The following is a 72,089-nucleotide window of genomic DNA, read 5'->3' as shown; positions in this document are numbered from 1 at the left end:
CCAAACTGTGTAAAATAATATCATTCTTATATTCCTATACATCTTTCCCATTTTATATGGATTATCACTCCCTAACTTTCCAAGTTCATTACTATCCTTCTTTGTCCATTTCTTTATAATGTATTGTTATGATCTGAATTATGTCCCCCCCCAAAAAAATTCATATGTTGAAACCCTAATCCCTAGTACCATAGAATGTGAGACTATTTGGAATAGTGTCTTTAAAGAGGTAATTAAGGTTAAAAGAGATCATAAGGGTGGGGCCCTAATCTAATAGGACTATGTCCTTGTTAGAAGAGGAAGAGACTCCAGGGGTACAGGCACACAAAGAAAAAGCTATGTGAGGACACAGCAAGGAGGTGGCTCTCTACTCGCCAAGGAGAGACACCAATGCTGCCAGCACCTTAACTGTGGTCTTTCAGCTTTCTGAACTCTGAGAAAATAAATTCCTGTTGTTTAAGCTACCATTCTGCGGTATTTTGTTATGGCAGCCCTAGCTGATGTAGAGGAAGAAAGACTTTCTTTCTACCCTCCTAGGTTCAACAGCTGTCTCTATGAAATAAACTGATAAGAGGCAGACTAACAGGAGAAAAGATACATAAGTTTATTAATTTTTAATATCACATGCACGAGGGCATTACAGAAGAAAAGTGAATACCCCAAAAAAGCAGAAACATGGGAGAGCTTACGTTCAAGAAGAAAACAAATATGTGGTATGTCGGTGGAATTATCTAAAGCTGACTCTGTCTTGAATAAAAGCAAGACTAGACTAGGAACAGTCTAAAATAGACATTGTGAAAAAAACAGGGAAAAGAATTATTTATTTTACATTCCTTTATTCTAATATTTTAATCTACTCTATACTATACTATACTAAATTTTATAAGGTGTGAAAATAAAGACAACTTCATTTAAAACATTATCAGGAAGTTTAGAAGGGAGAGCTCTCATGCACATACCAGCCTGAATAATCAGAAGGAAGAAGGAAGAGAAGCGATTTTTAAAGGGTCTTTTTGTATAGAATTCTTTGTGTAACATTCTCTGGGTTTCAACTTTTTATCCATGATGTTAAGAACATTGTTTTTCTTCTGGTATGAGGGAGGACATTTTTTACATGGGAATTTCATCTCCTGCTTTTAAGAAAAGGAAGGAATGTCTATTTAGGTCTTCTGGCCATTTTTTAACTGGATTGATTGTTTTTATGATATTGAGCTCCATGAGCTGTTTGTATATATTGGAGATTAATCCTTTGTCCATTGTTTCATTTGCAAATATTTTCTCCCACCCTGAAGGTTGTCTTTTCATCTTGTTTATGGTTTCCTTTGCTGTGCAAAAGCTTTTAATTTCATTAGGTCCCATTTGTTTATTTTTGTTTTTATTTTCATTACTCTAGGAGGTGGGTCAAAAAAGATCTTTCTGTAGTTTATGTCAAAGAGTGTTTTTCCTGTGTTTTCCTCTAAGAGTTTTATAGTGTCTGGTCTTACATTTCGGTCTTTAATCCATTTGGAGTTTATTTTTGTGTATGGTGTTAGGGAGTGTTCTCATTTCATTCTTTTACATGTAGCTGTCCAGTTTCCCCAGCACCACTTATTGAAGAGGCTGTCTTTTCTCCACTGTGTGTTCTTGCCTCCTTTGTCATAAATTATGTGACCATATGTGCATGGGTTTATCTCTGGGCTTTCTATCCTGTACCATTGATCTATATTTCTGTTTTTGTGCCAGTACCATACTGTCTTGATTACTGTAGCTTTGTAGTATAGTTTGAAGTTGGGAATCCTTATTCCTCTGGCCTGCTTTTCTTTCTCAAGATTACTTTGACTATTCAGTGTCTTTTGTGTTTCCATACGAATTGTAAAATTTTTTGTTCTAATTCTGTGAAGAATGCCATTGGTAGTTTGATAGGGATTGCATTGAATCTGTAGCTTGCTTTGGGTTATATAGTCATTTTCATAATATTGATTCTTCCAATCCAAGAACATGGTATATTTCTCCATCTGTTTATGTCATCTTTGATTTCTTTCATCAATGTTTTATAGTTTGAGTACAAGTCTTTTGCCTCCTTAGGTAGGTTTATTCCTAGGTATTTTATTCTTTTTGTTGCGATGGTAAATGGGATTGTTTCCTTAATTTCTCTTTCTGATTTTTTGTTGTTAGTGTATAGGAATGCCAGAGATTTCTGTGCATTAATTTTGTATCCTGCAAGCGGAAGACCTAAATAGATATTTCACAAAAGAAGACATACAAATGGCCAAGAGACACATGAAAAGATGCTAAAAATCACTAATTATTACATAAATGCAAGTCAAAACTACAATGAGGTATTACTTCACACCAGTCAGAATGGCTATTATCAAAAACTCTAGAAACAATAAATGCTGGAAAGGGTGTGGTGAAAAGGGTACACTCCTGCACTGTTGGTGGGAATGGAAATTGATACAGCCACTATGGAGAACAGTATGGAGGTTCCTTAAAAAACTAAAAATAGAACTACCATATGACCAGCAATCCCACTACTGGGCATATACCCTGAGAAAACCATAATTCAAAAAGAGACATGTACCACAATGTTCATTGCAGCTCTATTTACAATAGCCAGGACATGGAAGCAACCTAAATGTCCACCAACAGATGAATGGATAAAGAAGATGTGGCACATATATACGAGGAATATTACTCAGCTATAAAAAGAAATGAAATTGAGTTACTTATAGTGAGGTGGATGGACCTAGAGTCTGTCATACAGAGTGAAGTAAGTCAGAAAGAGAAAAACAAACACCGTATGCTAACGCATATATATGGAATCTAAAAAAAAAAATGGTACTGATAAATCTAGTGGCAGGGCAGGAATAAAGATGTAGACATAAAGAATGGACTTGAGGACACAGGGTGATTGGGGAAGCTGGGGCAAAGTGAGAGTAGCATTGATATATATACACTACCAAATGTAAAATAGCTAGTGGGAAGCAGCTGCATAGCACAGGGAGATCAGCTCAGAAGCAGCTGCATAACACAGGGAGATTGTGCTTTGCGACATAGAGGGGTGGGATAGGGAGGGTGGGAGGGAGGCTCAAGAGGGAGGGGATATGGGGATATATGTATACATATGGCTGATTCACTTTGTTGTCCAACAGAAGCTAACACACTATTGTGAATCAATTATATTCTAATAAAGATCTATTAAAAAAAGAAGCAGAAAAGGAAGATCCCTCCCTGCCCCAGCAACAATGCGCTAAGCACCAGTAAGAAACTGCCACAACCTCGAACTCCTGTTCTTCTCCAGTGAAATTTTATTCAAAACAACCTTCCCGGGCTTCCCTGGTGGCGCAGTGGTTGAGAGTCCGCCTGCCGATGCAGGGGACTCGGGTTCGTGCCCCGGTGCGGGAAGATCCCACATGCCGCGGAGCAGCTGGGCCCGTGAGCCATGGCCGCTGAGCCTGTGCGTCCGGAGCCTGTCCTCCGCAACGGGAGAGGCCACAACAGTGAGAGGCCCGCGTACCGCAAAAAAAAAAAAAACAAAAAAAACAACCTTCCCCAATTTCCTCCTAAAACCTAGTAGAAATTGACCGTCCTTTTGTCTCTTCACACTTGCCAATGATTCACTATATCTTGCTTGCCCCAGAGCTGCAATTCCCTGCTTTCCAGATTACACCCATTTTGCTGGAAAAGTAACTGGCTATGTTACTTTTTGAGGTTGACATTAGTCACTTTCAAAGCCCTGCTACTTTCTGTGAGAAATAAAAACATTTCATTTTACTGGGAAGTTATCTTATAGTATAAGATTGCGAATGATGATAAAGAGTAAATAGATCCAATATTCTCTCAGATATATGTGAAATAAGCAAGAAATAAAACAGAAAGGTAGATATGTTTATTCCTTGATAGTTTATATCTTAAAAATCCATTACCATAAGGTAGATGGACATAGAATCTACGATGATTAAAAACATATATGAATAAATTGCTTATCACAGCATTCTGATTTCAGATAAATAGAAATCAGGTGATAATTTCATATCAATCATTCATTGTCTTTGATATTTTTAAAAAGAACAAATTGTTTGCCTTAATTTCACAGCATTTATGTTACCTATCATTTTAATTGGTTAGGTACTAGGTGACTTTTAAAGTTGTATATATGTGATATGTAGCACTAAAAATAAGTTTACTGTCCATCAGTAAGGGAATGCACTATTACATTTTGATGCAGTCATACACTAAAAACAATGAGAGTTACTTAAATGAAAATGAACAAAAGTAAAAATGAATGTTGAGTTAACAAAGAAAAGATAAATATCAAAATTAGAACAATAGTTTTTCACTGGTTATATAAAGAAAGGAAGGACTTGTCGTATGAGCCTGTTACACCTTCCACATTTATTTCTAAACAAAAATGACACTTGCAGCAACTATTGTGAAGTATTTATACCTGATAAATCTAGATAAATGGTGCTCTATATTTTATGTACTTTTATGCATGTTTGAAATATTATATGATTAAATTCTTTTAAAAATGACAATTTTGTATTTTAAAGTTTTCTTTGAAAATTTCCTGCTCAAATTGAATTTTAAAGAATCTAGTAATGATTTTTCAGTGTGAAAATGATTTTATGCCAACTCCATTAGATAAACAATAGATATTCCTAGATACATCTGCACCAAGCCTTTCCTTTTATGTGTGCAGAGATTCTTGGCTAGCTTTATCTTTGTCTCTAGGGGATGTGTAATATCATTCTAAATTAGAAAAAAATGTACCCATGTACAATGTATACATCTTCCATATAGCACTATCTTAAAATGTGTTAATCGAAATATAATGTATATACAAAAATGCACAAATTATAAGTATATAGTTCAATTAATTTGCACATAGTGAGAACACTTAAGTAACACCTACACAGGTCATAGAACAGTACTTCAAAAATGTTCTCCCACCTGTCCTTCCAAATAACCATTACCTTTATTTCTAATAGCTTAGATAGTCTTGTCTGGTTGTGTGTGTGTGTATGCATTGTGCATGGTGGGGTTGTTGTGTATGTATGTGTGTGCGTGCAAGTATATGAGGGTCTCCTTTAGCCCACTTATGGGTTGATGAGATTCATCAGGGATGTTGCTTATAGCAATAGGTCATTAATTTACTTTGATTTATAATTTCATGTTATAGGAATATATTACAATTGATTTATTCATTACATTGTTGATAGATATTTGATTTGCTTCCAGTTTAGAACAAGTACAGATAAAGCTCCCATGTGTATTTTTGTTTTGTCTCTTGATGAACATATTGATATTCTGCATTTCTATTTGGTACATATAATTGGATAAAATTGTTGGTGCATGGGTGTCAACAATAGATAGTGCCAGTTTTCCATTTTTACCTGCCACATTGTAGCTCCATCAGTGATATATTTTACTGTCAATCCTATTAGTTGTAGCGACCTGGTGGGTGTGTAGTGTTATCTTGTTTATTTATTTTTCCTCACGGTAACTATGTCTTGTATTGCCCTTGTGATTGATGGGAACATTTTCATACAGTAATTGGCCATTCGGATGTCATTTTTATTTACGTGCCTCATCAACCATCCTGTCAATTGTTTATGAGATTCTCTGTATTTTCTTATTGATTTGTGGGACTTTATATATTTTTCTAGAAATGAGTTTTTGTCAGTTATATGTTGTGCAAATATTGTTTCTCAGCTTGTGACTTGAATATTTACTCTAATATATATAGTAGTATATTAACTAGTACATTATTATATATGTGTGTGTGTGTATGTTTAACAAATTGACAAAACACTATTTATTGAACAGACCATCCTTTCCCTATTGTCATATATCAAGTGTCCATATATGCATGAGTGTGTTTCTGGACTCCCAAATCTGTACCATTGATTTTTTTGCTTATCCTTAATCCAAAACATAGCTTCCTAATTTATTTTCCAATAATGTGATCGTCATTAGAATAATCACCAACTCTTTAATTCTTTTTAACTAAATTGCTTTTGCATTACTTACACTTCATATTTTAATATGTATTTTACAATATCCACAAAAAAACCCGATTGTAATTTTGTTTGTGATTGTGTTTCATGTTTAGAATGATCTGAGCAGATTAACATTTAACAATACTGAATCATTGATGGCAGGAATAGGATATCATCCTGCATTTATTTAGTTCTTTAAAAATGTATATAAATAATTTTTAAAGTCTTTAATGCAAAGGACTTGTACATTTAATATGGATATATTTCATGCTTTTTGATTTCGTTGTCGATGATACCATTTTCTTTCCATATGGCTTATATCTGGTATATAGATATTCAATCAATTGTTGCACATTTGTCTTATATTCAGAAAACTTGAGAAGTTTATTTTATAAATATAATGGTATATCAGCAACTTACTGAATTATTCATCAATATTATATTTCTCAATAATAATAGCTTTATGTTTTCTTCTAATGTTTGCCTTATTCCAAGAGTTCTAAAAAATAATTCTACTAGAGATAACAACAGGCTTCCTTGCCTTCTTCCTTTGTTCAGAGAGAAAACTTTAAAAACTTTTTTCAATTTTATTGTAATTTTTTTGCTGGAGTTCGTAAATATACTTTATCAGGTTATGGAAATTCTTCTCTATTACTAGTTTATTAAGATTGGTAACTAATTTTACCTGATGCTTTCATTGGTATTTAAGTATGATTTAATGTGTGTAAAAATGCCTGTATAAATGATGATCATTATTTCTAGGTTATCAAGGCAAATTGCTAGTAATTTACAGGTGTTGGACCTATGGTTTTGACTCCTGCTTTTACCTAAACTGATTAACACTTTGACAGAAAAAAAATAAAATAATGATATATTTATTGCAAAAATAAGAAATAATATTTAAAATTAATTTTTCAATTAGTTGAAGTGATAATACAGCTGTTTGCTTGCATATCACAGAAAACATGAGACGAAGGATGTCATCTGTACATTTTAGGTTAACATCAAAGAGGAATCCTATGAAATATTAACAGGAACAGAATTAAAGTATGTATAGGTAATTTTTAAAGATTCTAATGTTCCCTGTAAAACTAATAATTGGATAGACATCAGCATTATTACTTCCCCAACATTAAAATTTTTTAAATGATTCAAAATTTAAATACAGTAACTTATGAAGTAACCAGGTCCCATTATGACTGACCACTGAAGGGTAGATTGCATGAGGCACAATTACACGAGCCCAAGTGCCAGCTTATTCCCACTACTTCCCTCAAAGCAATTTTTACAGGGAATACTAGTTACACGTATAAGCTATTGATACATATTTTTCTTTTGACCGATCATTTAATTGTAGAGAAGGACACCATTAATCATCATTCTGATTATAATACAAAATAAAAGCAGAGTGAAAATCTAATATCTTTATTCAGAATATGGAAACAGCAATATTCCTTGAAATATTAAGGAAAATATAAAGCACACCTAGGTTTCACCACAATTACAAGTTGCATCAGTAAATGTAATTGCTCTGTATTACAGCAATTACTTTAAACTGTTTAGCCTTCTGTCCATAGGAGGGTTTTGTTTTTCTAATAGTATCAGGCCATTAAATGTGCTGACCAGTGTTATCATTGAATTTTCCTTTCCTCCTAAATCTCATGACAATGAAAGCATTTCTGCAGAGTCTATACAAAGTCACTAGGCTGGAGCTTGTCACCCAGTAATAGACTCTGTCATTTATGAGTTCCCACTTTATGTCACTCCTGAATGCTTTCACCTGAACCATTACTGAGCAACCTGAAATGTGGGGATAAATCTGCCACTGTGTTCTGCATACAATGACAGATCATCTGAGGGTGAAAGAGTCTCAGTGAGAAGAGAGCCATTTCTATCACACCTCCCCTCTGCCTATGTATATGCATGCCTGAGCAGGACGAAACTCTGCTTTCTTACAGTGTTATTTATTGGAAGCTGTTACTCCATTGCATTTTTCACTCACAATTTGACACTTCCTCCTACAATGTAGTTGCTGCAGCGAACACATCTTTTCTGTTGTAACTGCTGTCAGTAAAGGAGAGTTAATTTCCTTCTTGCTGATTCTCAATTTGAGCATCTATGTGCCAGGCATTCTGCCTGCAGTTTGCATTCATTATTTCATTTAGTTCTCATGGCAGCCCTATGGAATGGATATTATTGCCTCCCTTTTAAAAAATGTCCAGGTCACAAACATAGTAAGTGGTGCAATAACTATTCAACCTTGATTTCCTCTGATTCCAAACTCTCTGCCCTTTGAATGGGCTGCGTCTCTAGTGTTTGTGCACATAATGTATTATTAGCATTGCATTTAAAAAATGTTTTTAAGTCATTAAACATACATACAACTGCTGCATATAACTTAGATGTACAATTAAATCATCATGATAAACCAAACAATATATTCAGAAGTCAGGGTAATACCTTAAAAGCCCCTGTTTGTTCCCTGTCAACTTCATTCCCTCGGGAGTAATAACCACTTATTCCAAGTTATGTGTTATTAAATCTCTCTTTTTCTTTAGAGTTTTACTATCCATGTAAGATATATAATACGTATGTATATACATTTAGGTCGTTCGTTCATTCATTTCTAGTGCATTTGTCAATTTATATAAATGAAATTAGTATATATTCTTTTGCAGCTTGCTATTCTCAGTTAATGTTATGCTTTTGAGATTCACCCAATTTGATTCATGCAGCTGCAGTCTATTCCATGGTTGATGGACATCTGGGTAGTTTTCAGTGTTTTACTCTTATGAACAGGGCTGCAAGGAAAATTCTGGTTTCATGTCTGCAGAAGCATATGTGTAGGATTGTCTCTAGGATGTATACCGAGTAGTGGGATTGCTGGGTCATAAAACATGCACTTGTCAACTGTATTAAATGTCAAATTATTTTCCAAAGTGGCTGCAGCAATTTGCTGTAAGACGAGCAGTTGCTAGGTAGTTAATAAATGTACCCCTTTCTCATATCTTTGGCAATAATTGGTTTTGTCCAACTTTGGAATGTTTTCCAAATTGGTCACTGTGGTTTTGATTCACATTTCTCTGCTCTCTAATGTCCCTTTATTATTCATGTTTTATCTGTGAAATCTTTGTTCATATATTTTTACCATTTTAAAATTTTGTTAGTGGTCTTTCTCTTACACACACACACACACAATTTACTCACTCACTTATATATCATAAATATTCTCTTAGAACACTAATTCTTTGTGAGTTATATTTGTGGAAAGTATTTTCCACTTTGGCTTATCATTTCTTTTCTCTAGACCAACAGAAGTTCTTAAATTTATAATGTTCTTCTTTTTTATAACTTGTGAATATTAAGAAATTATTCCCTACCCAAAGCCATAAAGTTATTCTCTTATATCATCTTCAAAAACTATATATAAATTTCACTTATGCATTTAAGCCAATGACATATCTGGAATCAACTGTTGTTTGTGTTGTAAGATAAGCATTCATCTCCTTTTTACATAATGATAATTATTTTTGTATACCCATTTATTTATTAGTCCACCTTATCCCCCAAGAATGTATAAGCTCTGTGATAAATTTGATTACCACATATAAATGACTATATTTCTATTTGGGTTGAGATTTCAATTATATACATACATAGATCAGTTTGGAAAGTATAATTGAAGAAACACACAAAAAATGTTAAGCTCCTAAAAATGAAAAGTAGTAAAGCAAAAATACAAAGACAGGGCTTCCCTGGTGGCGCAGTGGTTGGGTGTCCGCCTGTCGATGCGGGGGACGCGGGTTCATGTCCCGGTCCGGGAGGATCCCACGTGCTGCAGAGCAGCTGGGCCTGTGCGTCCAGAGCCTGTGCTCCGCAACGGGAGAGGCCGCGGCAGTGAGAGGCCCGCTTACCGCAAAAAAAAAAAAAAAAAAAAAAAAATATATATATATACAAAGACAATGCAAGAATATATATTAAAAGATAATATATAATGAACCATTTGTTTTTTCCCCAGAAATTTGCAACCTTTAGCCAGTCTATAAAAATAATATTTCTATCAATTTTATAGGTCTTCTCTAAGGTTTTATTTTTCCAGTAAAGATCATTTTGTTATATTTGATAAAATGTACTTTATATATTACTTCTGGGATATGTCATTAAATTTTTTTGCACAGTCTCAATATTAAGCTAAAAGTTTACTTTCCTAATTTACTAAGACTTTCTAATCATAAGATGATATATAATTGTATTGCCCCTTTTTCTGCAGGTATTGTCACAGCCATATAGCTTCCTTTCTTTAATTTGTTAATGTTTAAAAACATATTGATCAGTTTTCTGTTGTTAACTTAATCTAGGGGCTACCCTGGTGGCGCAGAGGTTGAGAACCCACCTGCCAATGCAGGGGATACCGGTTTGGGCCCTGCTCAGGGAAGATCCTACATGCCACAGAGCAGCTAAGCCCGTGCACCACAACTGCTGAGTCTGTGCTCTGGAGCCCGGGAGCCACAACTACTGAAGCCCATATGCCTAGAGCCCATGCTCTGAAACAAGAGGCCACCCAGTTAGAAGCCCGGGCACCGCAACGGAGAGTAGCCCCTGCTCACTGTAACTAGAGAACGCCCGTGCGCAGCAACGAAGACTCAACACAGGCAAAAATAAATAAATAAACAAAAATAAATTAAAAAAAAAATTAATCTAGAATTTCTGGGAAACAAACAAATGGTTCATTATGTATTATCTTTTAACATATATTATTTTATTGTCTTTATATTTTTGCTTTTACTACTTTTCATTTTTAGGAGCTTAACATTTTTTTTGTTTCTTCAACTCTCTGCAAGTATATGTGTGAGACACGACTTATCTCTAGATGAATGTTTAGGGAAAAAAATCTATTCTAGGGGCTTCCCTGGTGGCGCAGTGGTTGAGAGTCCACCTGCTGATGCAGGGGACACGGGTTCGTGGCCCGGTCTGGGAAGATCCCACATGCCGCCGAGCGGCTGGGCCCGTGAGCCATGGCCGCTGAGCCTGCGCGTCCGGAGCCTGTGCTCCGCAACGGGAGAGGCCACAACAGTGAGAGGCCCGCGTACCACAAAAAAAAAAAAAAAAGAATCTATTCTAAAGCTATTTGACTATTGTGTGGAAAATTCAGAATTTATTACTGATTCAGATTCTCTGAATCTGTTAAATTTCCATTTAAATTTTCTATTTCTTTACATCTTAGTCAAATTAAATTATTCAGGGAATTTATCCACTTAATAAGTTTTCAAAACTACTAGCATACAAATATTCAATTTTGGCACCTAATATTTAAGTTTTAATATACTACTTTTGTACTTTTATTTACATCTTTATTCCTATTACAGTTCATTTGTATATTCTCTTTATCTTTATTTATCTTGCCAAAGTTTGTCTATTTGTCTCAAACATAACCCAAGCACTCCTAAGTCAATATATCATTTTAAAATAATTAAAAAGCCACAGGTATTAAAATTACTCAAACCAATAGATATAAAAAGAAAAAAGGCTGGAAAATAAATATTTAAATGATCACAGTTTCACATTTAAACAAAATAAACCAAAAATATTAAGTAATTATAGACTATGTCTCCTGTTATGATGTAATTTCATAAACAAAAATTTCACCCTTCTAAAAATTGAGATATAAATAGATAGTAAAAATTAAAGATTTAGTTTAAAACAGTGAACACTCTTTTGCTATGGAAGGTGAAAATATTTTTACACGGTTTTGTTTTAGAGTGGTACCTCCATCTCAAGACCTACCCTTATTTTTCTAAGATATTATGATAAAAAGGAAATATTTATTAATCAGCATTCTTTTAAGCAGTAGAAACTCATCATGGTGGTGGAAAGTGTAATGTTTACTAATGGAAAATGTTATGCTTATTATAAAGCAAGTCATTTCCTCTCAAATTTAAGAGTAATAAATATTATACCAGTACATATAATCTTTTTTTAACAATGTTTTTATATTATGCCCCTTGCAGTAAAATTTTCAATCCCTTTTGAAGAAGGAAGAGGCATATCATTTCCATTTCTCTGAATTAGGATTTTATAAGTATACTTGCAGGAAGTAGTTACTGAATGATAATAAGTAATATGCTATGGTGTATTAATGAATTCAGGAAATCATTTGCTTCTTCAGGAAAGTATGAATGTCTTGAAATTTTTAAAAATATTAGTAGAATAGTGATGAGAGAGTAAAGATTGAATTGCTTTGAAATGGTAGAGAGAGCTATTTACTTGACATTCATATGCAATAGGGTGAATATTTTAGTGTATTAAATAAATATTTTATCATCTGCAATCCTTATTTAAAAAATGTACATTGACCCCCAGTAAAAATTATACCATGGAGAAACTGAGATTATAGAGTTTTGTACATAAGGCAGAATTTTTCAATACCCCTTACATAATGTTTCCAATAACTCTTTAATATGTTTGCCACCTTAAGATGGAGGATATAGCAAGGAGAAAAGTGAGAAATTGAAGGAGAAAGAGAGTAAAGTATGAGAGCCCATTACTCATATTTCTGCTTCCTCACAATGAAACCATAAGGTGGGGTTTGGAGTTCTATGAGAGGCCTCAAACAAATGGAGAAACCTGAAGCTACACAATCAAGAGCCTGAAACACAGAGTGTCCAGGAGGATAGATTCGGTGCAGAGAAATGTTAGGTTTGGCAAAGGGAAAGAATAGCCAGTTGACCTTGAAACAGCACTATTACATCCATGTGATCTGTACATTATTTAGTGGATCTAGCATTTTCTTTAATTCCTGTTTGTGGACAAAGTACCAGTGCACCACTGAAAGGCAAAGGCTAAAATATCAGGACAAAACTGTCACTAGCAATGAAGTCTTTAATCTAACACAGTGAGCTAGATTAAAGCGGTTTTGGTGATAGCAAGGCACAGTTTAAAACAGATGGGATTAATTATACCAGAAAGCTCTCCAATCAAGGGAAGACAAAGCACAGATTTGCATCAGAAAGCAGAGAGAATTTAGCGGGTACAGCTGGGATCTCAGGCGTCCTGCCCTCCACCCACAAAATGTAAATTTACATAAGCCACAGAGCCGCAATCCCACTTACATTGGAACATTGTTAGAGATGATATTTATCTAATCAGAAAGACAAAATAATTTCATTGAGCTAGATTTATCAGTGTCAAAAGCAAACTAATAGCCTCCCCCAAAGATATCCATGTCCCAATTCCCAGTACAGGTGGAAATGTTACATTACATGGTAAGGAGGAATTTAATTTGTAGCTGGAATTAGGGAGAATGGCTTGAATGAGCCAGATGTGCCTAATGTAATTACAAGTGTTTTAAAAGTGGACGTGGGCGGCAGAAGAAAGATCAGAGTGATGTGAGGTGAGAACTCCACCAACCCTAAAAGGTCTCTCCCCTAGAATCTCCAGAAAGGAACACAGCCCCGCTAGTACCTTGGATTTAGCCCAGGAAAAGTCCAAGCTACAGAAAGGTAAGAAAGTTTGTGTTCTTTTAATCCACTAAATATGTGGTAATTTGTTACAGCAGCCCTAGAAAACTAGAACAGTGAGATTAAACCAAATTTTTGCTTTATGCTTTTATTTCTTTGCTTCTTTTTCTCTGTATTCAGTGAGGGGGTGTTTATGGGGAAAAAAAATCAACTCAATTATAGAGTACTAGAAAGAAATGTGTGAGTGTACTTGCAGCTCTGCCAAACAGTTCTCAAAGATGGAGAGACGACTAAATTTATGTTTCCTGATAAATCTTGTCAAGTGCCTAATGTAATTTGAGTTTTTCTTATAACTTTAAAAAAATGATATATTTCATTTGTTCCCTTCAAAATCTACCCACTTTATAAGTTCTACTCCTGTTATCTTTTATCTCCAGGCTTTTTTTTTTTTAATTTTAAATCTGAAAAGCAATTTCTTACTGATCTTGGATATCCAACTGGTTTCTGAAACTAATTATCTCTGATACTGAGCAAATTGCATTCCCTTCCAACCTGTTTTGGCACCAATCCTTGTTAATAATGTCTTTGTTATTTATACAGCCATTGAATTTAAAACCTTGAGGTTATCCTTTACTAAAAACTTTCTTCTTCCATGTCCATCTGGTGTACAAGTCTCTTGAATCTGGCTTTATTCTTTCCTTTACCTTTGCCACAATCTTATTCTCATCATTTCTCACCTGGACTATTGCAATAACATTATAGTTGCTCTCTCTGTTACCATTCTATTTCCCATCCAGACATCTTCATGCTCTTGTGAAGCTTCCCTTACAAAATCCTGCTTTTGATATTAATTTGTTGGCAGTCATCACTTTATTTCTGCTCCCTATTGACCCTAAGCCACAGCCACCCCTCCTCTACAAGTCACATAGTCGTGATCTACTCATGTTCTAGTCATGTTCTTACTGTAATGTCTAATAAAGAGCTTGGAAAACTTCATGTGTCAAATAATATGTGTAAATAAATAAAGGTCAAAATAGTTGAAGCCAGCCCATACAATAGTAATGGATCAGAGAGATTATATCATCTTTGCTGGTAGTCCACTGACAGAGGAGGAAAAGGAATCTTTTCCTCCTGCAGCTGAAATTGCTTTAATCACCATCACCTGCTTGGTTACTACCTCCAAGCCATTTTGACAAACTCAAATTTGATCTATGTATTAAAAGACTGATAATTATTTTAAGAGGCTGTTGTTAATTAACCTAGGACAAAGGAGATTGAAATTAGTACATAAAAAATACACCCACTGTCCAACAACTTCCCTATATCTTTAGTCCAATAGATAATTTTTAGTATTTTTATTGAAAGCAATAGGTTCACCCAATCTATGAATGCAGATATTGATATGATCTACTAATCAGAACGTTATCCAAATTCTTAAGCTGACGTTAACTCACCTTTAAAAGAGTATTCCCTGGGGTAAAAAAGTAGGAAAAGTACAACAAAGCAGTTCACCATTTGTTTCTGTCCTTAAACATTGTTCCACACCTGATTATTCCAACAGGCCATTATTTTTTCTTGTCTAAGTTTAATTTTATTTTGTTTTCATTTGCATGGAACCTGGTCAAACTGGCACTCACCCAGACATTAAATGGATCCTTGTTTATTTTCCCTCAGCTCTTTGTGAGGGCTAGAAAAGCACAATGGTGTTATAAAATTGTTGCCTTGTTGTTATAAAACCTCTCCTTTTATAAATTATACTGTCCCAAGAAGTATTATACTATCTTTCATATTACTTTACTAAGCACCAACATTAATATAAAGTAGTATTAAAAAGGCACATGCTGATGATAAAAAAGCTGAGGTTTATAATGGAAATGTAAGTTTTCTAAGCCACTCTGCGTATGCTCCCTTTAAAAAAAAGGGAAAGAGAAAAAAAGTGTTTCTACTTAGGGAATTTGGAGATTCCATCCTCTGTGAGGTGGTTGTGAAGATGACAGAAGACATCTACATCTATACTGAGGTTGGGATGGTGTTACATATCAGTGAAATAAGCTATTTTGGAGTGAAAATATATAGGCACTTTTAAGGTTCTGTACTTTGGTTAAAACTTAACACAATATGGTTTCCATGGAGAATGCTAATAAGTAGTAAATTCAGAAGTGAAGGGTTTGAAATTCCAGATTTTTCTCTCCTCGTAAGATAAACTGCTGCTGAGTGCTTAGTTCTGGTTGCATGTTTTTGTTTGTTTTTAAGAAACTTTTTGCTATTGCTATCTTAACTTTAGAAATTATTTTGATTGAGAAATAACGTTTTTTATTTTATTTTATTTATCCCTAATATGAGCCAACCCCTCTCAAAATGTTAGGTCATTCAGTTGCCTGTGAAGATGTGGAAACTTAGAAACTTTATTGATTTACCCCAGCCCCCTAACCTAGGAAGCAGCAGAGTTGGTCTCCAAGACTAGCTTTCTCGGCTACAGATCGGTAATCTTGTCACTGCATGATATGATGTATTAGTTTCCTAGGGCTGCCGAAACAATATACTACCAACTGTGTGGCTTAAGCAAAAGAAATGTTTTCTTTCACAGTTCTGGAGGCTAGAAGTCCAAGATCAAGCTCTAAACAGGGTTGGTTCCTTCTGAAGGCTGTGAGGGGAAATCTATTCCATTGCTCTCTCATAACTTGGTATGAGTAGTATGCTGGGAATTCTTCACATTCCTTGGCTTCTGAATCATTCAGATCTCTACCTTCATCTTCATGTGACATTCTCTTGGTGAGCATGTCTGCCTCCGTGCCCAACTTTCCCCCTTTTTAAAGATTCTAATTAAATTGGATTAGAGCTGTTAAATTAAAACTGCACCAGACAAGATGAACAGCCAAAGAAAATTTTATTCAAGGATATTGCAAGAGATGTCTAGACTATTATAATAAAGAGATTGAACTCAACTCTGCTGAGACAAATGACAAGAGAATTTTTAAGCTCTAGGGTGAGCTAGTGGAAAAGTACTGAAGGGGATGTTAGTGGAGTAGACTGGCTACCTGTGTTTGCTAATTGAGGCTTATTGAAGTCAGGTTCTTACCCTCCCAACAGAGACTAGGAGATAGGGTCTCTGTCTTTCTTAATGATTACATTTCAAGGGGATGGCTCCCAGGTCTTTGAGAAAGACATTCTTGGTTATAAAGCAAGGTTATATCAAGGTTAAAAAGCCTGGCAAGTGGCTGAGAGAGGATTTACATCTTAATGAGGCAGAGAAAGAACTTATAATTGCAAGCTTTTTTAATGTCTAAAAAGAGAGAGGTCAGGGGCCTAGTGTCAGGAAGAAACCTGTCTGAAGTTTAGTCAAGCTAAGCAGAACTGTTATGTCCCTCTTAAGTGAAAGTCCACCCTAGAGACAACATTTTAAATTTAGTCCCCACATAAAGATCCTCTTTCCAAATACCCTCACAGTCTGAATTACTAAAGTTAGAACTTCAACATATTTGGGGGGAACACAGTTCAGCTCAAAACACATGGATGTGTAACTCACTAATAACTGAAAAGGAAGACAAATATTTCTAAAATATTTTTGATTCTTGAAATATGATTAATAGGTCAAACTGAAGAAGTTTTATAATAGAAGAGTATAAATTCCATTGTAAAACTGAAAGCTATTTTTGATGCCTTATAATGTATATAAGTGGAATTTTATGAAAGGAGTAATAACTGTAAGGTAAGGGCAAGTGAGTAAAGTGTTTACCCATTATAACTTAGATGACAAAAAACTGTATAAAAACAATTTCTGAGAAACATAAAATGTTGGGTTTTATTAAAGTAATATAAAAATATCCTTCTACAATAAACTTAGCCAAACTTTTCAAGATGAACAAATATAAGCAAAACAAACATAAATTGTATTTCATATATTTGTATAATTGTAAAAAAAATCAACTAAATTATTTTTAAAAAGGTCAGGTTTTGCCCTTTAGAAATTCCAGTTCAGAAGTTATGTGTAGAAGATATGTAATTTGTATGTAATCATATCCCATGAGATTATTATTAGGGAATTTTGAAGAAAAGAAAATCCATAGTCCTTTAAAAAAAAATGAAAATGGAATATTCTATTTTTAAATGGTAAGAAAATGGATCAACTTTGGGAGAAGTTTATTTATGCAAAACACATCATGAACTTGTTCATGTCAAATATTGCTAAAGCTAGCTGGGAAATTTGAAAAATGTCTATTTCATGCAATAGTAAATTAGGAGATTTTCTAAAGAATGACGGTCTTTGGGACTGAATAGTGTAACTTCTGAATAATCCTTTCCATCCACCACATGTATAATATTAAGTACTTAAAATATGTTAAACACTAAAGCCGAAATACTGTCACCTCTTCCTATAAATGGTCTTCTGCATTGCTTGGTAGATAATTTAGAAACTGGCAGCTTTTCCATATATAGAAGCAGAAGGTATGAGTAATAACTTATGTCATATGTCTGTGCATAATTCTAGTTTAATGGCTGTTATAATTGTGGGACATATATTTGTGGACTTATTTTGGAGCATATGTAGAAGATAAAAAAAGATAAGAAAATAAAAAAAAATCCTCAAACCCAAGGGGTGGTCCATATCTCTCAGCTCAGAAAATGAACTTGAGTTGGTGGTCCCTAACTTGGAAACAATATGAGATAATCTCTTGAAAAGGGTGGTTTTATTTCTTGGGGGCTAGTTCCACTGTGGAGGTAAAAAGATGGAGATAGACATATAGAGATGTATTGAAAACTAGGAAATAAGCAAAACAAGAAGCTTGCAAAATTGTACCACTCTTAAGGCCTCAGGAAGTTAATCATATTTTTTCCTGGACTTTCAAAGCATAAAATAGCATTGCAGACACAATCCAAGTTATAAGCATACCATTTTCTATAATAAAGGCATGTTACCATAAATTGAGCATTACCTAGTGAAATCCATGAAGCGATAAAAAAAAAATACAAACGATATTGAGGGAAAATTACTAAAAATTAAAAATTTTTATATTTTTAAAATTACTAAAAATTACTAAAAATTAAAAAGTAGTAATATCAGTGAAAGCCTAATGAAATCATGTAATATTTAAAGTAAATACATAAGCCTCATTTTCATTACCTCCACACTTAAATTTTTGCTTAACATACTGAACTCTTAAACATCTAATAATATTTATAATGCCTTTGTCATGTCTTTCCCTCATTTTTATTCTAAAAATTATGTTAGAAATTTCATCAAATGTTGTGGCCTTACTTAACTTATTCTCAATAATAACAGCAAATTTTATTGAATGTTTATTGTGTAAAAGCATCACTCTAAAGATTTTCCCTGTATTACCTTGTTTAATTCTTACCATTTTATATAGATCCTCACAAATGAAGAAAATGACACATGGAGAATCTGAATGTCTTTCTTAAGGTCAAATATGTAGTTAAATGTCATAAGATTCACAGCCAGGTGATCTATGTTTTGTTATGTCAGAGATCGTTTAAACTCATGATGTTTTAATGTTCACAAGTATAACACACATATATATTATATACATGTATATACTTGTTTTGAAAAACACCCAAAATTTCAGGCAGGTAGATCAGTAGTACAAAATTTTTTAATCTTGACCATTCTTAATACTATATCAGCTCATTACTGGCTGTGACAGAACAGCCTCTAAAGCTGCCCTAATGTAATTATGAGTTTACTAGTTGCAACTCTGTCTTTCCTTCAATAAGAAGTAGTATATACAAAGTAGTATATATAAAGTATAATAGTAGTATACTAGAAGTACATGAGGGAGGCAGTATTATAGAGATAACTATACATCACCTGAAAGTTATATTGAAATATAAATTATTTGCCATACTGTACAGGATATATTTAGTGCCCCTAAAAACAATTCCCCATCCTATATGGAATTCATCAGTGAGACTGGCTCTGTTATCTTATGGCAGTTTTTCTAGGTTTGACCAATTGGAAGCAGCAGATGCCTATAGGAGGGAACAAGAATAGTAAGTCTGGTTATTTAGCTACTTGACTTACTACCTATGGGGTTACCACAGGCTGATTACTGCCTGGATCCAAGAGCACAGCTTCTGTCAGTCAGTTGTTTTGATACAGTTCGTGACTGTGTTCCGGTCATGGCCCCCCTACTTGTCTCTTGAGAACCAGGGGTGTTAACAGAGCCCTGCTTTTGCCAGCTCCAAACTACTGCACTATTTCTGTGGGTTTTCTACACCCTGGCTTTATCTTGTAAATTTTTCCTTTATTAAACTCTTCTAAAGTACAAAATTTCCCCATGCCATCTGTTTCCTGTAGGAACCCTACCTGATACCCACACTGTAATTGAAAATAACTTAATTATGGAATCACTTTGACCTTCCTTCAGAAAAACATTTAAAGCTATTCCATATTCTAGTCCAGTATTATCCATCACTATATACTTTCATGCATTCCAGTGTGTAATGGATTATTACTCAGTAAATAGTCACTCTCCTTCCCCACAGCAGTAATACCTCTTTGGACAATGTATACCTCCATGCATAGTGTATAGCCCACTATCTGGGTTTAATCACATAGCAAGATAGAGCAAAAGAAGGATCAGCACCTGTGATGAAACCAGAGCTTTTAAATATTCTAGTGTGTTTACTTATTCTCTTGTGCTTCTGTTATCTATGGACGCTAAGACAATGTCTTGGGTAGATGCTGCTCCCAGGGGAATGAGGAGACACAGGGAGCATACCTGGACCCAATTCACAGGGTCTTAAGAGAGGTATATGCAGTAAGACTGTATGGGATTAGCACAGTGACTTTAAAGACTCAGTAAGTGCTAGTTGTAATTATTACCACCTGATTCGAACATGCACTTCTATAAATGTTTTTACTTAATTTTCTCCATTTGTTTGTGATAAAAGCCAACTGCAAAGTCACACTTGAATCTAAGTTTCTACAAGGATAACCTGTGATTTTTTTACTTGGGGGGTGGGGGGAAGTCAGCATACCTCACAAATTTAATATTAAGATTCTTGCCTATGCCTCAAGGATGTCACTAGGAAATATTAACTACCTAAAGAACTTAATGCATTCCACTCTTCAAGCTGAAGGGAATAACTAATTAGAAAACTGAAAATGGCATACTCGTATCTTACCTTAAATATTTGTCAACAGCCTCTAATAATCATGGCATACCTGACACCTTCCCCTTTTCCCACTCCTCTACCTGCCCTTGAGTCTCTGCCAAAACACAAGTGATCACGGCTGACTCCCTGGCTATAGCAAGCTCTGAATAAAGTCTTCGCATTTCTCAAAAAAAAAAAGTTTAAGGTAATTTGAATACTACCTAGTACTTATCAAATTGGTTTAGTAACATAAAATGTTTATTATGTGAGCATTTCCTAAGAGTGTTTATTACTATGGTGTTTTTTTGTTTTTGTTTTTTTTTTTGCGGTACGCAGGCCTCTCACTGTTGTGGCCTCTCCCGTTGCGGAGCAACAGGCTCCTGACGCGCAGACTCAGCGGCCATGGCTCACGGGCCCAGCTGCTCCGCGGCATGTGGGATCTTCCCGGACCGGGGCACGAACCTGTGTCCCCTGCATCGGCAGGCGGACTCTCAACCACTGCGCCACCAGGGAAGCCCTTACTATGGTTTTTGATCTATAAAGAAGACTAGAAAATGGTCTCTGCTTTGGAGGGAAATCCAATCCATTCTGGAAGACAGTTACATGAGTAGATTGTTATTATTCAGTGTAACAGATTTAGTAAATGAATGTGAATTATAAAAGCAGAGAACAATGCTCTAATCCCTTAATATTGGCACAGTATTAGTTAATCTGATTTCAAAGGCATGTATTCTTGTTGGACTCGGCTTTGCATTGCTTATATCTGCTTTAAAAATTAAATTACATTACCTTTGCAACTTCTCAACCTTCCTCAACAGGTTTATGTATTCTAAGTTACAGTGAAAACAGTGCAGTCAGCTTTGAAATGCCTAACCTATAAGACCAATCACAATCCCTAATTATCTGAACTCTCCCCATCCTGGTCTTGACTTTTAGTGAAAGAAGTGTATTAATATCCATTTATTTTATGGTCCTTAGCCCTTTGTTTATATTTCTTTACAAAGCTTACATAAATTTCTTCAAGTATTTATTGCCACTACCATGTTAGACAACAAGTATATAAAAGTTTACAAGATAGATATAATGCAGTCTATATATTCTAGTAGGGGAAACCAACATTAAAATACAATCTTTTGACTACATTTGTGAAAATTGCCATAGAAACACACAGGATATTTTCTACCAGTTTACTTTTCACATTTCTTTATTTGATCTTCATTGTATATATGGTTCCATTTCTTCACTATACAAATATGTCATAAGGAAACCGTTCATTTACCTCAAAGGAAAAGAAATGACTCTTCAGTTACTTCCCGATCTCCCTCCTTCCCTTCAAACCACCATCAGACTTGCTGATTCTCTGAACACCTTCAATGCCTAATTCATTGGACCTCTTTTTTTCTCCAGCACTCCCTGGAAGTTACTCTTACTAAAGCAACCATGCCCTATGATTTTCTCAGTCAGTGAGCACTGATCTTTAGGATTTAGGTTACATATAAATTCCCATGTATTAAATACAATTCAATCTTTTTGTTTATAACTCAAATCTCAGTAGATTCAAAGTACATGAGAAGGTCATAACAGCTCCAATCAGCTCTAGATTATATATGAAGATGAAGTTACTTGCAAAAGCACAGTAGAAAAGCAATGACTTAAGGGAAAAAATGTATTACCCTTTGCCAAATATTCAGAACACTTTGTGAAATAATATAATCTCCCTTTTGAATTCTACTTTATTGTTAAAACATCTGACCAGGGCTTCCCTGGTGGCGCAGTGGTTGAGAGTCCGCCTGCCGATGCAGGGGACGCGGGTTCGTGCCCCGGTCCGGGAAGATCCCACATGCCACGGAGGGGCTGGGCCGCGGGCCACGGCCGCTGAGCCTGCGCGTCGCAAGCCTGTGCTCCGCAACGGGAGAGGCCACAGCAGTGAGAGGCCCGCGTACCGCAAAAAAAAAACCCCCCAAACATCTGACCATTAACTTCTGGAAAATGGTTCTTGCCCTTGGGGTGGGTGCGTGTGTGTTGTGTACCACGGTAGCTTTCATCTTTAATAGTGAATAGGTGCATAAACTTTGATTGTATATCCCATAATAGCATAGCTACAAATTTACTAAGAATGTTTAAGAGTTAATGTTTTACCTGAGAATGGAAATTAAAGTTTATGTAAATCCCTCTATTAGAGTGTGGCTAAGAATAAGCTCTCAAAAAATGGTGATTTTTATTTCATACAATGGTTAGGTTTTTTTTAAATAAGAATATTTTGAAATACCTCTAAGCTGATGTTTTTCTCTGGGAATATTTTGTTTTTATTTCTCTGAGAGCTTTGCCCTCATTTAGAACTTTTATCTTAGTGTTCCAGGGAAAATTATGCCAGTTGCACCTCAAATAAAAGGAAGAAAATTAACCTTTTTTTTTTTTTAAGTAGGGAATGAAATTGAGAACTGAGGAGAAGGTAAATCTTATTTCCCTTGAGGAAACTAATGCCCACCTACTAAGGATAAGTCCCAGGGAGAAGGAAGTGGTCAAATACAGATACAGTCAACCCTTCATATCTGGGGGCTCTGCATCCATGAATTCAAGCAACCACTGATTGAAAATATTTTTTAAAATTCTAGAAAGTTCCAAAAAGCAAAATTTGAATTTGCTGCACATTAGACCATTTACCTAGCATTTACATTGTATTAGGTATTATAAATAACCTAGAGAAACCATTTTATACAAGGGACTAGAGCATCTGTGGATTTTGATATCTGGTGGTGGGGGGTCCTACAACAAATCCCTCCTGGATATCAAGGGATCATAGTACATGATGTAGACTAAGGTAAAATTTCAAAAGAGTGAATGCTTCCCCTACTAGACCTTTAAAACTCTTCAGGGAAATGATGAACCAATATATGTATGTTATGTGGATAATAAAAACTAAAAATGATGGCAAAGCATGTGTAGAAGTAAATCACTTGAACTGGCTGTATGTCATGTTTAGAAGGTGACCTAGTATGTTTAGGAAGATAAGCAATCAGAAATAAGAACCTTCTACCCTCCCCAAACTCACCCTATTTTTTTTATATTTTAATTTTTAAAATTTCAAATTGAGTTATAAATGACGTAACATTACATTTTATGTGTACAACATAATGATTCAATATTTGTATACACTTTGATATGATCACTAAGTCCAGTTAACATCACCTTACACAGTTACACTTTTTTTCTTGTGATGAGAACTTTAAGATCAACTTTCTTAGCAACTTTCAAATATGCACTATGGTATTATTAACTGTAGTCACCATATTGTACATTATATTCCCATGACATTTTATGACTGGAAGTTTGTACCTTTTGACCCCCTTCACCCATTTCTTCTACCCCCATCCCTTTCCAATCGCCAAGCTGTTCTCAGTATCTATGAGCTTGGTTGTTTTGTTTTTGTTTTATATTCTACATATAACTGAGATCATTTGGTATTTGTCTTTCTGACTTCTTTTACATAGCATAATACCTTTGCGGTCCATCCATGTTGTCACAAATGGCAAGATTTCATTCTTTTTTTATGACTGAATGTATTCCATTGCATATATATATCCATTCATCTGTAGATGAACACAGGTTGCTTCCATAACTTGGCTGTTGTAAATAAAGCCACAATAAACATTTGCATGTGCATATCTTTTTGAATTAATGTTTTTGTTTTCTTGGGGTAAATACCCATAAGTGAAATTGCTAGATTTTATGTTAGGTCTATTTTTAGTTTTTTTGAGGAAACATCTTACTGTTTTTTATAGTGGCTGCACCAATTTACAATACCACAAACAGTATGTGATGGTTCCTTTTTCTATACCTCCTTGCCAACACTTGTTGGACGTGCAGGCTCAGCGGCCATTGCTCACGGGCCCAGCTGCTCTGCGGCATGTGGGACCTTCCCGGACCGGGGCACCAACCCGTGTCCCCTGCATTGGCAGGCAGACTCTCAACCACTGTGCCACCAGGGAAGCCCTCTCATTGTGGTTTTGATTTACATTTCCTTGATGATTAGTGATGTTGAGCATGTTTTTCATGTTGCTGTTGGACATCTGTATGTTATCTTTAGAAAACTGTCTATTCAGGTCTCCTGCCGTTTTTTTTAATCCTTTTATTTGTATAAGTTCTTTGTATATTTCGAGTATTAACCCCTTATAGAATATATTGTTCACAAATATCTTCTCCTATTCAGTAGGGGGCCTTTTAATTTTGTTCAGTTTCCTTTACTATACAAAAGCTTCCTAGTTTGACATGGCCCATGTCTTTATTTTTGCTTTTGTCCCTTGGCAGAGGAGACAAATCCAAAAAAAATTATTGCTAAGATCAGTGTCAAAGAGCATACTGCCTAGGTTTTCTACAGGAGTTTTATGGTTTCAGGTCTTACATTTATCTTTTTAATCTATTTTGAGTTTATTTTTGTAAATGCTGTGAGAAACTAGTCTAGCTTGATTATTTTGCATGTAGCTGTTCATTTTCCCAGCACCATTAATTGAAATGTCCGTCTTTTCCCCATTGTATAATCTTGCCTCCTTTGTTGTAAATTAATTGACCATAAAAGTATGGGCTTATTTCTAAACCCTCTATTCTGTTCCTTTTTTGTCACTACCCTACTGTTTTGATTACTGGAGATTTTTAATATAGTTTGAAATTGGGGAGCAGATTTGTTCTTAAGATTGCTTTGGCTTTTTGGGGTCTCCTGTGTTTGTATATAAATCTTAGAATTCTAGTTCTGTGAGAAATGCCTTTGGTATTTTGATAGGGATTGCACTGAATTTGTAGACTGCCTTGAGGGGTATGGTCATCTTACCCGTATTCTTTTAATCCATGAGTACAGTATATCTTTACATTTGTTTGTGTCATCTCTAATTTCTTTCACCAGTATCAGTTTTCCAAGCACAAGTATTTTACCTCTTTGGTTAGATTTATTCCTAGGTATTTTATTCTTCTTGATGTAATTGTAAATGGGATTGTTTTCTCAATTTCTCTGATAGTTTGTTGTTACTATATAAAATGCAACAGATTTTTGCATTATTAACTCTGTACTCTGCAACTTTACTGAATTTGAGTTCTAGCAGTTTTGGGATGGAGACTTTAGGGTTTTCTATATATATAAAATCATGTTGTTCACAGATTACAGTTTTACTTCCCTTTTCCAATTTTTATTTCTTTTTCCTAGGATGCATTTTATGTCTTTTCCTTGCCGAGTTGCTCTGGCTAAGACTTCCAATACTATGTTGAATAAAAGTGGCAAGAATGGCCGTCCTTGTCTTGTTCCTGACCTTAGAGAAAATGCTTTCAGGTTTTCACTGTCGAATGTGATGTGAGCTGTGAGAATGACATATGTGGCTTTTGTTATGCTGAGGTGTGTTTCCTCTACACCCACCTTGTTGAGAGTTCTTACCATAAATGAAGTATTTTTTCAAACTTTTTCTGCATCTATTGAGATGATCATATAAATTTTATTCAGTTTGTGAATGTGGTATATCAGGTTGATTTGCACATATTGAACCTTCCTTGTCTCTCTGGGATAAATTCTACTTGAACACGGTGTGGATGATCCTTTTAATGTATTGTTGAATTCAGTTTACTAATATTTTGTTGAAGATTTTTGCATCTCTGTTCATCAGGGATATTGGCGTGTAATTTGTGTGGGTGGGTGGTGTCTGGTTTTGGGATGAGCATTATGCTGTCCTAGTAGAATGAGTTTGGAAGGATTCCTTCTTAGATTATTTTGGAATAGTTTGAGAGAGACAGGTATTAACTTTTCTTTAAATGTTTCGTAGAATTCACCTGTGAAGTCATCTGGTCCTGGACTTTGGTTTGGGAGTTTTTTTGTTTGTTTGTTTTAACTGGTTCAATTTCATTACTGGTAAATTTGTTTATATTTACTATTTCTTCCTGATTCACTTTTGGGAGATTTTATGTTTCTAGGAATGTATCTATTTCTTCTAGGTTGTTCATTTAATTAGCATATAATTGTTCTTAGTAATCTCTTATCATTTGTTTTTCTGTAGTGTTGTAACTTATTTCTGATTTTAGTTAAACCTCTTTTTTCTTAATGGGTTTTGATAAAGCTTTATTAATTTTTCCAAAGTAACAGTTCTTAGTTTTAATATTTTCTCTATTTTATTAAGTCTCTTATTTCCACTCTGATCTTTATTTCTTTCCTTCTTCTAACATTGGGTTTTATTTGTCCTTTTTCTAGTTTCTTTAGCGGTAAAATAGTTTCAGATTTTTGTTTCCTGAGGTATGCTTGTATCACTATAAACTTCCCTCTTAGAACTGCTTTTGCTGTGTCCCATAGGTTTTGGATTGTTGTGGTTTTTTCTTCATTTGTCTCCAGGTATTTATTAACTTTTGTTTCTTCAGTGACCCATTGGTTCTTTAGTAGCATGTTGTTTAGATACCATATGTTTGTGTTTTTTGCAGTTTTTATCCATGTAGTTAATATGTAGTCTAATACTGTTGTGGTTAGAAGATATGCTTGACGTTTCAATCTTCTTAAATTTATTGAGACATACTTTGTAGCCTAACATATGATCTATCCTGAATAATGTTCCATGTGCACTTGAACATAATGTGTATTCTCCTGTCTTTGGTGAAATATAGGTATTAATTTTGCCTATTAATTGTATATTTATATCTGACCTACTACCTCATTTAAGGCCAATGTTTCCTCACTGATTTCTTTTTTGTCTGCATGATCTGTCCATTGATGTAAGTAAGATGTTAAAGCCCCTTACTATCACTGTATTGTCAATTTCTCCCTTTATGTTCATATTTGCTTTATGTATGTAGATGTTCCCATGTGGGTGCATTACATATTTATAATTGTCATATCTCCTTGTTGTATTGATCCTTTATCATTATGTAATATCCTTTGTCCTTTATGAGCCTTTGTTTTAAAGAATATTTTTATAGAAGTTTTGCTACCCAGTTTTCATTTCCTTTGGCATGCAATACCTCTTTTTATCCACTCTCTTTCAGTCTGTGCGTCTTTAGATCTGAAGTGATTCTCTTAAGGCAGCATATATATGGGTCTTTTTTATTCAGTCAGTCACTATCTTTTGATTAGACTTAATCCATTTATGTTTATTTATTGAGAGTATATACTTATTGCCATTTTGTTCATTATTTTCTGAGGGGTTTTTGTAGGTTATTTTGTTTCTTCTTTTGTTCTTGTGATTTAATGGCTACCTTTAGTGTTACATTTGGATTCCTTTCTCTTGTTGTGTGTATGTATCTATTATAGGCTTTGGATGGTGGTTACCATGAGGTATGTGTACAAAAAAATAGATATGATTATTTTAAGTTAATGATTTCAAGTTTGAACACATTCTAACCACCTTACATTTTTACTCCTCCCAAGTCTGTTTTTTGATGTCGTATTTTACATCTTATTGTGTATGTGCATTCCTTATGTACTCAGTGGAAATATAGATAATTGTAATACTTTTGTCCTTTAACCTTCCTATTAGTTTTATAATTAGTTGGTCTTCCACCTTTACTGCATGTTTGTCTTTACCAGTGAGATTGCTTTTTATAACTTTCATATTTCTAGATGTAAATTTTTTCCACTTAGAGAAATCCTTTTATCATTTCTTGTAAGGCCATTTTAGTAGTGCTAAACTCTTTTAGCTTTTGCTTATCCATAAAACTGTTTTCTCTACTTCAAATCTGAATAATAACCTTGGTGGGTAGAATATTCTTGGTTGTAGGATTTTCCCTTTCATCACTTTGAATATATTGTGCCACCCCTTTCTGACCTGCAAAGTTTCTGCTGAAAAGTCAGCTAGTAGCCTTATGGGAGTTCCCTTATATTTAACTCATTATTTTACTCTTGCTTTTAAGATTCTAATTTTTGGCATTTTAATTACAATGTGTCTTGGTGTGGCCTAATTTGGATTCATGTTGTTTGGGACTCTCTGCTTCTCGGACTTGGATGTCTTTTTCTTCAGGTTTGGGAACTTTTCAGCTATTATTTCTTCAGATAAGTTCTCTGCCCCTTTCTCTCTCTCTTCTCTTTCCTCCTATAATACAAATGCTTTTAGGCTTGATGTTGTCCCAGATGTCTCTTAAACTATCTTCATTTTTTAAAATTCTTTTCTGTTCTGCTTGAGTGAACAAGCTGAGTGAACAGATTGTGTCTTCCAGATCACTAACCAGTTTCTCTGTATCATCTAATCTACCACTGATTCCTCTTAGTGTATTTTTTATTTCAGTTCTTCAGCTCTGTTTGGCAGTTCTTTATATTTTCTAACTCTGTTAAAAATTCTCACTGTTTTCACCCATTCTTCTCCTGAGTTCAGTGAGCATCTTTGTGATGATTACCTTGAACTCTTTATCAGATGGATTGCTTTCCTCCACTTAATTCATTACCTGAGGTTTTATCTTTTCCTTAATTTGGAACATTGTTTGCTCATTTTGCCTAATTCTCTGTATTTATTTGTATATGTTAAGTAGATTGGTTACACTTCCCAATCTTGGAGAATTGGCCTTATGTAGGAGATGTGCAAAGGGCCCAGCAGCACACTCCCCTCTGGTCACCAGAGCCGTTTGCTCTAGGGATGCCCCATATGTGTGCTTGTGCACCCCTCAGTTGTGGTGGACTGACTACTGTGGGTGAACTGGTAGGCAGAACTGGTTCCAAGCCCAGATGGCTGTAAGTCTGTGCCTTGTGTGGTGGCAGAGAGCCCTCTGGGAGTGCAGGGTAGGCTTCTCACATGGCTGGCTGTACATTACAGGGAGTCCCGGGGTGGCTGCTGGCCCACTGGAGGGCAGAGCCAGATCCCTGTTTAGCTGGCTACGCAGCCCAGGTGGCTCAAGGCTGGTGCCAGCCTGCTGACGTCAGGTCCTTGTGTGGCTGTCTGCATGGCTCAGGAGTTTTAGGGCTGATACCAACACTAGTGATGAATGAGCCTCCAGAGCTAAGAAAGTAGAGGGAGGATTCCAGAATGGCACTTACCAGAACCACTGTTATAGCAGTAGAATGAGTTTCTCAAAATGGCTGCCACTAGTATCTCTGTTCCCAGAGGGATTCCCAGTTGCCTCCTGCCTCTCCAGGAGGCCCTCCAAGATGAAATGAATCTAACCTAGGCTCATTTTAAACTACTCCATCTCTGCCAGGACACAGAGTGTATGAGATTTTGTGCATATCCTTTAAAAGCAGTCTCTCTGTTTCCTGTTGCCTGTCTGCTCTCCCAAACATAAGCTCCACTGGTTTTCAAAGCCAGGCTTTCTGAGAGCACATCTTCCCAGAACAGGGCGAGCCTGATGTGGAACTCAGACACCTCACTCTTTGAGGAGGACCTCTACAATTGTGATATTCCTCCTCCCTGTGGGTTGCTTACCCTGGGGTTGTAGGACCTGACTACATTGTGTCTCTGCCCCTTACCCATATCACTGTGGTTCCTTCTTCATGTATGATTGTGGAAGGTCTTTTCTGTTAGTCTTCAGGTTATTATCATAGATAATTGCTTTGTAAGTAGTTGTAATTTTGATGTGTCTGTGGGAGGAGATGAGTTCAGGGTCTTTCTCCACCATTTTGGCTACCACCTGTCTTTACTGAATTATTTTATTAGTTATGAGTCTTTTGATGGAGTCTTTAGAGTTTTCTATATATAATATCATCTGCAAATAGTGAGTTTTACTTCTTTCCAATTTGGATGCCTTTTACTTGCCTAGTTGCACTGCCTAACACTTCTTAATACTATGTTGAATAGAAGTGATGAAACTCACTCTTTGTTATATGGTTTAGAAAGAATTCAGAAAACTTGCATAAACTCAGTGTATGTTGTAGCAGGTATCTGGATTGGAGGTCAGCTAACCTGGTTGCACAAATGTGAGAAAGAGTAACATACTCTACTAGTATAAATGGCAAGTGAAAGCCTAAGCCAAGGGCCAGAATAGAGACTCAAATTATTAGTAGTGCTAATGGGATCTAAGTTCAGATAAAGTTGAGATCCTAGTGGTTTCTTTTTTAATGACTAAGATACCTTTTCATGAGGTGCACCAACTCTGGATACTTCAGAAATCGGTGTGTTGGATACAGGGGCTGATGTTTAAAGTTAATATCTCAAAAGATTTTTCAGTTGAAAGATAGCATAAAGAGGCAATATATACAAGAGGAACCCAGGACCAGTGCAATGAGAATATGTAATTTTATCCTTGTATCCTTGGCATAAGAAATGGCCTGAACACCATAGGAAAGAGATGAACAGTCTTTTTATAGAGACAGATTAGATTTTAAATTGATTAAAGTGGTATTTATTTATAAATATACTGTGTTATTTTAGTTGGATGATAGTGAATTAACTTTAAGTCTATTTTCCCCCACCAGCAGTGGAAATGAACTTTGGGGAAAAATTGCTTAGTTTTAAATAAATACGGTACCCAAGGTTATATGTATTTTCTCAATCTACTTTAGAGACCTCTTCTCTGGTCTTTACTTCTCCTCATACTATATACCCATCTGGTTAAGATTTACCCCTACTCTATGTACTACCAGCATTGAGATAGTCATCTGCCCTACATTGCTTCACTGAATCTTATACCACTATCATGAAACTTTTAAAATGTTATATAGTTAAGCTGATTTATATAATGAAGTAGTGAGAGATTCAACAAATTCTCTGCTTACCAAGTAAATAAGGCAAATGAAACAAATGCCAAAATCAGGAATTGAGGGGTGGGGGGTATCAGTACTAATGTTACATAAATTGGAGGATTTTTGTCAATAACATTTTGCCAAAAATTAGATGAAAGAAATTAGATGAAAGAAATATAGAACAATGCAAATTACAAAACTGATGAAAGAACTTAAATAGACCTATTAAAAGTAAAAAGAATCAATTTTTGTTTTTGTTTATTTTTTGTTTTTTTTTACAAAAGGCTGAAAGCAGATGGTCTTTCTGTTGAGTTCTACCAAAAGCACAAACAGAATCCTTCAGATATTCTTTAGAAAATAGAGGAGGAAAATGTTTTCCAATTCATTCCTCAAAGCCAGTATTAATCTGATACCAAAAACTAGACAAAGATATTACACAAATTATTGATCAGTATCTCATGAGCATGGACACAAGTATTCTCAAAGTAAGAACAAATAATTCAGCAATATATAAAAGGTTAAACAGCATGATCAAACAGTTTAGTCCAGGAATGCAAATTAACATCTGAAAATTAATGCAATACTTTACATTAATAGGATAAACATAAAAACCACACAATCATTTCAATAGATGCAACAAAAGAAATTGACAAAATCCACATCCATTAATGATAAACATTCTCACCAAATGAAGACTAGAAATGAACTCCCTAAACCCAATAAAGAAAAGAACCTACCATAAACATACAGTTTACATGAAACTTAATGGTAAAAACTTGAAAGCGTTTTCTTGAAGACTTTTCACTACTTCTACTCTACAGTGTCCTAGAAATTTGATCAAATGAAATAAGGAAGGAAATCAAAAAGAGAGAAATTAAGAAAGAAATTAATGTTACCTGCTTGAGAAAATAAGTAATCCTGTCTTTATTGTCAAACTGCATGATTCTTGATGTAGGAAATCCAAAGGAATTCACAACAAAACTAAGAACTGAAACAATTTGAGGAATGTTTCATGGTGAAAATCAATACAAAATTGTTTCTACATGCTAGCAATAAACAACCTGAAAAGAAAATTAAAACAGTTTCATTCACCATAGCATTGAGAGAATAAATGAACTTCCTATAGATATGTTGTAAGGTTCAGTCTCATCAATTCCATAACTCCTTTACATAAAGCAATAGTGTCTGATACCTATACTAGCAATAATGGTTGAATCTGTAAAAATACCTTCTCATGAACATGATCAACCTAAGCATTAGGAGCTTGAGGTTCTGTGAGCGAGGGTTATAGGATTTTTCTTCATCTGGAATCTGATGTGTGGGCAGCCTGTCTGAACGTTATGAGGAAGCCTTCAGGCTTATACTCCTTCCCATTCATCCAGGGTAGAGTTCAATTATAGTAAAAAAAAAAAAAAAAAAAAAGAGATGCTATCGATTATAATTGACTAATCTGATGTAGAAATATTTAGGGTTACCAGAACAAAGGAAGAATGAAGACAATACAAACATACACACACAAAATGATCTTAAAGGAACCAATTAATTAATAGAGAAAAGGTAATAAAAAACTATGATTATATATTCTAGTTTTTTTACACTTTAGTAGAAGCTGTATCTGTGAGAATTTCACCTGTGTTATGAACTTGCTCTGCTTCCTCAATTTAGGGATCTGGAGCCGATGGTTCTGGAAGTAATTTAATTTAGTTTTTTCCCCAAGGTTCCACTGTCCATATCCCATTTTCACTGAGTATGCATAGATAAGTGTTCACACACACATGCTAACACACATACATAACTTAAACTCATACTGTTGTAAGACAGCAAAAGAGAATTATAATTATTTACTTTCCTTTCCAAAATTGGGAATATTGTAGAAATTCACAATCGTTTTCCATGTGCATGTTTAGATATGTAAATTAGTTATTCTTGGAAATAGTGCAACAATAACCAGGAACGAAAACCCTGTTTTTTTCTTTGCTCACTAACTTTGAAGCTTAACATGATATTTATTGATTGACCACTGGTGTACACTTTGTCCAGTGATGACCCTACTGACTTTTTAATATCTAATTTTAGAAGGGTATGCTGTAACCTAATTCACTCTGAACTATGTACTTGCAACACATTTCCAGAAGTGGTACCCAGGACATCTTAATAAAAATTACAAAGAATTCAGAATAAAATAACAATTTAAATAAGATAGCTAGCAAAGACAGAAAATACCAATACAATATAAGGATTTGGGGTACTGACAAATTGTAGAAATAATATATTAGGAATCAGGAAGGATTAAACCCTAAGCTGCTAGAAGTATTTGCCTCTAATGAGGAAACATTTTCATTTACAGTGGGAAATAGCACTTTCTATAACAAAAAAAATTAATTGAGGTCTAAAAACTCTGACATATAGAGCTAATTTTTTGACCTTTAAAGAAAAAGAAATTGTAGAGACATCCCAGCTGGAGAAAAAAAAACTCATACACTAGATTTGGGCTTCTCATATATACCATTCAAAGCACAGAGAAAATGAACCCAGTTTTATAGCTGTTGAAAGAATAAATGTGTTGCCTATGAAAAACAAATCATTTTTGCTCAAATACTGACACAACGTTTAGAAATTCTAAAACTGCAGAAACTAAGTACAGCAGCATTTTTTGTTCTCCTTAGCAAAATGCAGACAATCTAAGATAAAGTCAGGAATGCATAAACTTTGAAACAGTGGTATAAATACCATATTCATTTAATTATAGAAAAATCAAAGTTATATTTTAAAAATATAAACATTATAGGCATAATCATACAAAACATGAAACAACACTAACAGATTTGCAGATGAGATAAGTGGTAGTGAATTATTATATTTCTAATTTTCCCATTTTTCATATTAAAGAATTAAGTATCTGATTAAATTTTAAATATAATTCAAAACCATAATAAAAGAGAACTCTATTTTTCATATTTTGATATTTTAGAAGAGACTAATGATGCCAAGAAAAAAATGTTACTTAATTTTACTCTTTTTTTAGTTGATTTTGTTTGGTAGTTAAATTCTCCTTTTGATCTTTATCAAATCTGGATATATATGTTGGGAAATCTATTGACCTACACATACTTTAAGAAATATTTAACATTACTATTCTGTCTTCTAGGCCCCTGTGGAATTTCCTCTATGAAAGAAGTAATCCTGCTTTTGTCTACTCTATTAATTATGCTAGTTTATATTATAGGACAGCCACTTTTTATACTGGAATGTTTCAGACACATTGGCCCTGGAATAAAAAGATGAGCTATAGGCTTCCTTCTCCCTTCTGGGAAAGGCATCTGTCATCGATAAAATTTAAGTACTTTCTTCAAAGGCTATAAATTTAAGCTTTTACTGAGGTCTGCTGATAAAATAATTTTCTCTGTTTAAATAAAAACTACTCATAAGATTTTAAATTTTATTTAAGACATTTTTCTTTTCAGTTGAGGTTTTTGGTCTAGGCCTCAGAAGACATGTTGTTCTTGGCATGTTTTTACTACTTACTAACTTTATAATAATGGATATGTCTAACCTTTCTGAATCTCAAGTGTTTACCCAATAGGTAAAAATAAAATAGCTATCTATTCTCTCATCCAGAGTGGCTGTAAGGGTGAAATGAATACTGAAACACTGGGATACAAAATGCTCTTGAGGGGCTTCCCTGGTGGCACAGTGGTTGAGAGTCCGCTTGCCGATGCAGGGGACACGGGTTCGTGCCCTGGTCCGGGAAGATCCCACATGCCGCGGAGCGGCTGAGCCCGTGAGCCATGGCTGCTGAGCCTGCGCGTCCGGAGCCTGTGCTCCGCAACGGGAGAGGCCACAACAGTGAGAGGCCCGCGTACCGCAAAAAACAAACAAACAAACAAAAAAACCAACCAAACAACAACAACAAAAAAACAAAAACAAAAAATGCTCTTGATTTTTCTCATATCTCACTGAGATTTTATTCTCATCCTTCCCTGATAAGCCCTTCCCATCTTTAAGACACCCCCCCACCTATTAAGTTCAGCATCTCCCAGAATTCAGTCCTCACCTCCTTTCTCTTCTCTCCTTTCTCCATTTAAGGCCCTTGTTGCAATATCTCCTCAGTCTACCCCAGATATGTTGCTATCCCTCAAACATCTATTGTGGAAGTCTCCCTGCACTCCAGAATCATACATCTAACTGTCTTGGATGTTGAAGAGACATCATGAACTTAACCTGTATGTACTTTCCCAGTGTTTCCTAACTCAGTAAATGGCACTGTCATTTTTCAAGCTGCTCACACCTCAAAACTTGGAGTTATTGTCATCTTTTTCTCATGTCTTAGCATAGCCTATTAGCAAATCTTGTTTCATTAAATTTTACAATAAATTTTAAATCTAATTCTTTCTCCACATGTCATATCCTACCAACCTAGCCACCCAAGGCATCTCATGCAGGCTTGAGCAATAACCTTTTAATTGATCTCCATGCTCCCACTTCAGTTCTTTACAATCAATCAGTTTTTCACACAACCAGAATGCATCTTTTCAAATGTCAATTAGATCATGTTATTCTCCTCCTTAGTCCTGCCTCCCAAACTTCCAGCACACTGGGAATAAAAAGTCCTTCCTATTGACTACTGCACCCTACATAATCTAGCTTCTCATCCTTTAACTCTCCCACTGGATTACTTTTCACCAGACTAACCAGCCATCTTGCAGCTCCGTAAACAGACAAGGCATGCCCTGTCATTACAGTCTTTGCATTTGTTCTTCAGACTGCTGAAAATAGTCTACTCTAGGACACTCCCATAGTATTCCTCCTTAGTTACATGTCTCTTAACCTCACCTCTTCAGAGAGATCTTCCCTTTATCACCTCACCTAAAAATATACCCTTCTGTATAACCTTATCCTGCTTAGTAGATAAAAATTTAATAACTAGTGTTCACTCTTCCATGTTTGCAATATCTTTATCTTGAGAGAGATTATGGATGGGAAGAGAGGGAGAGGAACTAAAAGAAAATGTGGGAATAAAACCGGGATATTGGGACTGCATCTTGTACCGAGGACAAATCAACCAGGAGTCGGATCAGAGGATTTTCATAGTTTCCTTGCATAAATTCTGTTTAAAGCTACAGTTATATAACCTTTTGCATTGATGAAAGAGTTGACAATGTTTACTGGCATACATAAAATGTTTCAAAAGACAGTGATAATGCTAAACAGTTACTTTATTAGACACATAGGCTGCTGAATTGGTATAACTTCTATGGTTATATTACAAAGTACAAGTTATATTTATTGAAAATATGTATTATATTTCATTTGCAGTTTGTTTTTGGTCTTGGTCATAAACTCTTTAGTGTCTGGGGAAAAACATGAATAAAAAAATTTTTTACATTATACTATGCCAACAGACCCAATTTTCAAAACACAGGATTATCATAGTATCAAATCACAAATCAAAGCAATTAGTATAGTATATATAGTGGTATAATAGTATACTATATAATATATTATATAGTATATATATGTAATATAGTATATTACAGGATACATAAATTAGAATCATTAAGATATTGAAATAGCATGTGCAATTACTGTTATGATAAATACATGAAAAATCATTCTCAGATAAAATAGCTTACTGCATACTCATGGCATAGTCCATGAGTTGACTAATTGACTTAGATAACCATGTGCCTAAACACGCAAAATCACGATGACCACAATCTAATATGGTCAAAAGCATTAGTTTATTTTTGTTTTCAGATTTTTTTGGTTTATAACATTATATAAGTTTCATGTGTACGATATTATATTTTGACCTCTGTATAAATTACAATGTGCTCACCACCAACGATTTAGTCTCCATCCCTTCCCATACAGTTGACCCCCTTTACCCATTTCACCTTCCCCCTACCACCTTTTCCTCTGGTAACCACTACTTTGTTCTCAGTATCTGTTTTTGTTTTGGTTTGTTCATCCTTTTTTTAAGAACAAATTTCACCTATGAGTGAAATCATGTGGTATTTATCTTTCTTCATCTGACTTACTTCATTTAGCCTGAGGTCTATCCACGTTGTCACAAATGGCAAGATTTCATCTTTCTTATGGCTGAGTAGTGTTACATTGTGTACATATACCACATCTATTTTATCCATTCATCTGTCACCCACTTAGGTTGTTTTCACATCTTGGCTATTGTAAATAGTGCTGCAATGAACGTAAGAGTGCATATTTTTTTTGAATTTGTGTTCTTGTATTATTTGGATAAATATCCAGAAGTGAAAGAGCTGGGTAATATGGTGGCTCTATTCTTAATTTTGTGAGGAAACTCCACAGTGTTTTTTATAGTGGCTGCACCAATTTACATTCCCACCAGCAGTGTATGAAGATTAATTTTTCTCCACATCTTCTCCAACACTGTTATTTCTGGCCTTTTTGATAATAGTCATTCTAAAGGGGGTAAGGGGATATTTCATTGTGGTTTTGATTTGAGTTTCCCTAAAAATTTGTGACGTCCAGCATCTGTAGAGTTGGCCACCTGTATGTCTTCTTTGGAAAAATATCTATTCTGTTTCTCTACCAATTAAAAAAATGTTTTTGGTATGTGTTATTTATATATTTAGGCTATCAAGTCCCTTTCAGATATGATTTGCAAATATCTTTTCCCAAATATCTTTTAATTAGGTTGTCGATTCATTTTGTTGATGGTTTTCTTTGCTGTGCACAAGCTTTTCAGTTTGTAGTCCCATTTATTTATTTTTGCTTTTGTTTTCCTTGCCAGAGAAGACATACCCAGAATGATATTGCTAGATCAATGTCATAGTGTACTGCCTATGTTTTCTTCTAGGAGCTTTATGGTTACAGGTCTTACATTCAAGTCTTTAATTCACTTTGAGTTAAATTTTTTGTGTAGTATGGGATAGTGGTCAAGTTTCATTCTTTTGAACATGGCTGTCCAGCTTTCCCAATCATTTATTAAAGAGACTATCGTTTCTCCTTGTGTGTATTTTGCTCCTTTGTTATAAGTTGTTCATATATATATCTAGGTTTATTTCTGGGCCCTCAATTCTGTTTCACTGATCTATGTGTCTGCCAATACCATGCTCTTTTGATTAGTATAACTCTGTAATATAATTTAAAATCAGGGTGTGTTATACCTCTGGCTTTTTCCCCTCAGGATTGCTTTGACTATTTGGGTTCTCTTGTGGTTCCATATAAATTTTAAGTTTTTTTGTTCTGGTTCTGTGAAAGTTGTCTTTGAAATTTGATAGGGATTGCATTGAATCTATATATTGCTTTAGGTAATATGAACATTTTAACAGTATTCTTCTAATCCATGAGCACGATATATTTTTACATTTCTTTGTGTCATCTTCAGTTTCTTTCAGCAATGTCTTATAGTTTTCTGTGTACGGGTCTTTTAACTCCTTGGTTATATTTACTCCAAGGTATTCTTTTTGTTGCAATTGTAAATGGGATTGTTAACTTCCTTCTGTTGGTTTATTAGTGTATAGAAATGAAACAGGTATTAGTATATTGGTTTCTTTACCCTGAAACTTTACTGTATTTGTTTATTATTTCTGATAGTATTTTTGGTGGAGTCTTTAAAGTTTTCTATATATAAAATCATGTCACTTGCAAATAGTGACAGTTCAACTTTCTGACTGAAATACCCTTTATTTTTCTTGCCTAATTGCTCTGGTTAGGACTTCCAATACTCTGTTTAATGAAAGTGGCAAGAGTGGGCATTCTTGTCTTGTTCCTGATCTTGGATGGATAGCTTTCAGTTTTGCACTAAGTGTGATGTTGGCTGTGTGTTTTTCATATATGACCTTTATTATGTTAAGTTCCTTTTATACCCATTTTATTGAGTATCATAAATGGGTATTTGAATCTGGTCAAATGCTTTTTCTGCATCGGTTGAAGTGATATTGTTTTTATCCTTAATTTTGTTAATGTAGTGTATCATGTTGATTGACTTTGCAGATGTTGAACTATCCTTGCATCCCTGGGATAAATCCCATTTGATCATGGTGTATGATCCTTTTAATGTATTGCTGAATTCTGTTTTCCTATACTTTATTGAGGATGTTTATACCTATGTCATACAAGATATTGGCCTGCAATGTGTGTGTGTGCATGTGCTTGTGTGTGTGTGTGTGTGTGTGTTCAATTGCACTCTGATCTTTATTGTTTCCTTCCTTCTACTGACTTTGGGCTTCATTTGTTCTTCTCTTTCTAGTTCCTTTAGGTGTAAGGTAAGATTGTTTGAGATTTTTCTTATTTCTTGAGGTTGGTCTGTATTACAATAAACTTCCATCTTAGTACTGCTGTTGATGCATCCTATAGATTTTGATGTCATATTTTCATTTGTCTTCAGGCATTTTTTTATTTCTCCTTTGATTTTTTTCTTAACCCAATAGTTGTTCAGTCTCCACCTATTTGTGACTTTTCCAGTTTTCTTCCTGTAGGTGATTTTTAGTTTCATTTCATTATGATCTGAAAACATGCTTTATATAATTTGTCTTCTTTGTTTTGTGTTCCAGCATATGATCTATCCTTGATAATGTTCCATGTGCACTTGAGAAAAATGTGTATTCTATTGCATTTGGATGAAATTTTCTGTATAAATCTCTTAAAACTATCTGATCTAATCTTTCATTTAAGCCCACTGTTTTCTGTGGACCTTCCATCTGGATGATCCATCCATTGATGTAAGTGGGTTGCAAAAAGTCCCCTACAATTAGTGTGTCACTGTCAATTTCTCCCTTTATTTCTGTTAATAATTGCTTTATATATTTTAGTGCTTTTATGTTTGGTGCATATATATTAACTGTTATATTTTCTTGATGAATTGTCTCCTTTCTTATTATATAACATTCATCTTTGTCTCTTGTTACCTTGTTTGGCTTGAAGTCTATTTTGTCTAATGAGTATGGCTACACTCACTTTATTTTGACTGCCATTTGCTTGGAGTGCTATCTTTCATCCATTAAATGTGAGCCTATGTTTTTCTTTAGAGCTGGTGTGAGTCTCCTGGAAGCAACATATAATTGGGTCTTTTTTTAATCCATTCAGTCACTCTGTGTCTTTTGATTGGCTAATTCACTCCCTTTACATTTCAGGTGATTATTGATAGATGAGATCGTAGTACTTCATTTTATCTTCTGGTTGCTCTATATCTTCATTGTCCATTTTTCCTTGTGTTTGTCTGCCATTTAGTTTGATGGTTTTCTATGATTTTTCTCAGTTTTTTTCAACTGATTTTTCTGTTTCCTCTTATGTTTTATGTCTCTTCTCTAGATTTATGTTTTGTGGTTACCATGAGATTTGTATAAAACCTCTCATAGACAAGATGGTATCAGCAGAAAATAACTATTTTATCTTCATTTGCCATAACAATTCCCATGTTTTTCCTCTTCCTTTATAGTTTTATCAAATTATCAAACTATCAAACTATTTCTTTAAATATACTGTTACTTTCTCCCTCTCTTTTCCTTCTGGCTATCCATTATTCTAATATTGCTCTTCCTAACAGAGTGGAATAGTTTTCATAGAGCTCACGAATTTTCTCTTCTATATGGTCTGCTTTATTTCCAGTGCTTTTTAATGCATTCTTCCATCTCATTGAGTTCTCCAGCTCCAGAATTTATTTGGTTATTTTTAGAGTTTCAATATCTTTAGTAAAGTATTTCTTCTGTTCATTAATTTTATTCCTGAGCTCATTGAACTGCCTTTCTGAGTTTTCTTGTAGCTCTTTGAGTTTCCATATGAGAGCTATTTTGAATTCTTGGTTCGTTAGATCATCATATTCCATGACTTTGTTTGGTTTCTGGAGAATTGTCATTTTCCTTTTGTAATACCATGTTATTGTGGCTCTTCATGCTTGATGAGTTGTTACTCTGCTGGCACATATAAAGTAGTAATCACCTTTCTTCTTAGGGTAAACTTTTTTTTTTTTTTTTTTTGGTGCGGTACACGGGCCTCTCACTGTTGTGGCCTCTCCCATTGCGGAGCACAGGCTCCGGACACGCAGGCTCAGTGGCCATGGCTCATGGGCCTAGCCGCTCCACAGCATGTGGGATCTTCCTGGACCACAGCACGAACCCGTGTCCCCTGCATCAGCAGGCGGACTCTCAACCACTGTGCCACCAGGGAAGCCCTTTTTTTTTTTAATTCTAAGAATTTATCATGCTAGTAATTAGAGGTCTTTCTTTTGTTTTTCAGTAGGCAGCGGTATAGCACAAATTAAGTTTGTCTTACCTGAGTTGCCTCTGGCCGTATTTCAGAATGGGTACTTTCCACCACCTACCGTCTTTGTCAGAGGTGTTTTCTGGAACCCTTGTCACTGCTTATACCTCTGAAATCATATTGTCTTGCTGCTGCTAGTGTTACTGGTGTTGCCACCTGGGGCACCGGGATGGTGGACACCTTCACTCCATCTGGGGTCTCCTGGGTAACAGGCTCCACCACTGCAAGAAAAGGGAGAATGTGGAGGGAAAGCCAGGGTAGGGGTGTCTCTGCTTTGACCAAGGTTGTCAGGTTTGTGGGCACCACCACTGCAGATGGGGGAGGTTGGACTTGCAGGTGCCTCAAGGGATGAGACTGCAGATCCCACTGCCATCTGGTTCCCTATGACCACAAATACCCCTGCAGCCAGGAGACCAATGTTGTGTATGCTCCCTCCCCTGATGCTTCCTGGTTCTCTGGAGCTGTAGGTTCAGCTGCTGCAAATGGGGGTCCAAGATTACAGGCACTGCATCTGTTGTTTCCCTGGTTTTGCCTCCTATCTTCTAGTCCACCCACATTTTAGGTGTACAGATATATGGAATTCTCTGCTGCCCATGCATGTTGGACAAAGACACATTTGAGTTATGCCTGTTTTACCATTTGTAGATGGAAGGGAAAAGACAAAGGGAACATCTCACATTGTCTTGATGCTGATGTCACCCTTGAAAAGCATTTATTAAAGAGTCTTATACACAGCATTTTCTAAATCAAAAAATTTTTGCCTTTAGTAGTTTAACTCCAGATAGTCACTTACTCTTTTTGTTATTGTCTTCTTATCCCTCTTTTTGAGGTAACTGCATTGAAATAGGCTTTGGACTGAAGAACATATTCATGGGAAATAAAATATATTTAATATATTCCCTTTATGAATATTTAAAAATATGCCTTTTAATATTACAACTAACAGTGCAGGGATGATGATCAGGGTTGGGATGTTTCAGAGGTAGAATACAGTGATGGATTTCAGGGAAAGAAATTTTCAGTTACACTGTACCAACCCCCCACCATCCATCATTCCATCTTCATAGGTCAGAGATGGTATGCAGACTATGATGGGATAACATTCATAATGTCCCTTGTGGACTTTATTTCATAATTTAAAAAATCATAATGAAAATAACAAGTTCAAAACAATTATTCCAAAAGATTCTGCCTTGTCTCATTCAGACTGCCCTCCTCTCTTTATTCTACCGCTAAATAATTTTGTGATTACATGCTCTCATTGCATCTTCTCTCTCTTTTCTCTTAAGCCTAAACATCACTTTTACTTCTAACCATGCCACCCCTCTATTTAAAAGCCACCAGTGACTCCTCATTTCCTACAGAGTGAATTCTAAACCACTTAGATTTTCAAAACCATTTGCATTCTGACCCCAGGCAGCTTATATAGTTGATTCCCTATTAGGAGCTCTCTTCCTCAATAGCACTGAACAAATAGCTATTCTTGTAGCCCATGTATGCTTTTCTGGGTCTATGGTTCTATTTCTATTTTCCTTCCTAATGGCATGCAGTGCCTTCACTAAATCTGTAAAAGTAAATGCTATTTACTATGCTACATCCATATCATATGCAATGGCTTGTCTGTGAACTTTTTAAAGTCACCCTAACATTCAATTTCTTCAATTTCATATAGTCTATTTTTATATCGTTTTTGTTATGGACCTACACATCAAATGCTTACAGTGATGGGTAGGTCATTTGTTCCCTTTCACTGGAAATATGTAGGAATAGAACAGATATTTGATGGAACAGCTGTAGGAGGAATTATAACATTGCCTCTTGCCTAGGGATTTAGATTAAAAGAATAACCATGTGTCTTTTGATTCATTCAGCCCTCTCTTAGGTGATTTCATATATTCTCTGACAGAGTTACCAGCTATTAATCCAGTATCTGACCACTTCCCTCCGGAATTTAATCGTGCTTTCTGGAATGTTGACTTAAAGCAAATAAAAAATATGTAAAAAAATAAATCTAGACAAGTAATCACATAAAAATGTTCTTTCTCCAAAATCTGCTCTTCATTAATTCTGCCTGACAAAGCTGCCTCTGATTGCTAAGCATAAACCTGGTGCTCTCTGATGGATACTGCTTCCCCAGCAGTCTTATAGAGTTTCATAGCTGACATTGTTACATTAAAAGTAACTGGGGTTGTGGAGGCAAAGCCTGTATTTCTATCAATTCTCTAATGTTATTTGTAAAGCTATATAATACTGATGTCACATATACTCGAAACCCCAAAGTATCTATTTTTCTGTGTGGTTTGGAGGGTGATAATAACCTTCTCTTTGTAGTATTCCTCCCATTACTCCTGTCCCTTTATTCACATCATAGCATCTAGTCACATGATCTCTTCTTACCCTGATTTTCTAATTCTTTCTGGCCTTCATTTCCTTTCATGATACAAATTAGTCAATTATTTTATTGCTAGCAAACCCTAAACCTGATCAGTCTGTGTGCTATCCTGGTACAAATTTCTAGATTCTCTGGTAGTAGTACAAACTGTTGGTACCAGGTCCATGCTTTACAAGAGGAAGGCAGCCTATTGAAAAATACCTGTAATCCTTTTCTAAGGGTGGTTTTTTTTTTTTCCTGGGCTGAGAAGTACACTGGTCCAAATTCAAGGCAAACCAGAGTGATAGAGCATAAGTCCCCCAGAAGAGACCCTCATTACTTTAGTAATTTGGTGGATAAATACCACATAATTCTTGTTCCTTAGTTGGGAGAACTGAGGCATATATTTGATTGTCCCTAGACTACCACAGAGAAACTGACCTTTCAGTGCACACAGTGGTAACTGGTTCGATAATGCATACTTTATTTCTCCTTTTTTTTCCCTTCCCATTGTTATTTCCTGCTACCCTACCAATATTTTATTGTATCACTTTCTAAAGAAACAATGCTCAGATCCTTGTTGTCTCGGGTCTGCTTGCAGGAGAACCCAAATCAAGTGAGTTGGAAACAGAAGAGGTATTAGGAAGCAAACTCTGAGGATAGGGTTGGGGGAAATCATATCACTTGCTGGCCAGATGAAAGTAAACACTGCATTATTGATAGTAAAATGAGGTATTGAAAACCCCTGGCTTACTGAAGTACTCCACTTTCTAAGACTTTATAAACAGTGTGATTTATGATATTGGTGGAAAAGTATCAACTAGCTTCATAAATAATGTAAGCACTTAAGAGATGTAAGGAATGCTCTTAGATGGATCATGGAGTTGTCTGGCTACCATAAGAGTAATCAAACCTTAGTCACAAGATTTGCTTTCTGCTGCAGGTAGTGTGGTTAACTAGAAAAATTCAGTGCAACTTCTAGCACATGGCATGTTGCTATTGATTTGCAAATATATTCCTTCCAATCCCTATTGAGAAGGAGAAGCAGGAGTATTTTGCATTCATCTGACATCGGTAGTTTAGGTTTATGATAGTGCCCCCATGGACATATTTACTCTATAGTACAAATGGACCTACATTGTAGACATCCCACAGATGAACACATTAATCCACTCTATTGATGATATGATATGAATTGGACCTGGTAAGCAAGAAGTGACAAATCGTCTGGATGTCCTCATACAATACCTGTACATGAGAAGAGGGGAAATAAATCTTACAAAGATTCAGAGGGCTATCATTTTGGGTAATTTGGGGGAGAGGGTTTATTTGGGGCATGCTGAAACATCCAAGGTAAAGATATTATGCTTTGTACCTTCTACAAACAAAGAACAACACTTAAGCCTACTAAGTTTTGGAGAGAGCTCAGTAAATTTTGGAATATAGATTGGACCCATTCAGCAAGTGATTTGGTTACTTCTCAGTTTTCAATGGAACCAGAACAAAAGAGGGGTATGCAGCACGTTAATGCCTCAGTATACATGACCCTCACCGTTTGATTACTTAAGTCACTATAGTTCGTGGTGCTGGAAGTATCTAAGACAGATAAAAATGTAGTGTAGAGTCTCTCATAGCCTTAATAAAGCTACCTAGGGTTCTGGAGTGAGATCCTGCCATCTGAAATTGATAATTACTCCCTGTAAAGCAGCTTTAAGCCTGCCACAAGGCCCAAGTAAAAACTAAAGGCTTGATAATATGACTGAAAATTATTATATGACCAGAGGTTCCATTATGAACTGTATAGTCAGACCCAAGTCATGAGATTGATTAAAAATAGTACCAATCCATTATAAAATGGAAATGGTACATTTGGGATAGGCATGAAAAAGGTCCAGGGGATATCAGTAAGTTGTTCCAAAGAGCATTAACTAGAGTCAGATGGGCTATTGAAGAAAACAAGCATATAGACTGTCTATATCACTACTGCAGTATATTGGACCTGATAGCATCAGAGAGAGCCTTAGTACTTCCAACTTAGGACTCAGAAAGCATCCAACTAACATCATGACATCCTGCATAATATTACCTCAGACTAAGGGTGCATGAGATATGACAATGACATATGTCCATGGGATACTCTGGTCCTACTGTATACTTTATTGCCTAGAAGCTGACAGATTAATAGAACACTGGAATTACCCTAAGACACAACCAAGGTATTATGAAGACACCCTGAAAGTTTTGACTGCTGTTCTCAAGATGAGGAATAAACTTTTAACTGTTGGCCATCACATGGTCCTGTGACCACAGTACGTTTAAAAAAAAAAAAGTTTAGGAACTAAAGGCTACAGTAGGAGTAGCTGATCCCACCATCACACCATTGAGTAACATGGGAAATTTGTACTTCCGTCCTTGTTACTGTGCTGGTGGACTAGAGATTCTGATTCCCAAGAGTAGATGTTTCTAGTAGGAAATAGTTACTTCTAACCTTCTAGTTACCCCCTACTTTCTGGTCATATTTTAAGTACTCATACCAGTAGATGAGCTGTTATCCTTATGAGAAAATACACTCTTATTATCATGAAAAAATATATTTGCTGCTACTAATTTGCACTAGAAAGGGAGAATTATATGAAAATTCAAAGATTTTACCAGAGTGTCTCATGGTGCTTCATGCCCAGTAATAACATAAAAGGACAGTTGCAACCATGATCTGACAAGAACAAGATAACTCAAATTTACCACAGAGATAATGATTATATTGTTAATTATAATGTAAGAAAATAGTAAAATACTCTTTCAAACAAAATTAAGTCAACTCAATGGAATGTATGTAATTTAATGCTTTTCTCCCCAACTTTACCCTTTGTGGATTATTTTCCAACTTATAGAAATAATGCACATAAACATTTTTATAAAAGAGTGACATGGAAGCACAGTATGAAAGATAACTTTTCTCCTGTACCCTTTACACCATTGGTGAGAAATAGCCACCTTCAGCTCCCCTCCTAGTGCTTCTAGAAAGTATCATTTTAATTTTACAAAGTCTATCTGCATAAAAAAATTGTTTAAAATCTTATTTAGATTAGATCCATCATTTACCATTATAAATTATGAAGAATTCTCATAATTCAGTACCAGTCACTGTATTTTTAAAATATTTAATGAAATAAAAGAATCGTTCTCTATTTCTTAGAGCTTGATGCATGCATGGCTAAAGGGTAGATAGGGAGTGGATGAGTGGATAGGTGAGTGAGTAGATGGGCAGATTCTTTTGACTTCTTAAGAAACCTTTTATTTCAAAAGGGAGACGTGTCAGGTATATTATCGGGCCCTCACTTGGAATTAGATTCAGGATTGAATCTAAATACTGCTTTAAGACTTCCCCATCTTATTTAAGGTTCTCAAAAATTAGTCCACTTCAAATCCTATCAAATCTATATTCTTGACCTCCTAATGTTCAGCTTCTGAATTTCATTATGTCTGTTACTCAGCTATCACTGGAATAATTAATGACCAAATCCAGCATTTGCTTGTGAATTCTTATTTAATGTTTTTCAGCATTTGACATAGGAAATTGATCTAACCTTTAAAAAATGCTCTCCACCTTAGCTTCCAGGATGAAAATAAACATGCCCTCCTTGATCAACTATCTTTATTTAGACTCTTTGTTAACTCTGTTGCTATACCTGCAATTAGTGTTCCTCGGGCTGGCACAATTCTATCTCTTTCGACCATCTGAATAGTCATCTTGTACAAATTTATTTACTCCAAAAATTTATATCACTGACTAAAAGCTGATGAATCTTAACTCTTTGTATACTTGTGTGTATAATTGTATCTTGTAGGCATAATTTAATAAATGGCCCCCACCACTTCCAAGATTCCTATCCCTTGGTTATTCAGTTAAACACTAATCTAGGTACTGCTGTGAAGGGATTTTACAGGTATAATTAAATTCCAAAGTCAATCTTAAAATACAGATTAACTGGTTTGGTCTGGTCTAATAACATGAGTCCATAAAAGCAGAGACTTTTCTCTGTTTTGTAGCAGAAAAGGAAGTCAGATGCAGTAGCAACCGCAGAACTTAAAGAGATTTGAAACACAGGATGGACTTGGTACATATTGCTGCCTTTGAATATGGGGATGACACATGAAAAGGAGTACAGGCAGCATCTGAGCATAGAGAAGCTCTCACCCAATAGCAATGAGACAGGTACCTAAGAACTACAGTCACAAGAAACAGAATTAAATCAGCAGGAGGAATGAGCTTGTAATCTGATTCTTCCTCAGATCCTTCAGGTAAGAGCTCAGCTGGGTACACCTTAATTTGGGGACATATAAGACCCAATCCAGCCACTTGGGCCTAGACTTCTAAACCACTTAACAATGCACTTCAACAATGCAGGAGTTAGTGAGGTGCAAAGAGGGTCCACTCTAAATTAAATCCACGTTTAACTTAGTGTGGACCCTCCATATATGTGATTCCTCCCTAGCTACAGTTCTGTATTAGCAGATTTAATCAACCAGGGATTGTGTAGTACTGCAGTATTTACTATTGAAAAACATCAGCATATAAGTGGACCAGCTCCGTTCAAACCCCTGTTGTTCATGGGTTAGCTGTGAGGTAATAGATTTGTTTAAGCCACTGTTTAAGTTAATTTGCTGTGCAGCAATAGAAAACTAATACACTTGGCATTTCCATGTCCTTCTATCAATATATTATCCCCCCTTTCTCTGACAAAAGGAGATAATTTTTAAAAGTAAATAAGGTAATGGTTAACAACCTGCATTTCAGATTTATACAGACTGAAGCTCGAACATTTATAGCCTCTGAAACTTGACATCAGTAAATTACCATTAATATTAGTAGGAATACTCAGTTAATTATAATATTATATGCTCACTCATTCAAATTAGAAACTAGTCTCTCCAGATAAATTAAGTTGAATTTACCAATTTAACTTAATAAAAATATGTACATATACATATGTAGTTTTATTCATTTCTCACTGTCTTTATCCTTATCCTGAAGTCAGGTAATATTGTCTCTTATTTATAGTATTATAAAACTCCCAAGTAAGGTACTAACTTACCAAATGCAGCCACAACATCTACGAGAAAGTGCAGCCTAATAACTCTGCCATTCTTTTAATGGAAATCCTTATATTCCTTTCTGGTGTCTACAGTAAAAGCCTGACCTCTAAATATTTAAAACAAATTCCTCTGTGCTCTTCTTTCTCAGCTTCATCTCTGGGAACTCTCCACTTTCCTCCACAACCATGATGCTGCAATACTTATATTGTAAAGTTTCATGTTTGTATTTTTTTCTTCACACTATTCCCCACATCTGGTTAGAAATTCTTATTTCCTTCAACTGGCTAAATTTTATTTCTCACCCAAGCTATACTTCCAAATGATCTGAGATGAGGTCCTTCTAAAAATACTCATGCATGTGACACACCCCAAAATAAATAACCAAATTATTAGAGATGAAGCACTGGTATTGGGGTTTTCATTTCTACTTCTCTCTAGGTGATTCTCATATGTGCAGGGTTGGAAAATACTAGTATAACTAAACTGAAATAGATCTAGGCATTACTCAGCTCCATGGGGGTCACTCATTGCTTTCAGTCTGTATACTAGATTCACTGGATTTACTTTTTCCCACCAAATTACAGAAAACCTAGGAGCAGGGGTAAAAAAAAGTCATTTCTTGTTTTTGAAATATGAATCATCTCATCAGTATATTCTGTAATTTCATCTGTCCACTTCACTGATCCTCTGACTTTATTGCTTCTTGTATAGGTGGAACCTCATACTACATTCAGTCATTTATTTATACATTAAGTTTTAAATGCCTGCTATGTGCCCAGAGGGTTCTAGGCATTGGGCCTGGAACTGGCAATATACTATGGGGAAAAATAGAAATATGTACTTAATTGTGCTTTAGCGGACCACGATAAGTATATTTATTTGATCCTTTTTATATGCAGTTAGCCTCAGAAGTTCTAGTGATTTTGACATCTTGATATTACTCATTATTATGTGATTAACTTAGCCCTGGTAACAAGTAATGAGCATGACTTTGATCTTTAAGGATTAACTAAATCAAAACGTTCTAATTAGGGACACAGGTGGTATTAACATTGTTATAACTCAGTAAACCATATGTTTCCCAGAAGAATTTTGTCAATCATCTTACAATGACATGGGCAGAATATTTATAGACCAAATTGCAATAGGACATATTTTCCTTATTATGGTCATATTACTTACATGAAGCTTGAATTCAGTCTACATGATCTTCTACACAGTTAAGGTGTCAAAATTGTTTTCTTAAAGCTCTTTCCATAGTTTCTTTATTGGGGCATGCTTAAATAAAGGTAACATGAATTTTCTTCTTTTGATTTAAAGGTTTTTGTAATCTCTTCCAAATTCAACTTTTTTCTAGTTTACATTTTCCTTTTTTCTATTCTTGGTTATTAGCATGATCACAAAAAAATTGGGTAAAGAGGGAAATGACTCTCAAAACTTTAAGATAGCTAATTTTATTTATTTTGACTTATTTATAATTATTCCTGGAAATAAAGATTGGCCAGTAACAGAATTAAATAATGCTTTCAAAGAATATAGTAAAAGCTATATTTTCTTTTCCTTGCTCTTACAAGGATGAGATTTTCCACAAAGTTCAAGAGAGACTATATTTGTCATGACCTTTGGATTGTAAGTTGGGTCACCGCAACCAGATGAATAGTGTTTATTCTACAGAGTAGATATAATAATTTTATTTTCCCCATCTAATCAAGATATTGAGAAAATAAAGTTCAGTAACTGATAATACATTTTCTCTCTATCTCTACCACCCCAAATTGATAGATAGCTATCTCTCTCCAGAGATAACAGATATACAGATATCTCTCTATACATCTACATAGATAATCTCTATGCCTTGATCTCTCTCTATATACATTTATGTATGGATATATTGATCTCTGTCTTTATATATGTAGGTGGATATAGATAGATAGGTACTGACATTGGTGGGTAAATAGGGAGATAAAATTATATAGATACTATTTGTAAACCTATTATCAATAATTAAGAGCCTATAAATACTTACATATCCATAGTGTCCAGAAGAGAAACTTGGTGCTAAAATATGAAGGTGTATTTTCAAAGCTTCCACCTGCTGCTGCTTTAAGTGGGTAGTATTACTAGATGTGTTTTCTATTGATAGCATGTAGATCTAATTGAATACCACTGTTTGTCATGGAAAATATTAGCCTTCATATTATCAAAGAATATCCACTTTCTTAAAATATGTATCAGCTATATTTTCATATTTGGTATAGGAAGTGTTTTCTTAATACCATCTTTAAAAAATACTTGCCTCTATCTAACTTTATCTGTATGACTTGAATTAAACTTATGCAATATTAATCATTACATTTATAAAGCTACTGATCATTCCATTAGGCAACACTTGGGATCTTAATGTGTAGCTGCCATTTAAAAAGATATATATTTACATGGACGAACTCATTCAATTACCTCAACAAGCCAAATTTATAGACCAGGGATCTAAGTACAAATAAATGAGGTCATACACATAGAAAGTGGTAAGAGTTGGAACTGATTACTCCCAGCAAATTACTTTCCAAGGCAGGATTGTTGCTATCAATTTAGAGTACCCATAAAGGCTAGACCATTTTTCTTGATTAAAATATTGTAACAGTTTACTACTATCAAGAAAATCTTAATTAAGCAAGAAAAAAGTTGAATATGAACATGTTTTTACTATAGAATTTTCAAAACATGTACATCTCTACATTTTATTAGTTTAGAAATCTGACATAGGCCAAATAGATTCAACAAATCTGAAGTGTTTTACACACATTATAAAGCAACATTTTATAGAACAATGTATGCATCTTTTCTCAATTTTAACATGAAAATCCCTAAATATCTATGTGACAAAAGTGTTTCAACATTTTTGAAAGCAAGATTGGCAGAATTAAGAGGTAAAACAGATCAAGACGATGGTTTAAAGTTTTAAAAGTACTTCTTACAGTAACTGATAAAACTGATAAATGAGTATCCATAACAATACAGACAATGTGAGCAGAACTGTCAACCAAACTGGCCAAATTGACATTCATGGAACAGTATAAGCAACTGTTAAAGAGTATATTTTTTGTTTCTACAGACTGATATTCACCAAGGTAGACTAGCTGCTGGGCCAAACAATAATCAAATAACAAATCAATAACTCCATTAAACTTTAAATGATTGAAATATAACAGTCCGTGCTCTGATTACTATCTAGTTAAATTGCATATCAATAATGATAATATATTAGTATATCATTGAATTTTTCAATTAATCAACACACATATACGAACAGTGAATCAAAAAATAAAACACCAGAGAAATTTTAAAACATTTCAAGTTGAATAATGAAAATACAGCCTATCTGAATTTGTGAGACCAGATTAAGCATTGCTTAGATGAAAATTTTTACTACAAAATCCCCATATTGGAAAAAGAAAATGTTTAAAAGCAATGATAGATGTTTCTACATTAAGAAAGTTTTTAAAAGAGCAATTTACCCCATAGTAAATGCAAGGAAAGAAATAATAATGATGAAAGCAGTCATAAAGAGAACAGAAGGAAGAATTTTTTTAAGTGAAAACAGAGGCAAATGGTTGTTATTTGGAGAGGGAAATAAAGTTGGTAAATTCTTTACAAGACTACTAGGTAAACAAGTGATAACACACACAAGTTATCAATAGCAGGAATAAATGAGAGAACATCATCAGACAGATGTTCAGACATTAAAAGGAGAATAATGGGGATTTCTGAACAACATTAAATCAATAAAATAGATAACATATTTAATGGATGAATTTATAAAATTTGAGAAATAATTTCAAAAACTTTAGAAAAACAATGTCCCAAGACTGATTCAAAAAACTAGAATTTCGGATTAAACTTATACCTATTAGACATTTAATTTTTATCCATAAACCTTCCTACAAAGAGTATATTAAAATGACTTTACAGATTTAATTCTAAATGAGAGAATACTTAACTCATTTTTGAGGACAGCATATCTCTGACACCCAAGTCTGACATAGATGTTGCAAGAAAATTACAGACCAATATCGCATTTGAAGACAAATACAAAGATCCTCCACAAAACAGCATCATATATGGCAATGTATCATTGTTCAGTTAAATGTATACTCAGGAATGCAATATTTCTTCAGTATTTGAGAAGCAGCATGATTCACCACAGCAACAGAATAAAGGAAAAGTAACTCACAAAGCCATCTCAATAGGTGCAAAGAAAGCATTTGCAATACTAAAAACATATTCATGAGTTTCTGAAAACATATTCATGAGTTTTAAAAATCAGTCAACTATGAATAGAAAAACTACTTTTTAAAAAAATTTTATTGAAGTATAGTTGACTTACAATGTTGTGTTTAATTTCTGCTGTATAGCAAAGTGACTCAGTTATACATATGTATATTCTTTTTTATATTCTTTTCCATTATGTTTTATCACAGGATATTGAATATAGTTTCCTGTGCTATACAATAGGACCTTGTTGTTTCTCCATCCTATATATAATAATTTGCATCTGCTAATTCCAAACTCCCAATTCTTCCCTCCCCTACCCCCACCTTGGCAACCACAAGTCTGTTGTCTATATCTATGAGTCTGTTTTTGTTTCGTAGATATGTTCATTTGTGTCATATTTTAGATTCCACATATAAGGGATATGATACGGTATTTGTCTTTCTTTTTCTGACTGACTTTGCTTAGTATGATAAACTCTAGGTCCATCCATGTTGCTGCAAATGGCATTATTTCATTCTTTATAATGGCTGAGTAATATTCCTTTGTAAGTATATAACACATCATCTTTATCCATTCATCTGTTGATGGATATTTAGCTTGTTTCCATGTCTTGGCTATCGTAAATAGTGCTGCAATGAACATAGGGGTGCATGTATCTTTTCAAACTATACTTTTGTCTGGGTATATGCCCAGGAGTGGAATTTCTGGATCATGTGGCAACTCTATTTTTACTTTTTTGAGGAACCTCCATACTGTTCTCCATAGAGGATGCACCAATTTACATTCCTACCAACACTCTAGGAGGTTTACCTTTTCTCCACACCCTCTCCAGCATTTATTATTTGTAGACTTTTTAGTAATGGCCATTCTGATTGGGGTGAAGTGGTGCCTCATTGTAGTTTTGATTTGCATTTCTATAATAATTAACAATGATGAATATCTTTTCATGTGCCTATAAGCCATCTGTATGCCTTCTTTGGAGAAATGTCTATTTAGGTCTTCCGCCCATTTTTCAACTGGGCTGTTTGGGTTTTTTTGTTACTGAATTGTAGGAGCTGTTTGAACGTTTTGGAAATTAAACCCTTGTTGGTCACATCATTTGCAAATATTTTCTCCCAGTCCATAGGTTGTATTTTCATTTTGTTTATGGTTTTCTTCGCTGTGCAAAAGCTTGTAAGTTTGATTAGGTCCCCTTTCTTTATGTATGATTTTATTTCTATTGCCTTGGAAGACTGACCTAAGAAAACATTGGTATGATTTATTTCAGAGAATGTTTTGCCTGTGATGTCTTCTAGGAGATTTATGGTGTCGTGTCTTATATTTAAATCTTTAAGCCATGTTGAGTTTATCTTTGTGTATGGTGTGAGGGTGTGTTCCAGCTTCATTGATGTACCTGCAGCTGTCTGACATTCTCCACACCACTTGCTGAAGAGACTGTCTTTTCTCCTTTGTATATTCTTGCCTTCTTTGTTGAAGATTATTTGTCCATAGGTGTATGGGTTTATCTCTGGACTCTATTCTATTGCATTGATGCATTTGTTTTTGTGCCAGGACCATGCTGTTTTGATTACTATAGTTTTGTAGTATTGTCTGAAGTCTGGGAGGGTTATGCCTTCTGCTTTCTTTTTCCTCAGGATTGCTTTGACAATTCTGGGTCTTTTGTGGTTCCATATAGATATTAAGATTACTCTAGTTCTGTGAAAAATGTCATGAGTATTTTGATAAGTATTGCATTAAATCTGTAGATTTCTTTGGGTAGTATGGCCATTTTAACAGTATTAATTCTTCCAATTCAAGAGCATGGGATATCTTTCCATTTCTTTGTGGCATCTTCAATTTCCTTTATTAATGTTTTGTAGTTCTCAGCATATAAGTCTTTCACCTCCTTGGTGAGATTTACTCCTAAATAATCTTTTTTTATGTGATTTTATGTTCCCTTTCTGATATTTCATTGTTCGTGTAAAGAAATGCAACTTATTTCTGTATGTTAATCTTGTATCCTGCTACCTTGCTGAATTCATTTATCAATTCTAGTAGTTTGTGTTGAGTTTTTGGGGTTTTCTATATAGAGCATCAGGTCATCTGCATATAATGACAAGTTTACCTCTTCCCTGCCAATTTGAATACAGTTTATTTCTTTTTCTTGTCTGATTGCTGTGCTTAGGACTTCCAATACTATGTTGAAGAGAAGTGGTGAGAGTGGGCATCCTTGTCTTGTTCCAGATGTTAGCAAGAAGGCTTTCAGCTTTTCAGCATTGAGTATTATATTGGCTGTGGGTTTATCATAAATAGCTTTTATTATGTTGAGATATGTTCCCTCTATATCTACTTTCATAAGGGTTTTTATCATGAACTGATGTTGAATTTTATCAAATGATTTTTCTGCATCTATTGAGATGGTCATATGGTTTTTATCTTTTCATGATGTGGTGTATCACATTGTTTGACTTGCATATGTTGAACCATCCTTGTGACCCTGGGATAAATCCAGCTTGGTTGTAGTATATGATCATTTGTATGTGTTGTTGGATTTGGTTTGCTAATATTCAGTTGAAAATATTTGCATCTATATTCATCAAAGTTATTGGCCTGTAATTTTGTTTTTTGGTAGTGTCTTTGGTTTTGGTATCAGGGTGATGATGGCTTCAAAGAATGTCTTTGGGAGTGTTCCTTCCTCTTTAATATTTTGGAAGAGTTTCAGAAGGATCAGCATAAGTTCTTCTTTGTATGTTTCGTAGAATTTACCTATGACTCCATCTGGCCCTGGACTTTTATTTGTAGGGATTTTTTTTTTAAATCACAGATTCTATTTCACTTCTAGTGATCTGTCTGTTCAAATTATCTATTTCTTCTTGATTCTGTTTTGGTGGGCTCTATATTTCTCAAAAGTTGTCCATTTCTTCTAGGTTGTCAAATATGTTGGCATACAATTGTTCATAGTGTTCTCTTATGGCTTTTGGTATTTCTGTGATATCAGTTGTGATTTCTCCTCTTTCATTTCTTATTTTGTTTATTTGGGACTTCTCTCTTCTTGGTGAGACTGGCCAGAGGTTTGTCAATTTTGTTTACCCTTTCAAAGAACCAGCTCTTGCTTTCATTGATTTTTTTCTATTTTTTTAATCTCTATTTTATTTTTTCCTCTCTTATTATCTCCTTCCTTCTGTTGACTTTAGGTTTTGTTTGTTCTACTTTTTCTACTTCTTTTAAGTGGTAGGTTAGATTGTTTGAGATTTTTCTTGTTTCTTAAAGAAGGTCTGTATTGCTATGAACTTCCCTCTATACAGTGCTTTTGCTGCATCCTATAGATTTTGCATGATTGTGTTTTCATTGTCATTTGCCTCAAGGTGCTTTTTTTTTTACTTTTTTCTTTGATTTCATTGTTGACCCACTGTGTTTTTTTAGTAGCATGTTGTTTAGTGGTTTAATTTCCATATAATTGTTTTTTTTCTCATTTCTTTTTCTGTGGTTGACTTCTAGTTTCATGCCATTTTGGTCAGAAAAGATGGTTGAAATGATTTCTATACTCTTAAATGTGTTGAGGCTTGTTTCTGTGCCCTAGTATGTGGTCAATCCTAGACAATGTTCCATGTGCACTTGAAAAGAATGTATATTCTTTTTTTGGATGTAATGTCCTGAAATTTCAATTACATTACTGTTCTATTGTATCATTTAGGTTCTCTGTTGCCTTACTGATTTTCTGTCTCAAAGATCTGTCCATTGATGTAAGTGGGGTGTTAAAGTATCCTACTATTATTGTATTCCTGTCAGTTTCTCCCTTTATGTCTGTTAGTATTTGTTTTATGTATTTTGGTGCTCCTATATTGGGTGTGTATATGTTGATGAGTGTAATATCCTCTCCTTGTATTGATCCTTTGGGCATTATAGTGTCCTTTATCTTTCTTTATAGCCTTTGTTTTAAAGCCTGTTTTGTTTGATATGAGTATTATGACTCCCACTTTCTTTTCATTTCTGTTTGCATGAAATATCTTTCTCCATTCCCTCACTTTCAGTCTATGTGTGTCCTTTGCCCTAAAGTGGGTCTCTTGTAGGGAGTATATTGTAGGCTCTTGTTTTTTTATCCACTCTGCCACTCTGTGTCTTTTGATTGGAGCATTGATTCTATTGGCATTTAAGGTAATTATTGATAGATATATATTTATTTCCCCTTTAATCTTGTTTTTCCATTGATTTTGTATTTCTTCTTTGTCCCTTCTTGTTTTTCCTTTTGTGCTTCAATTTGTATTATAATTATGTTCTCTTCTTTTTGGTTTCTGTAAATCTATTGTATGTTTTTGATTTGTGCTTATCCTATTTTTCAAGTATAGTATTCCCTTCCTACATCTACGTGCCTTAGACCGGTAGTCATATAGACTCAAACATATTCTAGAAAAAAAATCTATATTTTGTTACTCTTCTGCCCCACATTTTATAATTTTGATGTCTTCTTTTACATCTTCTTGTATATCCTTTTGCTATTCATTGTGGTTATCATTGCTTTCACAGAATTTTTTTGATATTTTTTAATCTGTGTACTGGCTTATTTAAGTTACTTACTTTTCCATTGTGATTTTCTCTTTCCTATAGATTCCTACTTCTTTTCTATTTAGAGAAGACCTTTCAATATTTCCTTTAGGATAGGTTTAATATTGCTGTATTCTTTTACTTTTTGCTTGTCTGAAAAATTCTTTATCTCTCCTTCTATTCTAAATGATAATCTTGCTGAGTAGAACATCCTAGGTTGCAGATTTTTCCCTTTCAGTACTTTGAATATATCTTGCCACTCCCTTCTGGCCTGCAACATTTCTGTAGAGAAATCAGCTGATAGCTTTATGGTTCTCTTGTAATTAACTCTTTTTCTCTTGCTGCCTTAGAATCCTCTTTAAATTTTGCCATTTTTATTATAATATGTCTTGGTGTAGATCTGTTTGGGTTTCCCTTGTATGGGACCCTCTGTGCTTCCTGTACTTGGAGAGCTGTTTCCTTCTTTAGGTTTGGGGAGTTTTCAGCCATAATTTCTTCAAATACATTTTCAATCCCTTTTTCTCTTTCTTCTCCTTCTGGGATCCCTATTATCAGTAGATTGTCCTGCTTTATATTAACCCAAAAGTCTCTTATATTGCTTTCATCTATATTGCTTTCTGTCTGCTGTTCTGATTGGGTGGTTTCCATTATTCTATCTTCCAGATCACTTATTCCTTCTTCTGCATTATTCATTCTGCATTCATTGTCTTTAGTTCAGCTTTCATCTCTGGAAATAAATTTTCTAACTTTTCTTGACTCGTCCTTATAGTTTATAGTTCCTTTTTACAGTAATTTGCATTTCTGTTAATAGCCTTTCTAAATTCCTTCAGTATTTTTATTATCTCCTTTTTGAAATCAGTGTCTATTAGACTGAAGAGGTCTGTTTCATTGTTTATTTTTTCAAGAGAATTCTCTTGATGTTTTAATTGAGAATCGTTCCTCTGATTCTTCATTTTACTTTTTTTCTCTTGCTCTATGAGTTGAGGAGAAACAGTTATCTACTGTGATCTTGGGAGACTATTTTTATGTGGGAACATCCCTGTGTCACCTGCATGGGTTTAATATATTTGGTGTGAGGGCCGTTTTTAGTATAGATGCCTGCCACCTCTTTCCTCAGTATATGCTGGCCATTATCCCCTTGATAGGAGGTGTGACTGGTGTTGTGGTGACCAGGTCCTGCACTGGAGGTTGAGCAGGTCCTCCCCTTAGCTCTGTGGTTGTCACTGCCTTGTCAGGGGCAGGATCTGCTCCCGAGGTGTTGGAGTAGAAACCCCAGATCTGTTTCTGAGCTGTGTTTGTGAGCTGCAGTGTGAGGTGGGCAGGATTGGATCACACAATGCCTCATGTCTCTCAGGCACCACTTCCACAAGGCCACCAGTGCAGTGCACTGAAGACAGGTCCATGGACTGCAGTAGTTACGAACCTGGACCCACTCTGGGAGCTATAGAGGCAACTCAGACCCAGGCCCAGGCCAGCCCCCTGTGTGCATGCACCCACAAAGCCCACAGCTGCTAAGGCCAGATCTGTCCCAGCTGCAGGAGCACCCATTGTCTATTTGGTTGTCCCACAGGTGATGAATTTACAAAGCCAGAGGCAGAGGTGTAAATCCATGGTGCATGCAGCCATGTTGAGAGATTTCAGCCCTGCTTCCTGAGTCACACAGCCCCTGGGGCTCAGCTGTGGTTTCAACCCCACCTCTGTGAGTGGGCAACCCACTGATGCCTGCTCCCAGGGCCCGCTGAGGTGGTGGTTGGAACAGGAACCCTCCTAGGAGGTAGCTGGGGTGCACAGGGCAGTGACACGTGCATCCATGTAGGTCTCTCTCTTTTCTGCCTGCCATAGATAGGGGGCTGCATTCTGCAGAAGGAGCAAAAGGAGCCTCTGAAGCTCCTTTTCTGTCCTGGCTGATCTCCCTGCCAGTGAGGGGGCTTCCCAGAGTGAGGTAACCTTCCCTCTTTTTCAGCTCCCTCCCAAGTGTGCAGGTCCCGTCCTGCTTCCTCTTTTTTTTCCTGTCATCCTACCTGGTTATGTAGAGCTCTTTCTTGTCCTTTCAGGTGTTTGAGGTCTTCTGCTGGTGTTCAGTAGGTGTTCTGAGAGAATTGTTCCATTTGTAGGTGTATTTTTGATGTATGTGTGGGAGGAGGTGAGTTCCACGTCCTATGACTCCACTGTCTTGAGTGGAGCACTACCTTTCAATTTGATAAGTCATTTATGAAAAACCTAGGACTAGTATATATTTAATGTTGAAGGACTGAACAATTTCATTCTAAGTTTTGCAACAGGGCAAAGATGCCCCACTCTAAAACTGTCTTCAAACCATATGATAATCTTTGTAAAAAAAAAAAAAAACCAAAATCAAACTGAAAGAAATCTAAATATATACAATAAACTAAAGTGATCATGGCAAGATTCAAAATAAAAGAGCAATAGATATTTTTAAATTGCAGTTTTAGACACCATGGACAAAATATTTCAATATAAAATTAACTTAATGACATCATTTACAGTAGTATCAAAATCAAAATACTTAGGAATGAATTTGACAAAATAACTAAACTATAAATTACAGCCAGCTATTAACTACTTACTACTCAATAGACCAGTAACCTTGAAAAATTAAAATTTAAATAAACAGATTATTGAACTACATACATAGCTTGGAAGACTTTATAGCTTCGTTTCAATCCCAGTCATAATCTCAGCAAGAAATTTTGTAAACTTGACAAACTTTACAATTTATTGGAAATGCCATTTACCTAGAATAGCCAGATGTATTTTGAAAAATAATTTAAAGGTGGTCAGACACTTACCTTTTCACTTTCAAGACTTACTATAAAACTGTAGTAATCATGGCATTGGCATGAGAGCATTTTATTGTATTTGACTTATATTAAAATATTTAATTAAAAATCTAAAGAATATGGGCTTCCCTGGTGGTGCAGTGGTTGAGAGTCCGCCTGCCGATGCAGGGGACACGGGTTCGTGCCCTGGTCCGGGAAGATCCCACATGCCGCGAAGCAGCTGGGCCCGTGAGCCATGGCCGCTGAGCCTGTGCGTCCAAAGCCTGTGCTCCGCAACGGGAGAGGCCACAACAGTGAGAGGCCCGCGTACCTCAAAAAAAAAAAATCTAAAGAATAGTGATGTGTAATTACAGTGACAGTTTCTCTCTCCTATAATCTAGCAAATTATCATTCTTACATTTAAAACATGTCAGAAATATTATGTTTCATCTGAAGGGCATATTCTTGCTGGGATGGGTAAATTTTGATGTTTCCCTTTAATAACTATTTTCCCACCATTGTATTGTGTTTCTCTAATATAACACTAAAAATGAGGCTGACAGAGACTCTTGCCTTCCTGTCCTCCAAACATTCATTTGTAGTTCATACTTCCTTGTGTACTCATCCACCAATGATATACCGGTTGGACAAAGAATTAATGATCCTCAGCACTACAAGCTGTAAACAGCATATGGAGACTGTGAAGAGAGCAAAATATTTTGATAACAGGGCGACTTAAAGAACGTGCTGAAACTGTGGCCAGAGCAATAACCAACTCTTTTCTCTGTAGCCCGAGGGGGAAAAAAATTCACTTTTTAAAGTAAAATTTTAAATTTTACTGTAACTTGTATGTTATATCAAGATGAAGTAGAAACAGCCAACCTCTCAGGCCATAGAAGATGATTTAATCAGGAAAAGACTGAATTGTGAAATGAGTCTACTTTCAGTTCTTATTTAACTCATGTACTTTGTGAAGTTTTTCTCCCATACCCTTGGACCGGGTCTCTCAGGTTTCCAAATGTTGCTGCTACCAGACTGCTACAGAAACTGTTTTTTTGCCCCAGGTCCCTTCATACTGTCCTCATTCCACAACTGCAGGTTCTGACCATCTGGCAGGCTCCTTCTAAATAGTGTCAGTGTGTCATCTGTCACATCTCACATCCCCTGAGGATATCTTGAATAATTGCTCATCCTAAGCAATAATCACACCTCTTAAGGCCAAGAACAAGTTGTTTATATATCTGCACTGCCCCCAGCATTATCTAGGCATTTAAATTGAAAAATTAAATAAGCATTCTACAGCTAGCTATTAACTACTACTCAATAGACCAGTAACCTCTAGGTATGTAGGCCAGATAATATTAATGCAAACTACAAGAAACCATCCCAGGTTATTTTGTTCTGGTGGGCATTAATCAAGAAAAGTGATATATCGCTTCGGGTACAGAGATGAATTATGTGGAAATGTTAGGACATCTTTGTATAACAGGTTTCCCCTTCAAGTGACGTCTTCTTTTGAGCAATGAAAGTGTTGAGTAATGAGCACAGATTTCATGGAATTTTAAGAGAGAAAATTAAACTTAGAAGCCAATCGTGTCCAAATGTCCTCACCTAGTTCTCTCTTGTATAATCGAGCAAACCATTAAATCTGACCTCATGTGACCTTCTAAGAACTTTATAAATATAATATTGTATTGAGAATGAAAAGGTGTTCTAGCAAATCTATGAATAAAGAGAATAAGTTCTTAAACACCCCCAGATAATACTGATGACATTTTGCACAGGGTTGATATGGAAGCAGAGGTGTGAGGTTTGAGAAACCACTGGTGATAGCAGTAAAGCATCTTACCTAAAAGCTCTGACCCCCTTGGTAGAATGAATGTCGTATCAGAACAGAAAAAGTAAATATGTGTGTACATATATGATTACATATGTCTACATGTTGTGCTTTAACAGAAATGGTACTTTTCAACAATGGATTCTTTTCCACCAGAATTACTCATATTTGATTTTAAAACTAAATGCCAACAATTTGCTACTTGGTTTGCATCCCCTTGCCAAATTCATTGCCTATAAAATGAGTTGCAGGCTGCACAGAGGGGGCGCTTTCCAGTTGTGTCTTCCTTTGCCACAGCCATGGCCACCACACACATACACACAGGCCCACACCAATGTATCTTCCATCTCCCTAGCCGACAAAACCTTCTTCAGGGTAGATTCTCCAATTGCTAAGTCTGAATTGAGCACGGTAGGGACAGTGGTGCAGGCGGTGGAAATGTCTTCATCATGAGATGACAGGAGTAAAAATTTTTTCTGTGTATAAAATGCTTTTTTTAACAGAAGGCAGAATATCTATAATTGTAATCCATTTACTCATTATAAAATATTTTGTAAATAGGAATTGAGTAACAAAATATTTTTAATTTTGCCAATGCATGTAGGTATCATTAGCCAGATTATGGGAAAGGAGAATTACATGTCAAAGCTATTTTGCAGCATTAAAATCCTCCCTTTGGAGGTCAATCCTTAATTTCATGAATATTATACTTGATTTTATAACTCCCCATCAGTGATATGATCCGAGGTCTTGGTGATAGCATTAGGCAATATGGCTTTGTGTGTAGCCACATTACCACAATTATGCAAAGACTACATTGTCTAATCTTCCAGTTTCCTAAGTCAGTTCATCTTGAGTGATCTTTTATGTAGCTATGAGTGTGGTCACTTTAGTCACTGAAAAATGTCTACTATTTTCAGGAACTTAGTTGAAATATTATTTGCAATATTATTCAGACTTGATGATATAAAACACAAGTAAATTATTCATAAAAAATAACAAAAACAAAAAAACAACACTATCCATATGCATATGTCTGCAATCAGTTTGACCTATGAAAGTAGAGGTCAGAAAACTGAAAGTAGAGTTGGCTGTCATTCACATAAAGTGTTGTACTATTTGGACTCTTGGAGACACTCTTTTATTTATTAGATAGAATCCATAGATAGAAGAAAGAAATGGTGGAATACAGTTCTAGTAAAGAATATGTGTATTTACTGGAAGATAGAATAGAAATAAAAAAATAAAGAAATGAGGGAAATAGTTTTCAGAAGAAATAGAAGAGGGGTCAATCATAAACCTAGGCAGGTAAGCATTAAAAAAGCAGAAAAACCAAAAATATATGGTTCATGGGGTGGAATACCAGGTTGAAAGTGAAGTGATAGGACTTGAAAAATGTCATTATCGTTGGTGTCTGTTTTCAGTTGTCCTTCATAAACCATAGAATAAATTCACCACTGAATGTGAATAACACCTTACCATCTACCTTCTGGTAACACCAAACACAAATCTTGGTAATCACATTTCCTTAATGGTGCACTTATTGGTTTTTCAATGTCATGTTCTTAAGTGCTATACTATGTTGGAATTTCCTGTTGAACAGAGCTATAGCCTTTTGAAACAAATTGTTTCATGAGAGCAGAGACGTAGACTGGAACCAAAATAACAGTTTACTGATGGTGATAAAAATTGAAAAAAGGTTGCAAGAAATAAATTTGTACACGTAAAGATATATTTCTATACTCTTACCCAAATCCTCATAATGAAACTGGAAAACATGGGGCAAATACACATTATTTCCTATGGAGAATAAAGAATTATTTTACATACATACCTGTGTACATACACAAATATGAAAATATATATACATAGTATAAATTGAAAATGTCATAAATATATTAATTTTATAAACATAATGAGGGATCTTAAGGACAAGGCAAATGGAAAGAGCTATTCACTAATTCATAATAAAATATTATTAAATATTGTATCCTTCTGCAATATTAATTACATATTTCCTCAATTGTAAGATGCACATTTTCCCATATCTTTATGTATCTGTAGGTAGGACACATCTTAAGTTCAATGGCATATTAAAATTGTCATTGGCAGGTGATAGTCACAATGACACCAGTGTCACAGCCTGCATATGGGGGAAATCTTACTATTTTTACACTTATTTAGTGTGACTAGACACCCTCAGCCATTTGAAATTTCAATCAACAATAATTTAAGGATTATCTGAAGAGAAAACATGAGTCTTGCCTACTGTCCTGCAAACATTTCATTGTCACATTTAGAGGAGGTAAAAATCAGGATCTCAAAAATTGGGGGACAGATATAAATGTATTGGGGAGAAAAAATCTCAGCTATTAAAAAACATTTTTTTTTAATGTCATACCACTAACAGTACTGACAGCACAGAGGAGGATATGGAATGGAAAACAGACGTTAAAAACTTTAGGAGAAAAATTATTTGGAAGAGTTGGATTCTATAAGTGAAAAAATATATGAGTTGATTATATTATAGAAATCTATGTCTAAATATAAATGAGTTCTTTTGTAAATAAGTCATAGGAAAACACCATGTTATAGATAATTGTCATTTTTGTCCCTTTTTTCAATAATCTTAGCCCTACATAAAATAATTGTGTATTTTAAAATGATGGTATCTAAGATTTGATAAAACATGTCTAACAACCTAGAATTTTTCACTCAGGACAAAAGTGTGTTTTAAACTCATAAGTACAAATGTAGTAGTCAAAAAGCAAGAAGAAGAGTGTCAACTGAAGAAAAAACACAACCTAAAAGTTGCATATTAAGTTTTATTTGGATGTCTTACTGAATACTATAGCCTGGGAGACGGCCTCTCAGGTATCTCTTTGGAGCAGTTCCTTAGCGTTAAGGGAGGAGCCAGGAGTTTTTTGCTGGGGGGAAAAAACATGTAGTTGAAGATCAAAAGATTACTGCTAATCACAAAGAACAGACATCTCAAGTTAATAATTTTAGTGCTTTTCTATGTAGAGGAAGATGCAAGATTCTGGACTCATTGGAACTATTCCTTAGATATGAAACTTAACTATCTAGGGCCAGTATCCAAAGTCCAGAACGCTTCCTGTTTGTCTCCATCCTGAATTCCTTTCAGGGCATACCATGGGTGGAAGGGAGCAGCTGTAGTGGCTGATGGCTTGATCCTTGTAGAAGATAGGCAACATTCTTTCTTTACTGGAATGGCAGGCAACAATCCCTGTCTGCAAGAGAAGTCAGAAAACTATTATCCTGCACTAAAATGTTTCCAGTTTTTAACTAAAGTTAAAAGTTGTGAAGTTTGAAATGGATAACATTTTATGTTGTATTTTAAACAGTTATATTTTAATATGGGTATGAGAATTTCTTGTGCTAATTATATTGAATTATGGTTATTTTCATCAATTACCTATTTTTCAGGGGCATTGGGAACCTACCTGTTAAAAAATTTAATTTTTGTTACACCACCTGAAGTTTAATTACAGCTAGCCAGCTCAATAACCTGTTGTTTTATTACAATGTTTGCAAATTTCATTTTAAGAAATTAATACATCGGCGTCTCAGAATCAACAAATAGTATTGCAATACAATTCACATGTTAATGTAATATTTATATAGTAATATAAGAACAGATTTAACATAATTTATAGATATAACTCCAAGAAGCTAATGATATTTGAATCATCTAAAATAATTATATATGCACATGTATGTCTTCAGGTGGAACTTCTTTTTATTTTGTCATTTTAACTAATATATTTAAAGTTTTTTACTGGTTCATATGTAATCCCAATTAATTAATGTTTGTTTTTAAATCACTGTAAGAAGAAACACTGCCTTTTGCATATAGTTTAAGTCTAACATCTGCCAATTATTTATATATATACACTTAATTTTAGCTCCAATTATGCCAACTTCTTGAGAAAATTGCTTGTGAAAGGTATCACTGACACTTGAAAATCAAGGGAAGACTCAACCCTAAAATATTCATTAACCTACTGGTTAAATTTCAGAGAATAGTTATCTCTTTTGTTTGAAAACTTTTACTAGATCAATTTGTTATTTTCAGAATAACCTAAGTAATTACTATAGCGGAGAAAATTTGGCACCCCAAAATGTCTGTTTGGCATGTGAATTATTTTGAGCTGAAACCAAGGCCAAACAGACTCAGGAAGAGACTTTGACCTTTCCCCTATCTGCCTAAAGAATGTAGATAGAGGACTTGTTCCAGGAAGGGAGCTAACACCGTACATAAGTATAGGGTGAGCTAGGTGTTTAGACAGGGAAGAGTCTATCAAAATTTATTTAAAATTCCTATGTCCCATTGTCTTTGTATGGCCCACCAAACGCTTATTTACGGAACACTTGCTTATGAAATATTTGCTTTTCCATCTCCCTGTGAATTCCCTTCCTTCCCAAACCACTACCCCCAACATCTTTTGTCTTTAGCTCAAGATGGTATTTAAGGTGAGTATTTCAGTCATTTTGGTGAGTTACTCTGGAATTTTTCTGGGTCTCTCCAAAGTATGTATGTTATTAAGCTTTTGTTTGACTTTCTCCTGTTAAACTCTGTCACATCAATTTAAGTCTTAGACCTGCCAGAAGAATCCAGAAGGGTAAAAGAAAATTTCTTTCTCCCCAACATTACCTTTCTAGAAATTTTGAAGGATTTTGAAGGGCAAGACTAATGGCAGGTCAAGCTGAAAGTAATCGGAGTTCCCTGTCTGTGTTTCTGTTACCGAACTCAGGTTCAGCTGCTCACTGCTTGAAAGCCAATACTCGGAAAGACAAGTATTGGTTGGAAACAAAAGTTTGCTTTATTCAGGAGGCTGGCAACCTGGAGAGAAGACAAACTCATGTCCAAAAATCAACTCCATGAGCTGTTTGTAAATTTTGGAGACTAATCCCTTGTCAGATCATTTGCAAATATTTTCTCCCAATCTGTGGGTTGTCTTTTCATTTTGTTCATGGTCTCCTTTTGGCCATGCAAAAGCTTTTGAGTTTAATTAGGTCCCATTTGTTTATTTTTGCTTTTATTTCTATTATTCTGGGAAATAGATCAAAAAAGATATTGTTGCGATTCATGTCAGAGAGTGTTCTGCCTATGTTTTCCTCTAGGAGTTTTATAGTGTCCAATCTCACATTTAGGTCTTTCAACCATTTTGAGCTTATTTTTGTGTATGGTGTTAAAGAATGATCTAATTTCATTTTTTTAGATGTAGCTGTCCAGTTTTCCCAAAATAATTTGTTGAAGAGACTGCCTTTCTACCACTGTGTAGTCTTGTCTCCTTTATTGTAGATTAATTGACCATAGGTGCATGGGTTTATTTCTGGGCTTTCTATCCTGTTCCATTGATCTATATTTCTATTTTTGTGCCAGCACCATACTGTTTTTATGACTATAGCTTTGTAGTATACTCTGAAGTCAGGGAGCCTGATTCCTCCAGCTCCATTTTTCTTAAGATTGCTTTAGCTCTTTGGAGTCTTTTGTGTCTCCATACAAATTTTAAGATATTTTTGTTCTAGTTCTATGAAAAATGCCATTGGTAAGAGGCTTAATATCATCAAAACAAACAACCCAATCAACAACTGGGCAGAACACCTAAATAGACATTTCTCCAAAGAAGACATACAGATGGCCAAGAGACACATGAAAAGATGTTCAACGTCACTAATTATTAGAGACGTGCAAATCAAAACTACAATGAGGTATCACCTTAACCAGTCAAAATGGCTATCATCAAAAAATTCACAAACAATAAATGCTGGAGAGTGTGTAGACAGAAGGGAACCCTCCTACACTGTTGGTGGGAATGTAAATTGGTACAGCCACTATGGAGAACAGTATGGGGGTTCCTTAAGAAACTAAAAATAGAGCTACCATATGACACTGCAATCCCACTCCTGGGCATATACCTGGAGAAAAACATGGTCTGAAAGGACATATGCACCCCGGGTTCATTGCAGCACTTTTTACAAATAGCCAAGACATGGAAGCAACCTAAATGTCCATCAACAGAGGAATGGGTAAAGAAGATGAAGATGTGGTACATACATATAATGGACTATTACTCAGCCATTAAAAAGAATGAAATGCCATTTGCAGCTACATGGATGGACCTAGAGACTGTTATACTAACTGAAGTAAGTCAGAGAAAGAGAAATATTGTATGATATCCCTTATATGTGGAATCTAAAAAGAAATGATACTAAGGAATTTATTTACAAACAGAAACAGACTCACAGACTTAGAGAACAAACTTATGGTTACTGGGGGGATGGAGTGGGGGAAAGGATAGTTAGGGAGTTTGGGATCGACTGCTGTATTTAAAGTGGATAGCCAACAAGGACCCACTGTATAGCACAGGGAATTCTGCTCGATGTTATGTGGCAGCCTGGATGGGAGCTGAGTTTGGAGGAGAATGGATACATGTATATGTATGGCTGAGTCGCTTTGCTGTGCACCTGAAACTATCACAACTTTATTAATAGGCTGTACTCCAACATAAAATAAAAGGTTAAAAACAAACAAACTAAAAAACAAAAATCAACTCCAAAGATTCTGCTGAACCATGAATGTTTTTACAGGGAGAATCATTTGCGGAGGGGATCAGAGTCTTCCTTATCTTCCACTGTTTGCAGACTTTCTTTTGATTGGTTTGTGGTGAGGTAAGAGGGCAGTGCTCCAGGAATCTTGTGCTCAGTCAGAAGTTATCATCCTCCACCTGGGCTGGGACCTTTGTTCCCACAGAAGAACTTAAAGATATTGTTATGTATATTCCTTGAAGAGGAACCAGGACCCTGCCCCATGACTGAACTATTGTTTCTTTACTGCTGCTACTTTGTTTCTGCATTCCTTCCCTTCCCTGATAAGCAACTATTTGAATATTCCCTTTGGAACTCAAGGAAGGTCAAGGAGGGTGAAGCCTTTTCTCTACAGACAAGAAAATGGGGGACCTGGAAAGAATTTGTACCCAGGAGGGCCCCATATGGTCCTGCTCCATTTCATTTCTTCAACAACTTCAGAGCTTTTCTTTCTCTCTTTTAGGGTATTCACGGATTGGATAGGACTAAATTTTAGGAGACCACACACCTAGTGATTTATCTTTTGTTTGCAACATGTGTATTCCCAGCCCTGGTGAGGAAGAAAGTAAAGCCAGGTATTTGTCAAATTGACTTGATTCACCTGATTGTTTTTTCCTACTTTTCCTAGGTGTTGACCATTCTTAAAGTTAGGTAGGTAATATAGTATAGGAAACCAGTAAGTAAAAGCTTTCCAGAAGCTAATTTTTCAATGTCAATTCAAATTCCTCTGTTGGAAGATTTAGGCAGTGATTGTATATCCCACATCTGCTATTATTTCTTCGCTTCCCTGTCTTTTATTTTTCACTTTGTACCTTTCTCTGCTAATGAATCATGTAAACAAAATGAAAGCAACATGAACTTGTTTTGTTCCAGTTTCCCAGGTTGGCCATTCATTTCAATTCAGTGAATGAGTAGGTCAAGTCAGTAAAAAATACCTAATTTTACTAAAAGACTGTCTTAGAAATCACCGTATAAGAACACACTTCAGGGCTTCCCTGGTGGCGCAGTGGTTGAGAATCCGCCTGCTGATGCAGGGGACACGGGTTCGTGCCCGGTCCGGGAAGATACCACACGCCGCGGAGCAGCTAGGCCCGTGAGCCATGGCCGTTGAGCCTGCGCTCCAGAACCTGTGCTCCGCAACAGGAGAGGCCACAACAGTGAGAGGCCCACATACCGAAAAAAACAAACAAGCAAAAACCACTTCAAAAAGAATAATGGATGCTTAATCCACTAGTTTGAGTGTCAGAGCTATTGGACCATAGTGTACAGGAAAGTTTATATTAGGGTATTTCTGTTACAGCATCACTGGAGAGAAAATATTTACTTAAAGAAACACTTAAGTGAATATGGATTTATGCATTCTGTAATTCTGTTTAAATGTGTTCAAATTCTTTGAATCCATATAAATTGGCAGGTCTACTGTTTAAATTTTACTACCAGAACATGCAAAGCCCTTTACAAACTCCTGTTTTTTCCAAGCTGACCCCACCTTATACTTTATGAAATATTACTTATCTTTCAAGACATAGCTCAGGTATCACATCCTCCAGCACATCTTCTGCAAGCTAGAATGGATTGTCAATCTTTACATTTAATCTGTGACCCATTTGAATTCATCTCCCTTCTCGTATACTCTTTAAATGCTTTATAAATATGTCTTTTCCTACTATACAGCCTTTAAGGTATTGCATCCTAACCTTTATCTAGTCATGGGTTTATTTGAGATAGCCATCCTTGAAGTGGATGCCTCTTTGAATTGGATGCCTTAGCAATCAAAGCATAAGTCAGGCACTTGCATTACCCCAAAAAAACCCCAAAAACAACCTGCCAAGGCTTACACTACAACCATGCACTACTCCTTTAAAAACACTGAATGAGGGCTTCCCTGGTGGTGCAGTGGTTGAGAGTCCGCCTGCCAATGCAGGGGATACGGGTTCGTGCCCCAGTACGGGAAGATCCCACAGGCCGTGGAGCGGCTGGACCCGTGAGCCATGGCCGCTGAGCCTGCGCATCCGGAGCCTGTGCTCCGCAACGGGAGAGGCCACAGCAGTGAGAGGCCCGCGTACCACACACAAAAAAAAAAAACAAACACACTGAATGATAAAGAATCCCAGGGGCAACACACATTATTTCTCTAAATATTGAAAAAAGAAGTTTTGATTTCCAATAACTGACATTTCAAGAACACTACGGCCAGTACATAAGCAAGATGATCTGAAAAGTTAATATAGACTATTTGATTGCTTCAGTTTTACCTTTTATGTAAAAAGCTTTTTCAGGAAATGCAACAAACCAAGAGGAACTGGTAATCTACTCTTTGTAGCCTGGCTAATACCTTCTTCATAATCTCAGTTTTAGAGTTCAGCAAGGCAGAGTAAATATCACTATAAAATGGAAATCAGTATACATTTACTATTTTGCCACAAAATTATTTAAATTTGCCAACATTCAGCCATGATTTAGTGATGTATGCTTTGAACTTACTAGTTATTAAGCAGACTTATGAGAACAATGAGAATCTCATCCTTTTGAAGGTGAAAGAACCCAGAAGAAAAATTGTTCACATTCTAACAGTGAGAAAAAGTCAGTTAATCTACAGAATCATGTTTCCTTGAACCTGTAGAGAACTGATATTTCAAGGCAAACAAGTAAAATAAATTCCAGAGGGTGTTGAGTCTCCTCAAAGATAAGGCACATAAGCTTTTTCACTTTGGTAGATAATGAGCCTGCCTAAGACCGGAGAAAGAAAACCAAGAAACTACTCCTGTCTCACCATGAGCCTTCAGTTAATAAGAAGAAACCATTATCTACTGTTGGCTCAGGTAGAAGAATGCAAGAGAATCACTCTCTGGTGCATGTGTGTTAGACCTGCTGAAAGCTGAGGGTAGGAAAGGAAAAGTGAGAAAAATCCTCTGGATCTCTAAAACTCCACAAAACGCAATATAAAGTGGAATTTTTAAATAGCAGTAATCTCAAAGCAATTGTAGCTCATGCCATCTCCTCCCAAATAAGAAGCTTAATTGACTATATTGACCTTGCACTTCACGAAAAAGTTCCATCAAAGGAGAGATGGGTGTGCACATTACCAAGTATAATATTTTTCTCAGCCTCTCTAATTTTATACACATTTTTGGCATTTATTCAAAAATTGAAACACTGAAAAAGAAAACAGCATC

The sequence above is a fragment of the Delphinus delphis genome, chromosome 11 (genome assembly GCF_949987515.2).
Source record: "Delphinus delphis chromosome 11, mDelDel1.2, whole genome shotgun sequence".
Classification (NCBI taxonomy): domain Eukaryota; kingdom Metazoa; phylum Chordata; class Mammalia; order Artiodactyla; family Delphinidae; genus Delphinus; species Delphinus delphis.
The sequence above is the reverse complement of the archived record's forward strand: the minus strand, read 5'-3'. Positions refer to the sequence as shown.